Raw genomic sequence first — 72,089 nt, forward strand, 5'->3', positions numbered from 1 at the left:
AAGGGCTATATATGGGGTGGGGTGAGTGGGGGCAGCTGCCCCCACTGCCCCCATACTGGCTCCGCCAGTGTCTATAACAAAATAAAGTTGCATATTCGCTACTAGATATAACCTTTTTATTTTTTTAATTTTAAGAAACTAGCTATATTTTTTGGCGTAGTGTAAGCATTTGATTCTAACCATTGGTATCAGAATCAGGTAACGGGTTACAAGTTCAAGTCCCAGCAAGAACAAAAAACTGTGCAGTTAGAGGAATTGGCAAGACAGCAGCAGCTGAAGCATAAATAATGGACAGTAAATTGGTTGAATTTCCTTTCAATATACAGAGTTGGACGGTAAAACTCACCACTGTGACTGGTAGGTAAGAAATTAAAATGGTTAGTTTGACCATATACCAATTTTGTTTCAATTTCTTTTGCGCTTTATATGGCTCTTTTTGTTTGGTTGATATCATATTTTGTTTGCAAAAAACTCGTGATTTGTGAACTAGGTCGGGTTGTAGACAAACTAGCAAGTGAGATGCTCAATAAAAATACATTTTGTAAGCATCACAATTTTAATTATAAGTATTTTCTATAATAAGATTTATGATTTCTATCATATGTAACAAACAATTATCATATATTTGATCCGTCTCATACTAAGTGTGACTCTATTTTGTTTGTTATTTTGCCTATATGAGATGAAATTGGTTGGTTAAACACTTAAACCCACAAGTTTGAGTTAAAGAGGCTTTTCTCCTCATTTCATAAAAGGTGCTTCTCATCTAGTCATCTATTTAGAATATATCTGTCGCATCTGTGTTTAGTTGAGTTACCATGATTTACATCCTTTCAAATGCTTTGTTGGGGCGGGGCGTGGAGCCGTTGGAGTTGGGGATTCAATCCTTTGGGAGAAGAATATATCTATAGCTTGTCTTGCAATCGTAATTGCAATGTGGTAGGATTCAGTTGGAGTTAATTCCATTATTTATCTTAGATTTATAGGTTTCAGTTCACTTTTAAGTCTTTTTTTTTTAGAACATTAAACTTTGGTCCTAATATTGTTGTGGCATGACCATTTTTGGTCCTTTATCAACAAAACAATTTAAATATCATTAAATATAAGGACATTTCGGTCTTCAATCATGGATGTTTAAAAAAAACATAAGAAACATAGTGATTACTTTGTATAATAAAAATTGAAATGTCTTTGTATTTAATGATATTTCAACGATTTTGTTGATAGAGAACTAAAAAATGTCATGTCATAATAATACTAGGACTAATTAGGATTTTCTAATAAAAAGAACTAAAAATGAGTTGTCATATATAAATTTAGGACAAAAAATGAAATTAACTCATTCGGTTGTATACATCATTACATATATCTGTAATCAGAATGCTTCCCCATCCAAGAGAAAGTATGGAAACTATGTGTATACGAAAGAAAGTATGATTGACATATTGTACCATCTTAATGAAACATAAAAATTAAACAAAAAAATAAAAATTAAACAATCTGTTCTGACGAAAACTGACATGTAAAGTGATGCATTGCCATATTTATAATTAAAATAAAGTTAATTATTGAAATGATCCTTTGACTATAATGAAATTATGAATTTGACTTTTGACTATTTTATTACTAGTTAAGTTCTTTAACTTTAAAAATCTTAACCAATTTAATTTTCCATTTGTTTTGCCGTTAGATATCTGATAACTCGGGATCAAATTGGTAACTTTGCTATAGTCAATGGACCATTTCATTAATAAAGTTTTCAGAGAAAATAATGCATGTGATGACCAAAATGATCCCTTAACTATAACAAAATTATCTATTTGGTCTCGATTTAACGGATGTCTAACGGCGAAAAAAACATAAGACCAAATTGGTTAAGATTTTAAAGTTGTGAGACTTAATTGGTCAAAACATAGTCAAGAACCAAATCAGTAATTTCACTATAGTCAAGAGACAATTTCGGTAATTAATTCATTAAAATATCATTGATGTCGTTTTGTAATTATTTTAAAATCCAGAGATTATGTTCATCTGTCGTAGGTCCACACCAGACGTCTTCCAACAGTAATGCCTTCCTAATAGTGAAGATTTTGGTGTGGTTTTTGATGAGTTTTTGTAGGTGTGATTAAGAAAAACAATATGGGAGTGGAGGAAAAAAAAAGAAAAGGAAAAAATAAAACAAAATAAAAAAAACTGAAAAAAAATTAAAAAATAAAAGAATCGTGCCTCACGCACGTGAGACACGTAAGGCGCGATTCTTCTCGCCCCTCTTCACGGCCAAGATCTCTATTTTTGCAGGAGAAAAACTTCAAAAAAATTACTTCCCACATTTGTTTAAAAATTCAACCTCAAAAGTTTTACTATTTCAAAATCTCTTTAAAATCCACAAATGGAGATAGCATACGGGAAACAGGAAACTCATAGGTTATTTTAGGGAGACCGTTAATCACATCTATGTACTCAGTGCATATCTATAATTTATTTGTTCCAACAACATAATATTTGTGTACAAAATAATATACCTCAATCCTCATGTTACTGCAAGGTCATGCATGGTGTTAATTGTGTACTGTATCAGAAGCCTTCTTTGCCTGCAATATATATTAACATTCAGAACCAACTTCCATCCATCATATTAGACGATCAATATATATATATATATATATATAAAATTATTGGTTACCGAAGTGAAAATTAATGGAAAGGGATAGAAAGGAGGTTTGATATTTTACCTCATTTTCCCAGTTTGTTCGCAAAGTAATTATAAAGAGCAGTACTGCTTGTGCGAAGAGGGCTATTGTGATCCCCAACCAAAGTCCCTAAACCAAATTGATTAAAAGAGTAAGTACCTTTTTTTCTATCAAAACTAACAAAAACGGGTCAGTCTAAATTTATCAGAAGATTATATATTAGGGTGTGTTTGGAAACTAGAAAAATGATTTCTGAAAATTACTGTTTTCTAAAAATCAATCATTGTTCAGAAAATATTTTTATTTTCAGTGTGTTTGGTTGCATTAATAACATATATTATAAAGAAATTAAAAATAATTTGAAGCATATTAACTACTTGGGAAGGATTTGTTGACAAAGAAGACATTCGAATAACCCAATAAATTGAAGCGGGAAACTACCCTGTAATATTTTTTGGACTACACCACAGTAGTTTACTTTAAAGATAAATCGTATTTCTTTATTAACATGATTTAAAATGTATAATTTTTTATTACCAAAAGTAGTATTTACTTATACTATCATTTTATTAGACTAAGTATTTTGACTATCGTTTTAACAAAATAGCAATAATTTATTTTAGTGACAATTATAATCAATCTCTCATATATTATATTGCATTCATATACTTTTAGTTACCAATTTAAATAAACAAATTCAACATTCAATTACATATGCATGAACATCTCCTATATAATCTTGTATTGATATATTTTGAAGTACTTATTTAAAAATAAACATTGGGCATGTGCGTGAAAAAATAGTAATAATAATAATAATAATAATAATAATAATAATGGTGGTGGTTTTGTGGTGGTGGTGGTGATGATGGTAATGGTGATGATGGTGGTGTAGTGCAGAAGTGGTGGTGGTGGTAACGTGGTATGGTAGTGGTAATGGTGATGATGTTAGTGGTGGCAGTGGTATGATATTGGTGTGGAAGTTGAAAAATGACTTCTAACAAAAAAGAGTAGACAATTAGCATAATAGAAGGAAGCAACAAATCTACCAACCAGCTGAGTCAAGATTCACTGAATACATGAAGCTATAGCAGAGTTGAGACTTGAGACCAACTCTCTATCAGCCAAGTCTCAAGGAATCAGAAATTGTCTAAATCATCGTTATAACCTGTCGAGTCATCTTTTGGAAAGCCTTCTAGAAGGTGACACATGGAATTTTTCCAGAGGCTAATAAGAAGACGACAAACTTGCAGCACATTCTTCTTTTAAATTTGCACAGCACTCTTGAAGAAAGACATGGTTTGTTACACAAAGAAGACAAGGAATGTACAACTGCATTTTCGTGGAGTTTTTGGCAGTATGGACACCTATCAAAATGGAGTGCAATAGACAGATTCTAATCGATCAATGTTGTTTTACTAACCTACCCCCAGCTCTATCTTATAAATAGAAGGCACCAAAGCTCAGGAAAAAAAAAAGAAAAAAGAAAAAAAAAAGAGAGAGATTAGGGAGAAGACAATAAGTGTGTGGTAAAAGGTAGTAAGCAATAGAGAAATAGAAGATCGTCTCTAGCTCAAAAAGGGTGGAACAGTGATGCTATACTTAGCACCTCTGAAGCTTTTAATCCAACACCCAAAAAACAAAAACAACATCCATTGCAATCTCACTATCGTGGTGGCGATCTTGCTCAAGAAAATTAAACCAACTTATGCTCTTTCAAAGCAAAAGGAATATATCAACCTCAGAAGGAGTTAATGCAAGAAAGGATAAAAGAGCTCTTAGACACATGTCGAGTAGTTGTTTAACACCTACTAGTCTACATAGAATTTTTGTGGATTGTGACAGCTTTTAGATTGCTATCACTTGTGAGTGGCAAAGGGTAAATTTGAATTTTCAAGTTGGCACTCAACCTACGTTTTCTTTAAAAGGAGGACTCCATGCTTAGAAGAAGTTGCTGAGAAAGAGAGAATTGCTGGTTGATTGATCATTCAAAGCTTTATCAAGTATTCTAAGTTAAAAGAATACTCTGATTCTAAAAGTCCAACCTCAACCTCATCCTTCTTTCTTTGCTGAAAGGAGTTGAAAGATCATTTTAGCTGATACGGTCTAATGCAGAACAGAATATTCGTATTAATATATGGTAGAGTACAGGGTGGAATACTCTAGGTGTGACCGAGCTTCGTGACAGTGGGTCAGTGGTTCTCGGTCTCTTTAGCTACTGTTCTAGGAGAAATAGCCAAAAAGTCCCCCCTGTCTACATTAAACGCGCCTTTTATAGCGGATTCAGCCAGGCCTATTCCGGTCTGGCCGCATGCAGGACGCGTGGCGGACATGCACCGGTCACGCTATCGGTCCAATGCGCTTACGACAAGTGGATGTGAGACCCCTACTCTGAATCTCGCCAGGGTTGCTGCGGCGGTCCGGAGTGTGGAGTACCAGGCTCGGCAGACCGGGAATAGAATCTAAGGGTCCGGCTGAGTCCTTACTTAGAGCGAGAGATCGGGATACGGAGACCGGATTTTATCCCTATCATCTAGCCCCCCAGCCCGGTCTCTTACGATTGCTGAAGGAAAAGTCCGGGCTGTACGATCGGATCCGGGTTGCGCCATCCATAGTTGACCAACAGAACGGGACAAGGAAAACGTCGTCAGCGGGTGTCGTCAGCCCTAGTGTCCACGTGTCACGTTCGCACGAGCCTCGGAACTTGGGCCTAGGCTAGGTCTACGCCCTGGGGAGCCGAACCGTCGGCCCCTTCTTTCTCCCCCTATAAAAGCGCGGTGCGTACAGTGTTTCCGGCTTTCACGAACGAGACAAACTCAGAGCCTCCCGAGCTACCTAAACTTCCCGATCTTAGCGTTGTCGGCCTCAGCACGTTTTCGAATTTTCTTCGACAGGTAACTCCCTTTGCTTATACTCGTAGATACATTCGTTTTACGATTTTGGGTGATCTCGAGTCCCGGGCTGACCTTAGTAAGACACCTCCTTGTCCTTGCTAGGTACAGCCATGAGCGGATCGGATAGTCAAAACCTATCCAACCACAGCTACGGCGACTCGGTCGAAGTCGGATCGTTCACGGTCNGACCAACTCTCTATCAGCCAAGTCTCAAGGAATCAGAAATTGTCTAAATCATCGTTATAACCTGTCGAGTCATCTTTTGGAAAGCCTTCTAGAAGGTGACACATGGAATTTTTCCAGAGGCTAATAAGAAGACGACAAACTTGCAGCACATTCTTCTTTTAAATTTGCACAGCACTCTTGAAGAAAGACATGGTTTGTTACACAAAGAAGACAAGGAATGTACAACTGCATTTTCGTGGAGTTTTTGGCAGTATGGACACCTATCAAAATGGAGTGCAATAGACAGATTCTAATCGATCAATGTTGTTTTACTAACCTACCCCCAGCTCTATCTTATAAATAGAAGGCACCAAAGCTCAGGAAAAAAAAAAGAAAAAAGAAAAAAAAAAGAGAGAGATTAGGGAGAAGACAATAAGTGTGTGGTAAAAGGTAGTAAGCAATAGAGAAATAGAAGATCGTCTCTAGCTCAAAAAGGGTGGAACAGTGATGCTATACTTAGCACCTCTGAAGCTTTTAATCCAACACCCAAAAAACAAAAACAACATCCATTGCAATCTCACTATCGTGGTGGCGATCTTGCTCAAGAAAATTAAACCAACTTATGCTCTTTCAAAGCAAAAGGAATATATCAACCTCAGAAGGAGTTAATGCAAGAAAGGATAAAAGAGCTCTTAGACACATGTCGAGTAGTTGTTTAACACCTACTAGTCTACATAGAATTTTTGTGGATTGTGACAGCTTTTAGATTGCTATCACTTGTGAGTGGCAAAGGGTAAATTTGAATTTTCAAGTTGGCACTCAACCTACGTTTTCTTTAAAAGGAGGACTCCATGCTTAGAAGAAGTTGCTGAGAAAGAGAGAATTGCTGGTTGATTGATCATTCAAAGCTTTATCAAGTATTCTAAGTTAAAAGAATACTCTGATTCTAAAAGTCCAACCTCAACCTCATCCTTCTTTCTTTGCTGAAAGGAGTTGAAAGATCATTTTAGCTGATACGGTCTAATGCAGAACAGAATATTCGTATTAATATATGGTAGAGTACAGGGTGGAATACTCTAGGTGTGACCGAGCTTCGTGACAGTGGGTCAGTGGTTCTCGGTCTCTTTAGCTACTGTTCTAGGAGAAATAGCCAAAAAGTCCCCCCTGTCTACATTAAACGCGCCTTTTATAGCGGATTCAGCCAGGCCTATTCCGGTCTGGCCGCATGCAGGACGCGTGGCGGACATGCACCGGTCACGCTATCGGTCCAATGCGCTTACGACAAGTGGATGTGAGACCCCTACTCTGAATCTCGCCAGGGTTGCTGCGGCGGTCCGGAGTGTGGAGTACCAGGCTCGGCAGACCGGGAATAGAATCTAAGGGTCCGGCTGAGTCCTTACTTAGAGCGAGAGATCGGGATACGGAGACCGGATTTTATCCCTATCATCTAGCCCCCCAGCCCGGTCTCTTACGATTGCTGAAGGAAAAGTCCGGGCTGTACGATCGGATCCGGGTTGCGCCATCCATAGTTGACCAACAGAACGGGACAAGGAAAACGTCGTCAGCGGGTGTCGTCAGCCCTAGTGTCCACGTGTCACGTTCGCACGAGCCTCGGAACTTGGGCCTAGGCTAGGTCTACGCCCTGGGGAGCCGAACCGTCGGCCCCTTCTTTCTCCCCCTATAAAAGCGCGGTGCGTACAGTGTTTCCGGCTTTCACGAACGAGACAAACTCAGAGCCTCCCGAGCTACCTAAACTTCCCGATCTTAGCGTTGTCGGCCTCAGCACGTTTTCGAATTTTCTTCGACAGGTAACTCCCTTTGCTTATACTCGTAGATACATTCGTTTTACGATTTTGGGTGATCTCGAGTCCCGGGCTGACCTTAGTAAGACACCTCCTTGTCCTTGCTAGGTACAGCCATGAGCGGATCGGATAGTCAAAACCTATCCAACCACAGCTACGGCGACTCGGTCGAAGTCGGATCGTTCACGGACCACAGCTACGGCGACTCGGTCGAAGTCGGATCGTTCACGGTCTCGACTTATGGCGACTCGGTCGAAGTCGGATCGTTCACGGTCTCGACTTATGACTCTGACCTCAACGCCATAGACACTTACTCAGAACCCGAGGGCTCAGTCCGGGTTAACAACCAACCGAGGGCTGAGAATAACGAAGCAGACTCTCGGCCCGTTATGGAGCCTCTTTCCACGGAAGCGGGGCCCTCAGGTCGAGGGAAGCCTGCCCCTACGGCCTATGGTAGGGACTGGTTCGCCGGTCTACCGGTCGATTCTACCCCTCCAGTGGCCGCCAGCAGGATCCGACTAGACAGCAGCGGCCTGCGGCGACACACTAGTCTTCTCACCCGCGGGGAGATCGAGGAAGTCTCGGCCCTGTTAACCGGAACTGTTAACTATGAGACCAAACGGTCATTAGGGAGCGTCGTTGACCGAACGAACGGGGACTGGCTCGGGATGCACTTGGATTCCATCAAGGCCCCGTTGACCTTCCCGTTCCATCCCTTTTTGCTGGGTTTCATGAAATACTATGGCGTTTTGCCCGGGCAGATTGCCCCTAATGCCCACCGTACTCTNCCGTGATCGACGTGCTCATGAAGCACGGGGACGAATCCCCGGCCGCTCTGCTAACGAGGATCTGCGCCGCGGCTCCTCCTCCGGAAAAGACAAGCGGATGGTCGACAGCGCTAGTGGGAGAGCGCATCGCTCGCGACCTCATCCAGGTATCGCGAAGTGATTAATCGTGTTCTTGTTAGCGTCTGCCGGTCTTCTCACCACCTTTCTCTTTTAGATGGCGCACTCGGTCACCGATCTGTATGCCCGGGCCAAGGACGGGGACGAGATCCATCGTCGGGACGTGGCCCCGCTCAAGAGGTCCCTCGCTAAGAGGGAACAGCGGATTAAAGAGCTCGAGGGGAAACTGAAGACGGCCGAAGAGACCGGGCGGATGATCCTGGAGCGGGCGGATTTTGGCGAGAAGGTTTTAACGGATCCCGTCCTCCTGGCTAAGCATATCTGCCGAGGGCGGGAGACTGGGGAGGCCGTTCTTGCGGCCATCTCGCGCACACCGGTCGGGGAGGACTTAATGTACGAGTTCGGGACATGGGCGCCGGTCGGGGAGGACTTAATGTACGAGTTCGGGACATGGGCGTCGGTCGGGGAGGACTTAATGTACGAGTTCGGGACATGGGCGTTCAACAGGGAGGACTTAATGTACGAGTTCGGGACATGGGCGTTCAACAGTGAGGACTTAATGTACGAGTTCGGGACATGGGCGTTCAACAGTGGTCGTCGAGCCATGCAGATCGGGACATGGGCGTTCAACAGTGGTCGTCGAGCCATGCAGAACGACGTTCGAGCTGCCTTAGAAGTCTCGATCGACGACGACGACCTCCACAGGGTCTTGGCCGTGCTTCCCGAAGAGGTGCCCGACCCTGGTCCGACGCCGTTCTCAACCGCCCCTGAGGGGCAAGTACTACCGGTCCCTTTCACCGACGCTTCCGCTGGACCAACGGCGGAGGATGCGGAAGCCCCCGATGCTGGACCAACGGCAGAGGGTGCGACGGAACCTGGGGTCGAGCGGTCGGCCGAACGCCCTTAGTAAACGCGGGAGCTCGGCCTCGTTGTGCCGGGTATTATTTCATTTTGACGACCTTTGAGTCGTTTTGTTTCGAGAGCCCGGCCTCGTTGTGTCGGGCAATACTCTTATTTTAACGGCCTTGGAGCCGCTTTCACTCGTGACAGCTTTTGCTTTACTTATCTCTTTTGAACGCTTTTGCATTAAGGTTCGAAGACCGGTAACCGGGCACCTTACTCCCGGGGTGAGCACCTTGCTCTCACCATTAAGGTCCGAAGACCGGTAACCGGGCACCTTACTCCCGGGGTGAGCACCTTGCTCTCACCATTAAGGTTCGAAGACCGGTAACCGGGCACCCTACTCCCGGGGTGAGCACCTTGCTCTCACCATTAAGGTCCGAAGACCGGTAACCGGGCACCTTACTCCCGGGGTGAGCACCTTGCTCTCACCATTAAGGTCATAAGACCGATAACCGGGAACCTTACTCCCGGGGTGAGCACCTTGCTCTCACCATTAAGGTCCGAAGACCGGTAACCGGGCACCTTACTCCCGGGGTGAGCACCTTGCTCTCACCATTAAGGTCATAAGACCGGTAACCGGGCACCTTACTCCCGGGGTGAGCACCTTGCTCTCACCATTAAGGTCCGAAGACCGGTAACCGGGCACCTTACTCCCGGGGTGAGCACCTTGCTCTCACCATTAAACACATTTAACAGAAAAGCCGACTTGACCGGTCGGTACTACATTTCAAACGGAACAGCCTCGCAGGGCGAAAGTAAATTGGGGCACGCAGGCTCCCGAACCTATTACAAACTACTGATAAAAATGGACCAAATGCTGGGAATTCTAAATGCGGTCGACCGGTTTGCCAGTGGTGGTTTCGAGCCGGTAGGTCCCCGGTCTCACCACGGCCGAAACGACGTATGGTCCTTCCCAGCTCTGGGCCAATTTCCCGCTCTCTAATGGTTTGCTGGCCTGTCTCTCTCTCAGCACGTAATCTCCGACCTGAAAGTACCGGGGGCGCACTTTAGGGTCGCGGTATGCTTTCAATTTCTTCTGATATTCCTCGACCCTCCGGGCTGCGGCCTCTCTCCTCTCTTCCACAGAATCCAACCCGGTGATTATCAAGGAGTCATTGCCGTTCTCATCATAGCTCTGTTCTCTAGAGGTCGGTATCCATGCTTCCACCGGCAGGCGGGCTTCGGCGCCATAGACTAGCGCGAAAGGCGTTTCCTTTGTGGCCTCCCGGGGCGTAGTCCGGTACGACCACAAGATGTACGGGAGCTCGTCTGCCCAGCTTCGTCCGGCCGAGTGCAACTTCTTTTTCAGCCCTTCCAGGATCGTTCGGTTCGCGTTCTCCACTTGACCGTTCCCTTGAGGATATGCTACGGAAGAACGGAGCGACCTTGTGCCAACCGTTGCTAAGAAATTTTGGAAATACTCGCTCTCGAACTGCTTTCCGTTGTCGGTCACCAGCTGAACTGGAACTCCAAAGCGGGAGATCACATTTCGCCATATAAACCGAGCGCACTGCTGAGATGTAATCGTCGCTAGTGGTTCGGCCTCGACCCATTTCGAAAAGTAGTCCACAGCGACGATTATGAAGTGACGTCGACCAGTCAACTACGGGAAAGGTCCCAAGATGTCTACCCCCCATTTGGCGAACGGTATTGCAGAACTGACCGGATGATAAAAGGTGGCCGGCCTGCCTGGGACTCGGGCGTAAAGTTGACAGGACTCACACGACTTTGCTAGTGCCTCGCAGTCTAATTGGATCGACGGCCAATAGTAGCCGATCAGCATTATTCTTCTTGCCAAGGCCCGGCCCCCCTGATGGGCAGAGCAAAGTCCGGAATGCATCTCGGCCATCACGAGTTTGGCCTCAAAGCGGGTTAGACATCTCATCAGCGGCCCTCCGTAAGACCGCCGGTAAAGGCGATCGTCAACTATCTGGAAACGGGGAGCTCGCAGCTTTGCTTTCCTGGCCTTCTGCTCATTCTCTGGTAAGGTCCCGGTTTCTAAATATGAACGGAGGTCGGTGATCCAATCATCCGTTTCTGCATCAACCGGTATCACGGGAAGCGCATCCACGCAAGCAGTCTGCAACTCCTCCACCCGGGCGACCTTCGATATATATTCCGGAGCTTCGTGTGATAGTCGGGATAACATGTCTGCCTCCGCATTATCGGCCCGTGGAATGTGCTCGGCTATGCAAGCGTCGAACGATCCCATAATGGATAAAGCGTGGTCGCGGTACCGGGCTAACCGTTCTCCTTTTGCTTCGAAAGCGCCGGTGACCTGTCCGACGACTAGGGCTGAGTCAGTCCGGATCCTCACATGCCGAGCCCCCAGATAGCGGGCACGTCGCAAGCCGGCTATGAAGGCCTCGTACTCCGCTTCATTGTTGGTCGGCGAGAAAGCAAGCGACAGGGCGTAGTAAACTTTGAAGCCCTCCGGGCTGGTGAGAACTATACCAGCGCCGGCACCCTGCTTGCAGCTTGACCCATCTGTTGCAATTTCCCATTCCACCGGGGCAGTGTCGGAGGTCACCGGGGTGGTGCTGTCACGTGCTGAGCATTCTACGACGAAATCTGCTACGGCTTGTCCTTTAATGGCCGGTCTCGGCGTGTATTCGATTGCGAACTGGGTCAACATCATTGCCCACTTAATTAACCGACCGGAGGAGGTGTTCGTCCGGAGTATGGCCCCTATCGGTTGATCGGTGAGCACCCGGATCACCCGGCCTTGAAAGTATGGCGTTAACTTCTTCGCGGTCGTATACAACGCGAATACGACCTTCTCCAGCTGGGTATACCGCAGTTCAGGGCCCTGGAGAGCGTGGTTGATGTAATAAACCGGGCGTTGCACCCCTTCAGGGTCGGTTCGACAGAGCACTGCGCTGATAGCGCGGTCTGATGCGGAGAGGTAAATCTGCAACTCTTCACCAGGTTCCGGCCTGGACAACACTATCAGCGAGGCCAAGTACTCTTTCAAACTTTCGAAAGCCTGTTGACACTCATCAGTCCACATGAAGGCGGATGTCTTCTTCAGTGTCTGGAAAAACGGGTGTGCTCGTTCAGCAAGTTTCGAGAGGAAGCGGCTCAGGGCGGCCAGTCGACCAGTTAGCTGTTGAACTTCTCTAACCGTGGCCGGCGGCCTCATGTCGATGATCGCCTTCACTTTCGCGGGGTTCGGCTCGATTCCTCTCCTTGTCATCATAAACCCGAGAAACTTCCCGGTCTGGACTGCGAAAGTACATTTGGCCGGATTGAGTCTCAGCCGGTTATATCTCATGATCTCAAAGCTCCGTCTCAGGTCGGACGCATGGTCATACTTATCTTTAATCTTTACCAGCATGTCATCGATGTAGGCCTCCATCGTTTTACCGATCAGCTCTCCGAACAAGGTGTTCACCATTCTCTGGTAAGTTGCACCGGCATTGCGGAGACCGAACGGCATAACTCGGTAGTAGTATAGACCGTCTGGAGTAATGAATGCTGTCTTGGCTTCGTCCTCTTCGGCCATCATCACCTGGTGATAGCCCTTGAAAGCGTCCATAAAACTTAAGAGCTCGGCGCCTGCAGTCTCGTCGACCATCTGGTGGATACTCGGGAAAGGGAACGGGTCTAACGGGCACGCCTTGTTGAGGTCCGTATAATCCACGCACATCCTCCAGGCTGGGGGCTTAGGGACGAGAACTACGTTTGCTAACCACTCGGGGTAGTGAACCTCCCGTATGTGTCCGGCCGCTACCAAGGATTTCGTTTCGGAGCGGACGAACTCTCGTCGGTCGGACGCCAGGTGCCTCTGCTTCTGCTTGACCGGTCGGGAGCCCGGGCGGACGGCTAACCTATGGCATATTGTCTGGCGGTCGATCCCAGGCATATCTTCCGGTCCCCAGGCCAGGATGTCGGCGTATTCCCGAAGGACGGCGATGATTGCGGTCCGTAAATCTGGCGATAAGGCCGAGCCAATCTTCACAGTACGTTCCGGTTGAGAGTCCGATAGCGGTACCAACTCGACCTCTTCCGACGGTTCGGGACGTTCGACTCGGGCGTCTCCCTTCTTATTGATAGTGTTCACCCGGGACGTACTGGTATCTTGTTTCTGTACAGCCCGGACATAGCATCGCCTCGCCGATTGGGGGTCTCCTCTGACCGTGCCTACACCTTCCGGAGTCTGGAATTTCATACATAGGTGCGGCATTGATATTATTGCGCCGAGCTGCGATATCCCCGGCCTGCCTAAGATGGCGTTATGAACGCACGCCAAGTCAACGACGACGAACTCCATGGTCACCCGGAGTACTCTCGGAACGGTCCCGACCTCAACGGGCAAACGGAGGACTCCTTCCGGATGGACCATTGCTCCTGTAAAACCCGAGAGCGGTGTCCTGACAGGCGTTAACTGGGACCGATCTAACTGAAGCTTTCGGAAGACGTCTAGGTACATAACATTCACACTCGACCCCGTATCCACCATTACTCTCTGTACGTCGACGCCGTTGATGTCTATAGTTACCACCAACGCTTCGGTCGCGCAGTTGGGGCTGCTCGGCAAGTCCCGATCAGTGAACACGATAGGCTCCACCTTCATCCTTTTCTCCGGATTTGACTCCTCGACTAGGGCCACGTGTAGATCTCGAGCCCAGTTACGCCGGTCTCCAGCAGTGTCGCCACCTTCCGGTCCTCCGAATATCACGTGAATAACCTGCTTTCGAGCGGCTGCCTGGGGTTCCCTATCGAGGTCGGGGTCTTTGTCTTTCTTGTCCTTATCTTTTTTGAAATCTTTCCTCCATCCACGCCGGTTCTTCCTCTTCTTTTCGGCGAACTGGGCCAATTCCCCGGTTTGTAGCAGGTCTTCGATCAGACCTTTGAGCACGTGACACTCTTCGGTGTCATGTCCCCGATTGCGGTGATACGCACAGTACTTCTCCTTATCCGGTCCATCTCTCGCCGGGGCGGGCAACTGGATCAGATGACAACTTTGAGCGAATTGCAAGACCTCTACAACCGGCCTGGTCAGCGGGGTGTAAATCGGGTTTCCATCGCGATCTTTCTGTCGCGGATTGTTCGGGCGTCGGTCTCTCTGGCCCTAATCCCTCCTTGACCCCCCGGTCTCCATCAACCTCTTGGCTGAGTTCGCCTCCGTGGCAGTAGCGTAAGCTACTACTCTGCGCACAGCGTCTTCGTAGCAGGTCGGCGGCCGGAGTATAAGGTCCTGGTACAGGTTTCCCGCTCTCAGCGAGTTCAACAACAGGTTGGTGGCAGTTACGTCATCCACGGGTTCTATTTCTGACATTTCCTTGTTCCATCGCTCGATAAAGACAGAGAGCGGCTCCCCGTCTAACTGTTTGGCGTTCTCCAAATGAGAGAAATGTTTCTTCACGGTCTTGGCCATGGCGAAGCGATCGACGAACCTCTGGGCCAGGTCTCGGAAATTCGAAATGGACCCTGGTTCCAGGGTGCGGAACCACTCTGCAGCTCTCCCGGTGAGCGTGGAGTAGAACGCCCGACACATGACGGCCTCGGATACCCCCATCATGAGCATGTTACCATAGTAGAGGTTGACATGCTGTTCGGGGTCCGACCTGCCAGCGTACTCTTTGTCCCAGGAACGCGCAGGTTTATTGGATAAGGCTCGCTCATGAGTTCGTGTGTAAAGGGCATTCGGAGCAGGTTGTTAGATCGGCCAGTGGGTCGGTCAGTTCCTTCCTCGCGCTTCCATCTGTTGAACTCCGCTCGGACTTGATCGAGCATTCCACGCGAAAGACCAGACGGACGGGTTGGTTTACGGCGTCTATGGTTACGAGAATCCGAAGAACTTGCTTCGCTCGAATCAGCTTCGGTCGCGGTCGGGACGTGTAATGGTCGATGCCCTCTCTCCATTGGCGGGTCGATTCGGTCCAGAACACTGACTCTCGGCGCCTCTTCCCGGGCTGGAGGTGGCCTGGAACTTGAGGCGCTCAAACGCGACAGAGCAGGTCGACGCGCCGATGTCGGTTCTTGCAATCTAGAGGAGATCGGTCGCCTCTCAGACTGCGCCCTCCTAGCGGGCGAGTGTGTGGCTGCAGCCTCGATCGTCGTAGTATCCGGATGAGGGACCGGTGGCTGAGCGTGCGGCTGAGTGGGCGGCGCCGGCTGGAACGGGAAAGGAGGGGCATAAGGTGTCGGATAGAAACGAGGGGAAGTGGTCCACCAATGAGCGGTCGGATCAAGCGGGTATGGTGGGTACTGGTACGGTATCGGTCCGACCGGTATAGGGAATGTCTGGGGAGGGTGAATCATGTTGACAGGATCAGCCGCCGGCGGATATACGGTATTGCTCGGGTCGCCTCTAGAGCTAAGGCGGGAACGTAGATCGGAAGGTGCCTCCTGCTCTGGATCCGCAACGGCAAAATAATCCATATATGGGTACATGATTGGAGATCGAAGTTGGGTAGAACGGAACTCGGCTCGTTACTTCGGTCCCCACGGACGGCGCCAAAATGATACGGTCTAATGCAGAACAGAATATTCGTATTAATATATGGTAGAGTACAGGGTGGAATACTCTAGGTGTGACCGAGCTTCGTGACAGTGGGTCAGTGGTTCTCGGTCTCTTTAGCTACTGTTCTAGGAGAAATAGCTAAAAAGTCCCCCCTGTCTACATTAAACGCGCCTTTTATAGCGGATTCAATCAGGCCTATTCCGGTCTGGCCGCATGCAGGACGCGTGGCGGACATGCACCGGTCACGCTATCGGTCCAATGCGCTTACGACAAGTGGATGTGAGACCCCTACTCTGAATCTCGCCAGGGTTGCTGCGGCGGTCCGGAGTGTGGAGTACCAGGCTCGGCAGACCGGGAATAGAATCTAAGGGTCCGGCTGAGTCCTTACTTAGAGCGAGAGATCGGGATACGGAGACCGGATTTTATCCCTATCATTAGCAATGTGACTTTGTTAACCCTTAGCTAGAGATTGATTAAATAGTGAAGACTAAGTCGGCAAGGAGTTCATGACTTAGTCCAAGGATTGTCATCTGAGAAGCAAGTACTAGTGCATATATACAAAAAGCTTCATTTCACCGGTACTTTTATAACAATATATAGTGAAATCTTCCTTGGGATTATAAGTAGAAGCTAGTGAAGTAGAAAATTTTTCGAAAATCACTATAAACATTTTTCTCCCTCTTTCGTGCTTTACTTTACTCTGCTCTTTGTTTTATCCTATGACTAACCCTTCATATACGAGTTCACACGTGCACTTACAAACAAAACTAAGCTACAAACTTTTACTTGGAAAGTTCAAGATGGACTTTCGCTGCAAGAAAATTTTATTTTCTTTAACTCTTTCTAAAACACGTTTAAAAGTCTATTCAAACCCCTTTTCCTACCTCCCTCTTAGATTTTTACTTGCTCGAGGTTAACACCTAAATTTCTCACTCTCTCATAATGTAACTACTCATGGCCCTCTTTTTTCTTTCTTTCTCTTCATCTTCTACGCAAGTAAATGGACCTCTACCTATTAATGGCTTCTAGTGCATGCTAGCTAACATGAGTAAATGTAAAACTGAAAAGTAAAAAAATAAAATATGGAATATATATTTTGATACGTACCATGCCTCCAACATGATAGACGAAAGCTAAGAGTATTCCAGCAGGTATCCCTAGCAAATAATAGGCTCCCAAGTTGACTATTGCCCCAATATTTTGCCACCCACATCCTCTCGCTGTGCCTGAAATTACATTCATATCCAAATAAATTTTATACATATATATTCATTTGCTTGGTTTCATACAAACTGCAATTTAATTTCTTTTTCAACAACTTTTAATATTTGGTTAAACATTTTGGTTCCGTTAGTTTTGGTCTCTCACTATCATGGAAATGTACGCAAATATCATTTCTAGTTATTCTATATATATATATATATATATATATATATATATATATGCAAATTATATTGTTGGCCAGGGTCCTTCATGCCTACTGTGAATTTTAATCCAAATTATGTACTTATATTACCATATTATGTACATTTGGTTATAATTGAATGTATATAACTATTAATTAAATATGCATAATTTATTAAATGTACATAATCTAGACTAGAGCCTATAATGTTTATGATTGATCCATGCCCATAATATAACGATTGTTATTCTATATTGTTGGGCTTTTGACTTTTATAGTATGGGCTAGAATTTTTTTTACAAATTATATCATGGACCACGGTCTACCTTACATTGTAGACCTTGGTCCAAAAATAACCTTCAGATTATGTATCTGTAGTTGACACATTCTGCACTTGCAGTTGACATACAACTATCATATTATGCATTTATGTGTCAGCAATTATCAAGTTATTTTTTACATGAACAGAAATTGTTAACTATAGTGTACGAAATGTGTTAACTGAAGGTGCAAAATTTTTGTATCAGGGTTTACAATGCAATATGAACCCTGGTCTAGCGTATAACAATTGAATTTTATTGGCCTAGCTTTTTTAGAAATGATTTGGAGAAGGGATAATCAAGGAAAACTCTAAGGCCCATTTGGTTCACGAAAAATATTTTAAGGGAAATGGAATTGAAATTTTATAGAAAAGTAGTAATTACTAGAAAAATGAATTTCACTGTTTGGTTGATAGAAAAAAAATTACTAAAAATATCAATTTCATTCTTTATTGAATTTGGAATTATAAGGAATTATGAGTATAAAGACTTATATACCCCTACAAAATAATAAAAGTAATAATAATTAAGAAAGAACAAGAAAGGTAAAATAATCAAGTCATCTTATTTTGCTTCCCAACTTACATGTAAAACAAAATCTCATGTCCTATCAAGAATTTTGGCTTCCTCAAATGTGAGAATTACATGAACCAAATACCAAAAAATGATATTTTCCTCTATTTTAAAGAAAATAGTTTCCATTGAAAAGCTTTTTCATCCAACCAAACTATCCCTAATGAAAAGTGAGAAAGGGTGAAATTTTATTGACTTTTTTTAGGAATGTTTTGGAGAATGTATATTCTAACCAAGGTAAAATTCAAATGGAAATTGTGTTTTTTACTACTCCGTATATCTTTATAAAGAGTTAATTTCATTTTTGGTCCTAAATTTATAAGTGGTAATCTATTTTTAGTCCTTTTTATTAGAATATCCATATTTGATCCTAGTATTATTGTGGCATGACCATTATTGGTCTTTTATTAACAAAACAGTTCTAATGTCGTTAAATACAAATGCATTTCAGTATTTAATTATGAATTTTTTTAAAAAATAAACATACAAATATAGTAGAGTCAACTCACTTTGTATACAAATGATTGAAATGCATTTGTATTTAACGATTATTCAACGATTTTGTTGACGAAGGACCAAAAATGGTCATACCACAATAATACTATAACCAAATGTGGATGTTCTAATAAAAATGATTAAAAGTAGACTGTCGCCTATAAATCTAAGACCAAAAATGGAATTAACTCTTTTTACAAATATTAGGTATTTTAAATTTTAAATTTTAAATTTTAAATCTTCAAACATGATTATTCTCTTTCACCTCGCATGACAGCTTCGACCACTTTTGTGGCTGCCATGAACGCAAAGATTTGGATAAAGACAATGACACGTTTTGGTAATATAGTGAATTTATTGGTTAATTTTAACTTATTTGATCATTATTAGTTATTTGACATAGTTAAACAATTAATATGAATGCTTGATTAATTATTTTTTTGTAACAGTTAATTGCTTTAAAATGCTAAAATTTAAAAAGCAACTCAAAACAGTTTTTTATCGGTTTTTTTAAAAAGTCATTTTACATGTAATTAGCTATCAGCTAACATCTAATTACCAAACAATTTTTTAGAATCAGCTAATATTATCAACTAGTCAAACCACTAACCAATCAACTAACAACTATTTATCAAAGTACTCCAATTTCGTCCTCGTCCATATAAATAGACGAAGATGTCATCTTTATCCACAGATCTTGGCGAAGATGGCAAGGCACCGTCCACCAGTATTTCCTCAAAATAAGAATAACAAAGAATATATATATATATATATATATATATATATATATATATATATATATATATATATATATATATATATGCGTGTGTGTGTTGACAAACATGTATTTCCTCCGTCTCATTGTATTTGTCTGATAAAATTAATGAGACTTGATTGAAATTATTTTTAATTCAATTTATTATAATATTAAGTTCATTATTAGTGTATAAAATTGATATATTTAAAAATTATATTAAAAGTACTAGTTAATGTCATTTAGGGTTCTCTAAGTATACGGGTCCTATCACGTTTAGTCTTAAACTTTCAAGTTTCAAAAATTAAATTAATGGAGAATCTTCAACTTTCAAGTTAACCACCCGTGATCTATATTTCAACTTTCATATTTTAACTAACTGTGGTCCTTTTAGAAAGACCACGATTCGTAAAAATTTGAAAGTTGAAAGACCACGACCAGTTAAAATTTGAAAGTTGAATGACATGATTGCCCTTTCATTCTTTATTTCTCTCCCCCTCTACCGTGGGATACTTGCCCTTAACGGATACCTTATCAGTCGTTCGAGAGGCATTGTCTCGGTGCCACTGATTGGTCAGTCGCCCACACTGGATTAGTTTCTCAAGTTCAACTTTCAAGACTTCACAGTCCTCTATCGAGTGCGAATTGTTACAATGATACCAACAATACGGGATCGTATGCTCATCCAATCCTTGTGAGTTATCCATCGGTTGGACAGGTGGTGGAGGTGGTAACTGCTTCCGTACTTCTTGAATGGGCTACGCAGGTGATCGTTAGCCACTCGGTCCGAGTCTATCGTGCACTCATCTTGAACTTACTTGACCAGTAGCAGCACCCTTCGACCGGCTGCTCTTAGGGTTCTCCGGTCGGGGTCGCTTCAAGGCCACCCCAACCTGTTTTCTCTTCTACGTGACCGCCTCCTCGGTGTCGGCAAGCTAATTAGCTATCTGAATAGCTTAAGCGTATTTTCGTGGGTTTTCATCGTGCAACTTGCCATATTGTCCATCCTGGTGCTGGGATTCTATATAGAAGGCCAAGGCCTTTTGATCGTCCCATCCTCCATCGACTGCTTGAACCTCTTTCTGCCACCTGGCCAGGTAGCTGCTGAAGCTTTCTCCTTCATCCTGGTGCACCCATGCTAGGTCAGAAAAATTATTTTTAGGCTTCATACTACCCGCGTAATGTGTAAAAAATTCCTCCGCCAATTGCTCGAAGTAGTTGATCGACTGCGACGGCAAGCTAGCAAACCACCTCTGTGCTAAATTAAAAGAACCGACTGCGACCACAATGTTTTAGCTCATTTTTGAGCTACTGCGACCTATTCTCAAGTTAGCAAGTTGTATTGGGACTCTGTCCCCTGACTCTGTTTCGGTTCTTTTACCGCAATTTTATCTTTATTTTTTGCATTAAAAAAATGTTATCTTCAAACATGATTATTCTCTTTCACTTTTGTGGCTGCCATGGAGGCAAAGATTTGGACAGAGACAATGACCCTGTTTGGTAAATGGTTGTTAGCTGATTTGGTTAGAGGGTATAATTAATTGATAATATTAGCTAAGTGTAGAAAAGTGCTTGCTAAATTAGCTATTAGTTGATAGCTGTTTTGTATAATTTCTTTTCTCAAAAGACTAATTGAAAAGGTTGCTTTGAGTTACAAAAAGGTTATTAACCAAGCACTTATTGATTTTTTAACCAAATCAAACAACTAATAATGGTCAAATAGGTCAAAATTAACTGATAGGCTAATTATTTACCAAACAGAGCTAATGTCATCTTCGTCGAGATCAATGGACGAAGGTATCATCTTCATCCACAGATCTAGGCAAAGATGGCGCTTTGTCCGCAAAGTATCGTCCACCGGCATTTCCTCAAAATAAGAACAACAAAGAGGACACACACACACACACACATATATATATATAATATATATATATATATATATATATATATATATATATATATATATTTTTTTTTTTTTTTGATAAACATTTATACCCTCTGTTTTATTTTATTTGTTGATTCAGTTAATGAGACTTGATTGAAATTATGTTTAATTTCTAATATAGATACATACCGCAAAGAATACATTGAAGGCCGTCAAGGAAGTGAGAGGCAGAGAGCAAGAGTAGCATCTGGCCAGCATAGTTTACAACTTCTTCCTCAGTGCTGAAAACATAACCCCATATTTTGTGCACTGAAACCATTGCTATGCCTACTAATATCCCTTCTGTTGCCACGCACCCTAACGCAGTCCGTACCGCCACCCACGCAGCATTTGGTCTCCCACCACCCACTTCATTTGACACCCTTACACTGCACTAACCAAAATCATATCAAGTAACAATACAAATTTTGTAAGGGGTCAGACCGGAGTTAATTTCAGGATTAGTATATTGAATATTAACATTTATCAACTTTTATCTTTGATTTTCAATCAAGGTCTAGGTGGCCTAGGCGCTGATTAGGCCGCCTAGTCGATCAATTAACTATTTTATTATTCTCCTTTCAATTGGACCATAAATGGTTTATTGTGTATTGATATTTACCAATTTTTATCATCGACTTTCAATTTGACTATAAATGATCCATTGACTATTTATTTTGTTTCAGATTTGGTCATTTAAGTTAAATATCTATTTAGTAATAATGTAAAAATAATCTTATTGTTGAATCGAGCAAAGATCATCATTAGTGGGATGGGAATGCAAAGACCCAAAATTTTACATATTGTCATTAAATTTAATGTTTACTAAATTGATATTTAACTGAATGACTAAATTTGGAAAAAAAAATCAATAGTTAAGGGACCATTTATGGTCAAATTTAAAGTTGATGATGAAAATTGAGAAATGTCAATAGTTAAGGGATCATTTGTAGTATAATTAAAAGTTGAAGATAAAAATTAGTAAATGTGGATAGGTAATGGATCATTCTTAGAATTAACTTATTTTAAGGTGTTAATCAACTATCGGGTATAACCATCATCAAGTGTTGATTGATTATCAGATATAACCACCTATTATATATCTTGTAGATGGTTGTACCCAAATGGCAAGATCTTAATCAATATACTACATATTAAGTGGCAGATAAAAACTGAAAGTTACCTTATAGCGCCACCAAGTCCCATAGGCAGCATATAAACCATGATGAATGTATTTAGTCTGAGAAAAATTAACACCACCAGTTAGCTAGCCACTAATTTAATTGCAACAAGAGAGCTGGGGGAACTAAATGTGGTTCGAACTTGCATCTATTGTTCGATAACGAATGTAACTTATGGGCGTATTTGATTTTGATGGTTTTCAATGTAATAATAAATGTAAGACAAAAGCTTATGTGAGAACGTCTTACGAATTTTTGGTGTCCATGAGATGGATCATGTCAAGATGAAGTGTAATATTTATACTAGCAGATATAATACTAAATAATTAATGAATAAAATATTTATTACTTATATGAGAAAACGTAATCTTTGAAGCTAAAAAAATGTAATACTTTTGAAGCAACGTATCCTAAGTCTAAGGATCTTCCTATAGATGTCTTAACATCTAGCTTGCAAAAAACTCCAGTGAAGATCAATACAATTTCAGCAATGCACTGGCAAAGAAGTACAGAGTGTACAAGGAAAGCTTTGATAACAGTTGTTGGGCACACACATCAAGAATGTCCCTCAAGACACTTTCTAAAAATAGGCAATCATAATTTTTGACCTCTAAAAAGTAATGGGCAATAACGTAAAAAAAAAAGAGCATGACCTAACAACCAAAGTCATATATATAGACATAAAAGGAGGAAATGGCATGCTTTTGGACACCTACAATTTCAGAAGGCACAAACAAAAATATTTCAAAGGATCCACTCTCAAACCTCTAGCTTTATAATTTATAAATAGATCATCTTCTGAAGTAAGACATACGACGAAACACGAAGAGAGATTGAAAATCTATGACTTACAAGCATTCAAGAGAAAAATGCTTCAAGAATCTTTTATATAGTCCTTGACGACTAATCAGTCATCTTGACACTTTATCCTTTTCATGGTGACTTTGTGGTAAATCTTTGAAGAATGAGGTGTTGTAGTGAAACACGTGCAACTTGGTAAAAAAATCGTTCCTATTTTCTTTATTGTGTAATCACTTTTATTTGAAGAAATACTAGTGAAATACCACATGTTAAGGAATAAGGAGATCGAAGAGTGAAATAAGAGATTTTTCAAACCACTATAAAATATTCCTGACTTTATCTCTCTAACCCTTATTCTTACTTTATCAGGATTATCTTTTTAAACTTAACTCTCACATACACTCACGATTATTTTCAATAAAACGCTACAAACTTTAATTTAAAGGTAATCTTCAAGACTTCCCTAGCACACTTTGAATCGAATCTTTGTAATAAAATTGTTTACTCATATCTTTCAAAATATAAGATCACTATATATTTTTTAAAACTAAAGAAAGTCTATTCAACCCCTCATCTCCCTCTTCCTCTAGAATTATACCCCAACCAAGACTATTAAAAAAAAAAAACTTAATTGTGTTTTTAGTAGCTAACTCGAAGAGAATTGAAGGACTTTCCCTATTAGTGTCCTTTGTTGGGAAAATTCAAAGGATAATGATGGAAAAAATAATCAGTAAAATTATGGGGAAGAAAAAATTTGAAGAGTTTAATAGAAAACTTTAGAAGTTTGATGTTTCAAAAGATGGATTTTAACCATTTATATTTGAAAGAAAGAGTCTATCAATGTTCTCAAAAGAGTTCATAAAAATTCCTATCGTATTGAATACCAATAAGCTTTTAAGGAATTTTAACAATCTGAATAAAATACTATTGATTTTTAAAGACTTTAAAATGTTTGAGGGGATTATCACCTTAACTTAATAAAAAAATTGAAGCAAATACTATCAACTTTTAAAGACTACAAGTTTTAATATTTCTAAAAATTTAAAGTTTATAGAAGTCGGCATTGAATACACCCCATACAATCAAATTGTGCTCTTATATATTCGGGAGAGAGTATTTAAAAAAATTGAAATTGTATATGAAACTAATTGACTTACGCTATAGAAAGAACTGAAGTTTCCAGCTTAGGATTTGGAAGAAGCCCACATAACAAAACCATCAGCTCAAATGACCAATTCTCTAAGCTGCACTTACCACACATACACACAAACATCTTTAGAAAATAAAATTGGCCGGTTAGGTCATGGGACAATTTTTATATCATGGACTAGAATCCAGCTCTTGTATTATGGTTTCTTATCTAAAAATGATAGGTATACAGTTGACATATTTTTTACGTGTAATTAATCGTTCATGTGTTTGTAAATAAATTGAAGGCATATAACATTTAATTAAAGACACATAATATATGTTAATTGCAAAACAAATAAATGTTGTTAAAATATTGAATGTCGACCGTCAACATATATTCTGAGTCAACAGTTACTAACTTACTATACGATTTGCCTTTAATTTATTTATGGACACACAAAGGATATAGAATATGTTGACTGCAATTATTTAGGACTAAGATCTATAATATAAGGTAGATTCTGGTTAATAGTATATATAATTTGTCCTATAAAAAATTGATAAAGTTGGAGCGGAGAGAAGTACGTACCAAACCATGGCAGTCGAAGGAATCCCTAATCTAAGAAACTTGATGATATCATGAAACATATCCTTGGAAAACCCTGTCCATGTTTCCTTACAAGAAGGAGAAACCCTCACATAAACACCCAACAACACTACATTAACCCAGTAAGATATGGCATTAGCCATGGCAGCACCCTTGAATCCCATCCCAGATTTGAACACCAAAATCCAACAGCTGAGTACATGCACCAAAGCGCCGATTCCGGCCGTGAACATCATGGGGACAACGTTGTTTTGGGCCTGTAGAAATGAAACCAGACACCGCAGGATTGCGAACGGGAAAATGCTGGGTATCAGAAACCGAGCGTACTCGCCGGCGGCGTCAGATATCTCCGGATCTTGGCCGCACAACCTGAGGATCCGGTCGGTATAGGCCCAAACGCCGGCCACCGGAGTGCAGACTAGAAGCATCACTACCATTCCTCTCTGCGTAAAGATTCCCAGCATTCGGTACTGTTTGGCGCCGTATGATTGACCGCATAATGTATCCAAAGCGCCTGCGAATCCTCTCTGGTTTTGGTTAAACAAACACGAAATCCATAGCTAATTCATTATTGCAGTTGAAAATTAGTACAATTTCAACATTTTATTTGCAGTTGAGTGTGGTAAGGCCAAGTCTAGTACTGCTGAGATTATTGGGCAGAGGGCCAGTAAAGGCAAAATTCAACAGGGTAAGGGAAAATTATGTAGCGGTATAAAGTAATTTTAGATTGGTTGGTGTTGGCCGTTGGGAAAGAACTCAACTATAACATTTAAGACTGATTGAAGTTGGGAGGAGAATTTTGGGGCGGCAGATACCAATAAAAGGATTATAATTTTTTGCGCAAGTAACAAACACTTTATTCTAACACTTACCATAAGACTGAAACCCGTGACTGAAGCCAAGGAGGTGGCCATGGAAGCGCCGGAGAGAGACAGCTCGCCGCCGCGATTGCCAACGAACATGAGTGAGATGAACTGCAGGGAAGTTAACAGAAGATTTACCGAAATCAAAGGGCCAGCTAAAACCATCAGCTTCTTCACTTCGCCGGAAACCTCATCCCAACATTTTCTTCTCTCATCATTTTCAGATTCAGGAATCAATGGGATCTCCATCTCTGCTTTTCTTTCCATCCTCTTCTGCGCCAGCCAAATTCGAACGTGACAAGCTAAGGCAGATATAACTAGCTACTTAAAGACTGGTAAGAGAAATATAATGTAGAAATGAAGCACCAAATATTGCAAAATTTAAATTAAAGTATGTTCCTAACTAATACGAACGATATAATGGTCTCCCGGCCCTCATGTCGGGACGCAAATTATTATTATTATTGTTATTATTATTATTATTATTATTTGCAAAATAAGTCTAAGCTAATAATTGAGCATTCATATTTATTTTACATATTATACTAGTTATAGAACGCACAATTAAATTAATATCTAATATTAAAATAAAAAAGTAAGTAATTAACATTAAATTCAAGTATACAAATAAATTAATATAAATAAAAGTTGATTATTTTCAATGCAACAAAAAATGATTATTTTCATCTTGTAATAAAAGTAATGCTAAAGACAAGTATTGTAGTAGATAGGTATAAGTGAAAATAAAAATCATGGCCCTAACAATTCTCATATTAAAATAAATTAATCCTTCTTAATATAATATTGATGACTAATATATGGATGAGTCGGTAAATTTAATTTATTTTTTGTTAAAAGTAACATGATTATTGAGTTATTTTGTTTTGTAAAAGTAACATGATTATTGATCGATAGTAAATGATCATGCCCAAACTACATCTAGAGCGGCCCAAGAAAATAACTAGACCAAGGAAGATCCAGAAAGGAAACCCTGCACAACGCCACCAAAGAATTTAGTTAGGATTTGGCTTAATACTTGTAATATAATACGGGCTAGGGCTCATCATTCATAATGTAACTAGGACTCCCAATATGAGGCAGTCCAGAATTCCTATTGGTCGTAGGGATCGAAGCTCAAAATATGTATAAATAGACCACCAAATAGAGGAGGAAGGACAAACAATTCTAAGCAATATAATACCTACATTTTCGCCAAATTTTCTTATTTTTTATAGTTTTTTTCTATATTCTTGTGTCTTAACGATACCCCAAAAGTCAAAAAACCAACAACTATAATAAATTATATATATGCTTAGGTTCTAATGCAGTAAAGGCCACAGATGAAACATGTGGTGGAATCTCAGCCACATAGATCAATTCCTCCTTTATAAAAAAAAAATTCGCCATATACAATTTATAAAAATGTGCACTGAAGGCACAACAATGCGCTCTAGAAGCATAACAATATGCATTGGAAGGAAAAAAATATACACTGTAAGCCACAAAAATATGCAACAACTATTGAATAATTAAATTTAATACATGATATTCAACACAATTTATAAAAGATTACAATCTTCAACTAAAATTTGTAATTAGTTATTCATTCAAGATCATATATATATATATATATATATATATATATATATATATATATATATATATATATATATATAAACACCTACTGATATCTTTAATTTTGAACAATTATTTTGGTACTAAAGGTCTATACTTTAGTGGGAATTGAAACTCGTTTGTGTGTTACGGGTTTAAAGGTGTAGTTGTCCACAACGAGTAGCAAAGGAAGTGTTTTGGAGCTATTTTGGAAGCAAGGAAGATAGGAGTAGCAGAGCACGAACCGGAAGAAGAAGCAAAGGAAGAAGCAGTCACACGACCACCCACACGGCCGTGAGGCCCCAACTTTACACCGCCCAGATCGTGACCCCACACGACCAAATATGTACACGGCTGTGTGGTAGGCCGTGAGCTCTGTTTTGTCTTTTATTTAAGTTGCATTTTTTTTTTGTAATTTTTGGAGATTCCGAACCCTAGAGAGCTTTAGTTTATTTTTCTTCTTCTCTTTAGATTTCCATAGCATAGATTAGTATAGTATTACATAGATTACTTTAATTTCAAGCTTTAATCGCAGATTGGAGTGGATTTATACTAAGATTTCTTCTTCTTCTATAGTGAAGTTTCCTGTACTCTTTATTTTACTAGTACGAAAAACACATACACTACGCCTATAAATGTCTTTCCGCTAGGCCATGTAAGTGGCCGTGACCTTTTTGGGGAATTACAGTGAAAGTTGAGAGCTGAGCCCTGGTACACGACTACACACACGGCCGTGTACCAGGCCGTGTATAGCTGCGTATAAAAGCGCGATTTCCCCTTCCCCAATTTCAACCCTAGCCTCCTACTCTCCCAAACCTCTCTCTCCACTTCTTCCCTACCCTTTTGCGTGCACCATTGCTTTCTTTTCAAGATTTCAAGCATTTTATTCAATTTTACTCCATTCAATCATGAATTCAAGGTTTGAATTTCTCTCTCTATTTTTCTCAAATTTGTGCTTCATTGTTAGATATTATTCTTTGAATCTTGAACCAATGTGTGAAATAGGATTGTTTAAGCATATTCTCGATCTAATCTTTCTTTATTCATGTATATATGCTTCTAATTGCTTCAATGGTGTTCATACATGGTTTTTGGGTGAATCTTGAATACCCACTTTGTTGTTCATGTTCTTGTGCATATAATCTTGTTTTTAGAGTGGGTTGTGCTTTATTGTTTGTCCATCAAGGACGATGTCCATATTTTAGTGTAGGGGGGCAGGGGGTTAAGTTTTGTTAAACTTTGCTTGGAAGGTTCAGTGTGCATAATTTTGGGTAATTTGTTTTTCCTTGTTTTGAGATTGTGACATCTTTCTTCTTGTTGGTTTGTGGTTTGATTTGGTAGTACTTGTGTAGCCTAGTTTGTTATTGATGATTCAAGGTTGAGCTTTTGATAGATCTAGTCTCTTGCCAATAGCTGGGTTAGCCTCGAACTAAATTAGTTCTCTGATCCTATGTGTTATGCATTGTTAGTGAAAGTTTATATGAAATTCCGGTGATATTTGATTTGCCAGAACTTGCCTCAGTACTCTCAAAGTGAAGTCTAGGATTTGCATGTTTTGAAGTGATTAAAACCATTTTTGTTAGCCCAAGCCTTTAAGCCTACGTACCCTTGTATACAATTGTTTTCCCTAGTTGTCCCCATTGAGCCTTGAATTTTTTTAATAAGTGTTAAGCACTTGAACCCCGTTCATTGTTTTTGTTTTTCTTGTGTTAACCCTTTTCATTTAACTTTTAGCCTTTAGCCATATATTTCCATCTACCATTAACGAGAATGTAGCATTATATTTATTCTTTAGTTTAGGAGAGAGTCCTTTTGCAGCCTATCTTTATTAGTTCAAATAACAATTGTGTTAACCAGTCAATTGTAATAGTAAGGGTGGTCGCGATTTAATTAATTAATTAATTTTTACTTTTCCGACAAAAAATTCAAAGTGGGTTTAATTGCTGGGATCCTTCTATGTAGTGTTTCACACTCTACTTCGACAACCCCACCAAGGCACCTACCCACATCTTTCTCTATTATTTTAACATACAGTGCATGGTAACATGCATCTTCCAAGAAAATTTGTTCAACTTAGTACACTTATTAAGTTATTTTGAATAATTATGGTGGGAGATATATATTTATATTATTTTATGTTAAAGTTGTTAGCTTTCTTTATTATAGATTAGTATTTACTTCCTTTTTCAATATTTGTACTGAGAAACATATAAATAAAAATTCCTGTTCTTCACTTGCAACGAATACCTCTTTCTTTATCATACTTTTGTCAATTTGATTGAAGAAAATGTTATGAAGTTAAGAAAGCTGATTGAAAATTTTCATGTGATCAAGTGCTCAAAGCTTTGTTGCTACATCAAGTCTCCTAAGCTAAAAAAGAATCAATTTGATTCTCTCAATTCCAGTACTCAACCAAAACCATCCCTCAAATTAAAGGAAGTTGGTTGCTTTCAAAAAAAATAAAAAAAGTTAAAGGAAGTTGGGAGATCAACCTAGTCAGGCGACTTCATAATTGACCATTCGCTAGCTAGCTTTGATAAGACAGTGAAAGACTAATTGACGAATTGAAGGCTCGTGATTGTCTCAAGGATTGTTGACCCGTAGAAGTTGAAGATGAATGCTTCATTCGTTCCACTTTGTATTTCTTTAAATTAAACAAATACTTAGTGGAATCCTCTTTTGGAGCTAGTTTTAAAGAGAATAGTAGAGTAAAAAAGTCTATTTACTAAAAAAAAGTCATCAATGTATGATAAAAAGTAAAAAACTATACATGTTCACATTCACTATTATTTATTCAATCATAATATAACATTCATAATAAACTAATTATAAATTCATTACCTTTTTACTCAATATTATAAAATATAGTTAACACTTTTATACGATTGCTAATTTTTGTTTTTCAATTATTTGCAAAGTGGATTCTTTCATCCTCTATTATTTGCAAAGTGACTTTTTAACCTAATCTTAATAGAACTCGTGGATGAAAAAAGTAACTTTGCAGACAATTAGGGAGGAGATATGGTTATATGTATATTTGAGAGACGAAAAGTACTATTTTGAATAATTTAAAGATGAAAAATACAATTTTTACAATTATTAATATAGTTATCAAATTGATATTTATTAATGTTTGAAACTGATTTTGATTCCCAAATAATAAACTACAAAGAAATAATAAAAGTTGATGGATATATTGGTAACTGGTTCGGGACAAACCAACCTAAGGAGACGATCTTAGCCCCGATGCCGATCTTAGCAGTCGTGGCCTCATACATGGGCCAACCTCAAGGCCTTGATCTTGTATGTAAAATACTTATTGTGCACCCTTTAAATATATTAGAACTAATATAAATTTACAATTTATTTTATTTTTTAGACTCAACCTGCTTGGATTAAACACAAAATCAGCATCAATATTGACAACCAACACACTTGGTATATAGGATGCAACCACTATTTAAAAAAGGTTTATGCACAAAGTGGCAAACTGTCTAACTGTATGCATTGTGGTAAAAAGGCAGCAGTGGATACTCTAAGGTTAGTATCATTTAAACAAAAAAAAAAAAATTTAAAAAAAACACACTATTGTGGGCTCCGGCTAAGAAAGAAGAATGGTTGGGCGATGGAAACAAAGGTCGGAGAAGTGATGGTGCAAAGTCTCGCCACTTCAAGGATGGAGATAAGAGTTAGACACCACTTAGGAGGAAAATCCCAAGATAAGTCAAAATACTCCTTAAGAACTCAAGAAAAAGAAATTGTCAAAGCAATATAATATTCTTGAATTTACTACTGTCAAAGTTGTCTATCTAACAAAACTAATAGCAAAGCTATTTATACACTTTAGCTAGTCCCTACATCAGGGGCATTTAAGTTCAAGATGTGCTATTTTAATGCTAAACTAGCTAAAAAGATGTAACTAACTACAAGACTAGGATAACTAATTAAGTCAAATAAGTTTATAAAAACTAAATTCTAATTGAATTTAGGATTTATAAGCTTAATTTGGACTTTACAAATTGAATAACATAAATACGGACCAAAATAGTCTCAAACTTTTATTTGCAAGGAAAAATACTCTAAGTGTTGATTTATAAGGTATGAACCTCTCGATTTATTCTTCAAATTGTGACTTGAATCAAATTGACCACCTTCAACTCAACTCCATCTTCATATTTTTGATTAGCTTCACTTGCTCCTTTAATTAATAAGGCCACTCATAGCTTCATGAAATATTTGCGCCCTTGCTCTCGTCATTGGACCCTCCAAGATCAAAGGACTATTTTCTTTGTTGTCATCCTCATAGTTGTCCTCAACACACACACACACACACAAAATCAAGTACTACACTCATTCATACTAATATAAAAAATATGAACTTCATAATGAATGTGAAAATTGTTGATTGGACACATTGCGGCATCAGTATAAAGACTACTTGTAGAATCATTATTGCTACTATCAAGTAAACAAGTTATGGAACTAGAACAAGAGATACTACTCATGAACTTTCTACAAATATAATACTTTGTAAATATTAATATTTTATTCAATACTTTCATATGAGAATTTACGACATACATCTCACAACACATGAAACATGTACGGGGAAAAACTACCACTGCCAAATAGTATCCCAATGCCCTCTATGCTACCACTAGTATCCCAATTGCACATGACACACTACCAATAAAAAATAAGAGGACAAAGTATTGAAGATAAAGACAATGACAATGCTACCCAAAAGAGAATTAAGAAGACTTTTTTGGTTTGAATTTCTCTAAGTATTTAAACTAACATTTTTATAAAGTTGCAAACATTTATTGTAGTGACAATTATAATTAATCTCTTATATATTATTTTGCATTCATATACTTTGAATTATCGATTATAAATAAATTAAACATATTCAACATTCAATTACCTATGCATGAACATTTCTTATATAATCTTGCATTGATATAGTTTGAAATACTTATTTAAAAATAAACAATGGGCACTATCTCATTCGCGCAATGCGCGTGAAAACTAGTATACATACATACATACATACATATATATATATATATATATATATATATATATATATATATATATATATATATATATATATATATATATATAGAGAGAGAGAGAGAGAGTGTGTGGGAGAGGGAGAGAGAGAGATAGAGAGAGATCAAGGATCAAATGAGGACCTATAGTTAGGTGATGAGGACCATGTGGACTTATATGATCCTTTGATTTAAATAATTCAATGGTTGTGCTTAATTCTATGCAATAGATTTAATTTTCCGCGCTCAGTTCTTGTGCATTAGTACTCAACTTGTTGTGCATTCTTTCGCAACTTGTTGTGCATTCAATCTCAGTTTTTTGTGCATTCAGTCTCAGTTTTTTGTGCATTCATAGTGTGATTGTTCATTCATAGCCGTTAGATCACTCCAAATGGATGATCTAATTAGTTCACATGGTCCTTACATAATGATAGAATCTCACCTGATCCGGAACATACATACATACATACATATATACACACACACACACATACAGGGCCGGATTTTAGGGCGTGCAAGATGTGCGACCGCACAGGGCCCCAAAATTTTGGGGGCCCCTAGTCCAGCCCTGACTTAATAGTTAGTATATGTATTTGTGATTAGATTGGCCCAAAATTAAGTTTTTTGCATTTTTCTCATTGCAATTTTTCTTCAATTCGTAGTTTATTTATACTTTGATAGGACCTCACTTAGTTACTAGCACAGGACCCCGCAAATCAAAAAACCGGCTCTGCACACGCGCGCGCGCGCGCGCGCGCACACACACACATATATATAGTTGCGCAACCCCTTAGTGATAATCCCTATATTGCAACCCCTTTGTATGCTAATTTACAAAATGCTATTGTTCATAGTTTGATGAATTATGATTTATGAAGAGAATGCTTGGGATGTTGAGATTTTAAATGGTCCTTTTTCTGATAGCGGCTCTTAGTTTATTTTTCAAGCTCTTTGTAATGACGTTATGATTATATAATAGTTTTGTGGTCTTGTTTCAAAAAAAAAAAAATTGATTATACTAAATTTCTCAAGTGTCATGTGGCATGTAAGATTGCAATATAATGGATTTGGTGTGGATAGTCTATGTGTAATAGGACTCAAGACAGATATTACGAAGTACATTTTTGTTCTCTGAAAGCTGTGCAAAGCCTTCCAACAGTAAGGAAAACTCATAGGTTATTTTAGGGACACCATTAATCACGTCTATGTATTCAGATCATCTATAATTTATTTGTTACGTTCCAACAACATAGTACGTAGTTGTCTACAAAATATTCCTCAATCCGGCCTCATGCATTGTGTTAAGTGTGTACTCTATCAGATGCCTTCTTTACCTGCAATATATTAACATTCAGAACCAACTTCCATCCATCATATCAGACGATCAATATATATATATATATATATATATATAATTATTTGTTACCAAAGTAAAAATTAATGGAAAGGGATAGAAAGGAGCTAGGTTTGATATTTTACCTCATTTTCCCAGTTTGTTCGCAAAGTAATTATAAAGAGCAGTACTGCTTCTGCGAAGATGGCTATTGTGATCCCCAACCAAAGTCCCTAAACCAAATTGATTAAAAGATCAGAGTAAGCAGCTTTTTTTCTATCAAAACTAACAAAAATGGGTCAGTCTAAATTGATAAGAAGATTATATATTAGAGTGTCTTTGAAAATTAGGAAAATGACTTCTAAAAATGTTGATTTTTAAAAAAATATTTTTATTTCTAATGTTTGGTTGTATTATAGAAAACTGTCTTGGTCTGTTTGGTTTCTTTTCTCGAAAATGAATAGAATTGTATAATTAAACTACTAACAATTTGAACATAATTAAATTTAAGTTTTATAAACATTTAATATAGTGCTATATATGTGCATATATACATACATATATATAAAGAGGTGAGGTGGGGGTGGGGGTGAGGGGTGAGGGGCAGCTGCCCCCATACTAGCTTCGTCTCTGGTGGTTGTGGTGGTGGTGATGATGGTGGTGGTGGTGGTTGAGTGTTGGTGTTGGTGGTGGGGTAGTGGTGGTGGTCGTGTTATTTGTTATATAATAATAATAATAATAATAAGTGGTTTGGTGGTGGTGGTGGTAGTGTGGTTGGTAATGGTGGTGGTGGTAGTGTGATAGTGGTAATGGTGGTGATGGTAGTGGTGGCGGTGGCGGCGATGTTGGTGTGGAAGTTGAAAAATGACTTCTGACAAAAGAGTAGACAATAAGCATAACAGAAGCAAGCAATAGATCTACCAACCAGCCGAGCCAAGATTCATAGAAGACATGAAGCTATAGCAGACTTAAGACTAACTGTCTATCAATCAAGTCTCAAGAAATCAGAAATTGTCTAAGTCATCCTTACAGCCTGTTGAGTCATCTTTTGGAAAGCCTTCTAAAAGGTGACACATGGGATTTTTCTAGAGGCTGATAAGAAGAAGACAAACACGTTCTTCTTTCAAATTTGCACAGCAAAGAAGAAGGACAATGTTGTTACACAAGAAGATAAATCAAAGCGCGTATAGTTGCATTATCGTGGAGTTTATGGCAACATGGATACCTATCAAAATGGGGTGCAATGGAGAGATTCTAATCAATGTTGTTTTACCAACCTATCCCACCTCTATCACATAAATAGAGGACTCCAAAGCTCAGGAAAAAAAAAAAAGAGGAGGGAGACAACGATAAGTGTTTAGTGAAAGGAAGTAGTAAGCAATAGAGAAATACAAGATTGTCTCTTGCTCGATCAAAAGGAGTGGAATGAAGCTATATGTAGCACCTCTGAAGCTTTCAATCCAGTACTAAAAAAAAAAAAAAACATTCATTGACGTCTCACTGTTGTGGTGGCGATCTTGCTCAAGGAATTGAAGCCAACTTATGCTCTTTCAAAGCAAAAGGAATATACCAACATCAAAAGGAGTTCATGCAAGGATAAAAGAGTTGATAGACACATGTCAATAAGTTGTTTGACACCTACTAGTCTACATAAAAGACAAATTGGTGATAAGTAGAAGGAGCCTTTTTGAACCAAAGTGTGCTTATACACTGATATGGAAACTATCTTTACTTTATGGTTCATGGCAGTGCAAATCAATGATTTGGCAGCGGATTTTTGGGGATTGTGGGCTATCACTTGAGTGACAAATGGTAAATTTGAATTTCAAGTTGACACTCAGCCTGCTTTGTCAATAAAAGGATCGGAGGACTCCTAGCTTAGAAGAAATTGCGCGCTGAAAAAGAGAGAATTGTTGGTTGATTGATCATTCAAAGCTTTATCAAGTATTCTAATTAAGTTAAAGAATCATCCTAATTCTAAAAGTCCCAACCTCAACCCATCCTCCTTTCTTTAATTTGCTGAAAAGAGTTGAACGATCATTTTAGCAAGGGGACTTTAATTAATTTGTGGTTGACCCTTAGCTATAGATTGGTAAGATAATGAAGACTAAGTCGACAAGGAGTTCATGACATAATCTAAGGATTGTCATCTGAGACGCAAGTAACTAGCCGTGCATACAAAAAGCTACATTTCACTAGCTTGTACTTTTGTAACAATATATAGTGAAATCCTACCCTAAGTTGAAGCTAGTGATGAAGTAGAAAAGTTTTCCGATTCACTATAAAAATTTCTCTCACTCTTTCGTGTTTTAATTTACTTTACTCTTTGTTTTATTCTATGACTAACCCTTCATACATGAGTTCACACTTGCACTCACAAACAAAACTAAGCTACAAACATTTACTTGGCAAGTTCAAGACTTCCGCTTAAAGAAAATTTTATTCCTTAACTTTTTAATTTTTAAAACACGTTTAAAAGTATATTCAACTCCCTCCCTCATACCTCCCTCCCTCTTAAACTTTTACTTGCTCGGGACCAACACCTAAATCTATCTCTTATATTTGTGCATATTGTCCACACCCTTTACTCAAACATATTTGTGTGTGGCAATTACTTAATTCATTCAAGGGTTGATCAACTACCACCCAATGTTAACCTAAACTGTACTCATCATTTCGAATTTTAGATTTTTTTTTTTTGAAAATCAATTTTAGATTTCTTATTTGTTCATAATGTTTGATTATTTCTATTACGTAGTATCATTTAATCACTTTTTCTTATTGAACGTTTATGATATTACTAGTTAGCTATATAAGGATCAAATTTAAAACATAATGGAGGAAGGACTTCGTTCTCTGTGTCACTCTAACAACCTACATGTACCCAAAATGATCTCTCACTCTCTCATAATGTATCTACTCATGGCCCTCTTTTTTCTTTATATCTCTTCATCTTCTACGCACGTAAATGGACCTCTAATAATGCCTTCCATTGCATGTTAGCAGCTAACATGAGTAAATGTGAAGTAAAATAAATAAATTTGGGATATATATGTTGATACCTTGCCTCCAACATGATAGACGAAAGCTAAGAGTACTCCAGCAGGCATCCCTAGCAAATTATGGGCTCCCAAGTTGACTATTGCCCCAATATTTTGCCACCCACATCCTCTCGCTGTGCCTGAGATTACATTCATATCCACATAAATTTTGGAGTTGTGGAGTTAAAGGAGCGGAGGCAGTTTGCATTCGGGAAGCCCTTAGCTGGTTAAAGGATATAGACATTGGAGAGGTTGATGTGGAGACCGATACTCATTTAGTTTATTTAGCTTTATGTCTAAACTCTTTTAATTCTGCTTTTTGTTTTATTATTTCTCATGTTAAAAGAAGTTGCATCCATGATTAATGATGTTGTCTTTTCTGATGATTTAATGCATTAAATCTTATATCTCAAGAAGAAAAAAATTGGTGACAGAAATAACTGTATTTTGATTTATATATTTTGAAAAAAAAAAATCACAATTTCTCTTCTTTTCATTTTCTTATTCTAATAAAATCTAAACCAGTAGTGATGATAAAAGTTTTATTTCTTCTATCACTCTATGAGAACGCTTATGATTCCCTGAATATAATATTAAGATGGTCTAATATACATACCTGAAAGAACACATAGAATGCTGTCAAGGAAGTGAGAGGCAGAGAGCAAGAGTAGCATTTTGCCAGCATAGTTTACAACTTCTTCCTCAGTGCTGAAGACATAACCCCATACTTTGTGAACTGAAACCATTGCTATGCCTACTAATATCCCTTCTGTTGCCGCGCACCCTAACGCAGTACGCACCGCCATCCACGCTGCTTTTGGCCTCCCACCACCCACTTCATTTGATACCCTTACACTGTACTTGTCGGCAGAATTAGGCAATGTTGCAGCAGCCATAATTAGGCAAATATCAACAATTGACAAAGAATTAGGCAAGTCAAAAGAGTTAGGCATGGAGTTAGGCACCTACNGTCATCCCAAATCATTCTATTCTTCCCTCATATACTAGAGATATTAGAGAGTTTGTTGAGTGTATTTCTCCTTCCTAGCAAGAGAGAATTATCCTTGTTTTCTCCTTGTTAGTTAGAGAGTGGTTGTAACTCCTATTTTCTCATAGTGAAATTCTTCTACCCTTGCCCGTGGTTTTTACCCTAATTTGTTTAGGGGTTTTCCACGTAAAATCTGTGCCTCATTTATTTTTCTTTCTCAAATTATTGTTGCAATCTGATCTATCCCACTTCCGCGGGCGCAACAATTGGTATCAGAGCCTTCAGATATATTGTTCAGAATTTGTTTCAAGAACAATATGGCAGCGAAATTTGAGATTGAAAAATTCAATGGGAAAAAATTTCTCATTGTGGAAATTGAAGGTGAAGGCTATCCTGAGGAAAGACAACTGTCTAGCAGCTATCAGTGAAAGGCCGGTGGATTTTACTGATGACAAAAAATGGAGCGAGATGAACGAGGATGCTATGGCGGATCTATACCTATCAATAGCAGATGGAGTATTGTCAAGCATCGGGGAGAAGAAGACGGCCAAGGAGATTTGGGATCACCTCAACCGGTTGTACGAGGCCAAGTCACTGCACAACAAAATTTTCCTTAAGAGGAAATTATATACTCTTCGTATGTCAGAATCTACTTCAGTGACGGAACACTTAAATACGCTGAATACTCTATTTTCCCAGCTTACATCTCTAAGCTGTAAAATAGAGCCACAGGAGCGTGCGGAACTTCTGCTTCAGAGTCTACCTGATTCGTATGATCAACTCATCATCAACTTAACAAACAACATCCTTACGGATTATCTAGTCTTCGATGATGTTGCAGCTGCGGTTCTTGAAGAAGAAAGCCGGCGCAAGAACAAGGAGGACAGACAAGTTAATCTGCAACAGGCAGAGGCGTTAACGGTGATGAGAGGAAGGTCAACAGAACGTGGCCAAAGCAGTGGTCGTGGTAGATCAAAATCAAGTAAGAAGAATTTAAAGTGTTACAACTGTGGAAAGAAGGGTCACTTGAAGAAAGATTGTTGGAATTTACCTCAGAATTCCAATCCTCAAGGAAATGTTGCAAGTACCTCAGATGATGGAAGTGCTCTCTGTTGCGAAGCATCAATAGCCAGGGAAGGCAGAAAAAGGTTCGCGGTTATATGGCTTATAGACTCGGGAGCCACATATCACATGACCTCAAGGAGAGAATGGTTCCATCATTATGAACCAATCTCAGGAGGATCTGTGTACAGCTGCGACGATCATACCTTGGAGATTATCGGCATTGGAACCATCAAGCTGAAGATGTACGATGGAACAGTCCAAACTGTTCAGGATGTGCGGCACGTGAAGGGCCTGAAGAAAAATCTATTATCCTATGGAATATTGGATAATAGTGCAACCAAGATTGAAACACAGAAAGGAGTCATGAAGATTTTCCAAGGAGCGCTTGTGGTGATGAAAGGGGAGAAGATAGCTGCAAATCTATACATGCTGAAGGGAGAGACTTTGCAAGAAGCAGAGGCATCGGTTGCCGCATGTAGTCCAGACTCTACGCTGCTATGGCATCAGAAACTTGGGCACATGTCAGAACAAGGAATGAAGATTCTTGTGGAGCAAAAGCTACTTCCGGGGTTAACAAAGGTATCACTTCCTTTGTGTGAGCATTGTATAACTTCAAGTAAGCAACATCGTCTTAAATTCAGCACATCAAATTCTAGAGGCAAGGTTGTTCTAGAATTGGTTCACTCTGATGTGTGGCAAGCACCGGTTCCATCCCTAGGAGGGGCAAAGTATTTTGTCTCATTCATCGACGATTACTCTAGGAGATGCTGGGTGTACCCTATCAAGAGAAAGTCAGATGTGTTTGCGACTTTCAAAGCCTTCAAAGCACGGGTGGAACTTGATTCCGGGAAGAAGATCAAGTGTTTCAGGACAGATAATGGAGGGGAATATACAAGTGAGGAATTTGATGACTTCTGCAAGAAGGAAGGCATCAAAAGGCAGTTCACGGTGGCATACACTCCTCAACAAAATGGAGTGGCAGAGCGGATGAACAGAACCTTGCTGGAAAGGACAAGAGCAATGTTGAGGGCTGCGGGCTTAGAAAAATCATTCTGGGCAGAAGCAGTCAATACCGCCTGTTATTTGGTGAATCGAGCTCCATCAACTGCAATCGAGCTGAAGACACCAATGGAGATGTGGACTGGTAAGCCTGTTGATTATTCAAACCTCCATATATTTGAAAGCATTGTGTATGCAATGTACAATGCCCAGGAAATTACAAAGTTGGATCCGAAGTCCAGGAAATGTAGATTCTTGGGGTATGCTGATAGAGTAAAGGGGTATCGCTTGTGGGATCCCACTGCCCACAAAGTTGTCATCAGCAGGGATGTTATCTTTGTAGAGGACAGGCTACAAAGAGGAGAAGTTGATGATAGCACGGAAAAAGAAAAGCCAGAAACTACTCAGATACAGGTAGAGGAGGAATTTGAACAAGATTCTTCTGAAGCAGAACCGGCGCACGAGGAACCAGAACCAGAACACTCTGGAGCTCCAACAACTCGTCAATCAGACCGTGAAAGAAGACGTCCCACTTGGCACTCAGATTATGTTATGGAAGGGAATGTTGCATACTGCCTTCTAACAGAGGATGGTGAGCCATCAACCTTTCAGGAGGCGATAAACAGCTCAGATGTTTTTCAATGGACGGCAGCAATGCAGGAAGAAATAGAAGCTCTCCATAAAAATAATACATGGGAACTTGTGCCACTACCACAAGGAAGGAAGCCAATTGGTAACAAATGGGTCTTCAAAATCAAAAGGAATGGTGACGATCAAGTGGAGCGGTATCGTGCAAGACTGGTGGTGAAGGGATATGCTCAGAAAGAAGGTATTGATTTCAATGAAATATTTTCACCTGTGGTTCGACTAACAACAGTTCGTGTAGTTTTGGCGATGTGTGCTACATTCAACTTACATCTAGAGCAGCTAGATGTAAAAACGGCTTTTCTTCATGGAGATCTTGAAGAAGAGATATATATGCTCCAGCCTGAAGGATTTGAAGACAAAGAGAATCAGAACTTGGTTTGCAGGTTGAACAAATCTCTGTACGGTTTAAAGCAGGCGCCAAGGTGTTGGTATAAGAGATTTGATTCCTTCATCATGTGCCTTGGATACAACAGACTGAATGCAGACCCTTGTGCATATTTCAAGAGGTTTGGAAAAGATAACTTTGTTATATTGCTGTTGTATGTAGATGACATGTTGGTCGCAGGCCCCAACAAAGATCATATTGATGAATTGAAGGCACAACTGGCTAGGGAATTCGAAATGAAGGACTTGGGACCAGCAAACAAGATTCTAGGGATGCAAATTCACCGAGACAGAGGTAATAGGAAGATTTGGCTTTCTCAAAAGAATTATTTAAAGAAAATCTTGTCACGTTTCAGCATGCAAGATTGTAAGCCAATTTCTACCCCTCTTCCTATTAATCTCAAAGTATCCTCAAGTATGAGTCCTAGCAATGAAGAAGGGAGGATGGAGATGTCTCGAGTACCGTATGCATCAGCGGTGGGGAGTTTAATGTTCGCTATGATATGTACAAGACCAGACATTGCGCAAGCAGTGGGAGTAGTTAGTCGGTACATGGCGAATCCAGGCAGAGAGCATTGGAACTGTGTGAAGAGGGTCCTAAGATACATCAAGGGGACCTCAGATGTTGCATTATGTTATGGAGGATCAGACTTTCTTATCAACGGGTATGTGGATTCTGACTATGCAGGGGATTTAGATAAAAGTAAATCTACGACAGGATATGTGTTCAAAGTTGCTGGTGGAGCTGTAAGCTGGGTTTCAAAACTGCAAGCAGTTGTGGCTACGTCAACAACAGAAGCAGAATATGTAGCAGCTACACAAGCCAGTAAAGAAGCAATTTGGTTGAAAATGCTATTGGAGGAGCTCGGGCACAAACAAGAGTTTGTCTCTTTGTTTTGTGACAGTCAGAGTGCCTTGCATCTAGCAAGGAATCCTACATTTCATTCAAGGACGAAACACATACGAGTGCAGTACCATTTCATCCGAGAGAAGGTGGAAGAAGGGACAGTAGATTTGCAGAAAATCCATACCACGGACAACGTAGCAGATTTCCTAACAAAGGTAATCAATGTTGATAAGTTTACTTGGTGTCGATCTTCTTGTGGCCTGATAGAGACGTAAGCGGCATGGAAAGTGCAAGGTAGAAAGAATGGTGTGAAGATATGATTGTTACAATCTAATCTTCAAGTGGGAGATTGTCGGCAGAATTAGGCAATGTTGCAGCAGCCATAACTAGGCAAATATCAACAATTGACAAAGAATTAGGCAAGTCAAAAGAGTTAGGCATGGAGTTAGGCACCTACCAAAATATTTATTATTTGGTCCCTAAACTTTGGACTTACTACAAAATGACCCCTATTCCTCAACTATAAATAGGGAGGTCATTTGTCATTCTTGTCATCTCAAATCATTCTATTCTTCCCTCATATACTAGAGATATTAGAGAGTTTGTTGAGTGTATTTCTCCTTCCTAGCAAGAGAGAATTATCCTTGTTTTCTCCTTGTTAGTTAGAGAGTGGTTGTAACTCCTATTTTCTCATAGTGAAATTCTTCTACCCTTGCCCGTGGTTTTTACCCTAATTTGTTTAGGGGTTTTCCACGTAAAATCTGTGCCTCATTTATTTTTCTTTCTCAAATTATTGTTGCAATCTGATCTATCCCACTTCCGCGGGCGCAACAGTACTAACCAAAATCATATCAACTAACAATACAAATTTTGTATGGGATCCGAGTTAATTCCGATCCAGAAATAGTCTATTGACTATTAACATTTATCAATTTTTATCTTAGACTTTCAATCAAGGTCTAGGCGGCCGAAGCGCCGACTAGGCCGCCTAGTTGACCGATTATTTGTCCCTTTCAATTGGACCATAAATAATAGTTTGTTGTATATTAACATTTACCAATTATTTTGTTTCAGATTTGGCCCTTCACTTAAGTATCTATTTAGCAACATTAAACTTGAAAGTGATAATGTAAACATTAGTTTATTGTTGAGTTGGGAAAAGTTCGTCATTAGTGGGAATGCAAAGACCCAAATTTTTACATTATTACCATTAAATTTAATGTTTACTAAATTGATATTTAATTGAATGACCAAATTTGGAATAAAACCAATAGTTAAGGATCATTTACGGTCAAACTGAAAGTCGATGATGAAAATTGGTAAAATGTCAATAGGTAAGGGATCATTTGTGGTATAATTGAAAGTCGAAGATAAAAATTGATAAATGTCGATAGTCAATAAAAAATTCTTGGAATTAACTCCTTTGTGTTAATCAACTATCGGGTATAATCATCATCAAGTGTTGATTGATTATCATATATAACCACCTATGTTGGTTTTACGGCTGCGAGGTAACCGTTCGGCTAGTCAACACTGTCACAAAACTTAGGAAAAATAGTAATGCAAAAATACAAGAATAATTGGAGAGAGTAACTACACTTGCCTTCAAATCAAAACCCTCAACAATGTGACCCCAGGAGTATTTATACAAGATTAATAGGTCTTAGAAAGGAAATAAGAAAAAAACTTAGAAAATATAACTTTGGGAAGCTACTTAAACCGCTAAAACCGCCATAAATGCTACCAACACTACTACAGAAATCATCTACAATGTCGGACTTTTAACGTCAAATTTTTATATACTACATATTAAGTGGCAGATAAGGACTGAACGTTACCTTATAGCGCCACCAAGTCCCATAGGCAGCATATAAACCAAGAGGCATGTATTTAGTCTGAGAAAAATTAACACCACCAGTTAGCCACTAATTTAATTGCAACAAGAGAGCTGGGGGAACCAAATGTGGTTCGAACTTTCATCTATTGTTCGAAAAGCAATGTAACTTATGGGCGTATTTGATTTTGATGGTTTTCAATGTATTAATAAATTTAAGGCAAAAACATGTGTACTGTTAGGTTGTTTCACGCATCTTTGGTGTCTCAACATGTGTACTGTTAATAAAATTGTGTGTTCATATGATTTTTCAAAATTCAAAGCCCATTTAAACGCTATTTTTCAAAACTAAAGAAAGTCTATTCAACCACCTTCCTTCCCTTCCCCTCCCTCTTCGTCTAGGATTATACCCCAACCAAGACCATAAAAAAAGAATACTTAATTGTGTTTTTAGTATCTAACTCGAAGAGAAGGGCTTTCCCTATTAGTGTCCTTTGTTTTGAAAATTCAAAGGATAATGATGGACAAGATAATCATTAGAATTTTGGGGAAGAAAAAATTTGAAGGGTTTAGTACAAAAGTTTAGAAGTTTGATGTTTCATAGATGGATTTTAACCTTTTATATTTGAAAGAAAAAGTCTATCAATTCTCTAAAAGAGTTCATAAAAGTCTATATCTTACGGAGTATTAAATACCAATAAGCTTTTAAAGATTTTTAAAAATCTGAACAAAGACATAGACTCTGTTTGGCAGAGCTTATTTAGGAGTTTATAGCTTATTTTAAACTATTAATAAGCTATAAACTCTGTTTGGTAATATTTTCAAAATAAGTTAGTAGCTTAAAATAAGAGCTTATTTTGAAACGCTACTACTTGGGGTAGCTTTTCAAAAATAAGCTAGTAGCTTTTTAACTTTTTTCCATCTTTATCCTTATTATTTTAAATAAATAACATCATTTACCCCTCTCAATTAAAACCCTTTTGACATTTTTTTTTCATTATGTTTGGTAGTAATTTCAGTTTGACATTTGTGTTTGAACATTAATTTTTGTATGAACTAATATTATGAATTATAAACATTTTTTTTTACTTTATATATTTTCAAATATATGTTCTTACTTTATATTTTATTTAAATATATCGATTTCATTATTTTATATTTTAATATATAAACAAACCTATTTAAATTTAAAATTATTTAAATTGTATAAAGATGTCCTTTTTAGTCTTTTTACATTTATCAGCTTATCAAAAAGCTAATTTTCCCAAACACTTTTAAGCATAACAGCTAGCTTAACAGCTCTTCGGATTTCAGCTTCAAGCTTTTAGCTTTTCAGTTTTCAGCTTTCACCTACTTTTTCAGCTAGGTTTGTCAAACATAGCCATACTACATATTTTTAAAGACTATTAAAGTGTTTAAATAAATTATCACCTTAACTTAAAAAAATAAAACTCACTAAAAATTGAAACGAATATGATAACTTTTAAAAAATCCCTACAAGTTTAAATATCTTTAAAATTTTATAGAAACCGGCAGCGAATACACCCCATACAATCAAGTTGTGCTCTTGCTGGGAAGATAGTATTTTTAAAAAAAAATTGAAATTGTATATAAAACTAATTGACTTACGTTATAGAAAGAACTGAAGTTTCCAGCTTGGGATTTGGAAGAAGCCCACCTAACAAAACCACCAGCTCGAATGACCAATGCTCTAAGCTACACTTACCACACATACACACAAACATCTTTAGAAAAAATGGCCAAGTTAGGTCATGGAACAATTGTTATATCATGAGCTAGAGCTCATTTTGTATTGCGGATTCTTATTCAAAAATGATGCGTCTAACACCGTTGATATATCTGCGCAATTAACAGTTTATGTGTTTGTAAATAAATTGAAGGCATATAACATGTTACTTATAGATACATAATATATATTAATTGAAGACAAGATAATATGTTGTTAAAATATTATGTGTCTGCAATTGACATATATTATATATGTATCAGCAGTTACTATGTTATGTGTGGTTAATTTATTTATAGACACATAAACCATAGTGGAAAGTAGATCCTGGTCCTGTATGATATAAAGTTGGAGCAGAGAGAAGTACATACCAAAGCATGGCAGTGGAAGGAATCCCTAATCTAAGAAACTTGATGATCCCATGAAACATATCCTTGGAAAACCCTGTCCATGTTTCTTTACAAGAAGGAGAAACCCTCACATAAACACCCAACAACACTACATTAACCCAGTAAGATATGGCATTAGCCATGGCAGCACCATTGAATCCCATCCCAGATTTGAACACCAAAATCCAACAGCTGAGTACATGCACCAGAGCGCCGATTCCGGCCGTGAACATCATGGGGACAACGTTGTTTTGGGCCTGTAGAAATGAAACCAGGCACCGGAGGATTGCAAACGGGAAAATGCTAGGTATCAGAAACCGAGCGTACTCGCCGGCGGCGTTAGATATCTCCGGATCTGTGCCGCAGAGCCTGAGGATTCGGTCGGTGTAGGCCCAAACGCCGGCCACCGGAATGCAGATTAGAAGCATCACTAGCATTCCTCTCTGCATAAAGATTCCCAGCATTTTGTACTGCTTGGCGCCGTATGATTGACCGCATAATGTATCCAAAGCGCCTGCGAATCCCCTCTGGTTTTGGTTAAACAAACACGAGATCCATAGTTAGTTCATTATTGCGGTTGAAAATTAGTACAAATTGAACATTTTATTTGCAGTTGACCCGCTGGCTGGGGTCTAGCACCGGGTGGTTGGGATTGTTGTGCAGAGATCAGTAAAGAGTCAAATGAAAAAATATGTGGCGGTATAAAATAATATTAGACTGGTTGGTGTTGGAAGGGAACCCCTAGCAGTAACATTTAAGACTGGTTGATGTTTGGAGGGGGAATTGTTGGGTGGATACTGATAGCCAATTATAGCTTTTGATGGAAGTGATAAAAGCTTGATTCTAACACTGACCGTAAGAGTGTAACCTGTGACTGAAGCAAAGGAGGTGGCCATGGAAGCGCCGGAGAGAGACAGCTCGCCGCCGCGTTTGCCAACGAACATGAGTGAGATGAACTGCAGGGAAGTTAACAGAAGATTTACAAAACTCAAAGGGGCAGCTAAAACAATCAGCTTCTTCACTTCGCCGGAAACCTCATCCCAACATTTTCTTCTCTCATCATTTTCAGATTCAGGAATCAATGGGATCTCCATCTCTGCTTTTCTTTCCATCCTCTTCTGCGCCTGCCAAATTCGAACGTGACAAGGAAGATATAAGTATCTACATAAAGACTAGAAAGAGAAATGTAGATACAAGTATATACATATTTTTTTAAAAACTCCAAGGAGGATTCTACTTAAGTATTTATTTAATTTAGAGAAATATAAAGCGGAACAAAGCCTTGAGCTTCTACCCGTCGACGGTCCTTGAGACAATCACCAGCCTTTGCCAATAAATCTTTGACTGTCTGATCAAAGCTAATTAAGGGTCAATCACGATGTTGTCTTACTAGGTTGATCTTCCAACTTCCTTCACCAACTTGAAAGATGGTTTTGGTTGAGTACTAGAGAGAATCAAACTGATTCTTTTTTAGCTTAGAAGAGTTGATGTGGCAACAAAACTTTGGGGACTTGATCACAAGAAAATTTTCAATCAGCTTTTTTAACTTTATAACCTTTTGTCAAGGACCTTGTAATCTACTGGTACCAAGTTACTCCCTCATATTGGAGGTTGTGAGTTCAAGCTTAATACTGCATTGTAATACAGTTATAACTTAATTGTAATTAAGTTAATAAAAAAATTCGAAAAAGTTATCAATATAAGTGTCATTTGAAATATCTCATATAGAGTTTTTAATCATATATTTATTTTATATGTTAATTTTATTTGTAAAAAAGAAAAATAGAAAAAAGAGTTTATGTTTAAAAAAAAAAAAGAATTTAGGTATAGGTATTAATTATTCATTAAATTTTAAATTAAAATTTCAAATAATTCTACTTTTTTCTGGCTGGGAGACCGGACATTAAGGTGCACAAATATTTGTACTACAAAATGGTCACTTAGAATGTCGAATTTGCTAACATTTCCAACACACACATATATATATATATTAGTATGTTTAGTGCTTTGGAGTTTGGATTTTAACATGTTTGTCCCAATTCGCTATTGTTTAGTTGAAGGAAATTAGAATTCCACTCTCACTTAATTCAAAAGATAATTAAATTCATTCATTTGCTAAATTTGCTAACCATTACAGACTCAGTTGCATTCTTCTCTAACCAGTTGATAAACTCGTGTTTTTGTTTACCTGCTAAAAATTAAATAAAAAAATAATGTCATTCAGATTTAAGAAAGAGGTGGGAAGAAGCAACTTCCTCCTCGTCTAGATCTATCAGATCTAGAGATAAGGTCCCCTTCTTCTCTAACCAGTTGATAAACTTGTTTTTTTGTTTACCTGATAAAAATTAAATTAAAAATAATGTCATTCAGATTTAAGAAAGAGATGGGAAGAAGCAACTTCCTCATCGTCTAGATCAGATCTAGAGATAAGGTCCCCCTCTCTGCTAAGATCAATGGAGGAGCCAAATATCACCCTTTCAATTTTAGTCTTGTGACTATTGATTTGAGGTCTTGTTAATTGAGTCCATAACTTTTAAAATTATTAATTTAGTACCTTAACTATTTAACTTTTTATCAATTTTGGTCATTCCGATCAAATTATCTACCAAAAGTCACAAAAATATTTTAATTAACCAATTAATCTTTAATCTCAGGACAATTTCACCTTTGTATATGTGGTCAAAAAGACATTCGACCATAGTCAATTTCCTCCTCTAATTTGCCATATCGATTACAATTTGAAAACTAAGTAACGACCTCTACTCGGCTTTGTTTGCTGATGATCCCGCCAAATCCTTGCTCATGCTTATCGTCATGCCTTTTGTCGCAAATTTTACTGTGGACCGCAGTCCACAAATCTTGATAGTCCAGGCATCAAAGTAACGTTGTTTCTTTTAATGAAAAGGAACGGCATTCGTTTCACGCCGCTCCGCAAAAAGTAACTCCATGTGTATAACATATTCAGTTTCATTTTATATACACTTCAATTTAGTTTCATTTTATATACACTGCAGTTCCCTTTCAACACAACTACAGTTTCATTTCGATATAACTACAGCTCACTCATTGGCTAGAGCTTCTTGCTTGTATACTAGTCGGGAGGTGTGAGACGCAAATATCGCTTATTGTATTCATGATTTGATTTCGCAGTAATAGTTCACTTTGATGGTTGTTTTCAAAAGAATATATATAATATAAAATTTAACATGAACTTTGTTCAATTATGGTGTGTTTGGTAACCCAGAAAATGATTTCCGGAAATCATTTTCCTGGCTTTTGGTGTTTGGCAACATCCGGAAAATGTGGTCAACGGAAAACATTTTCCGTTGACCGCGGAAAATGAGCTCATTTTTCCGAAAAATGACTTCCGAACAAAAAATCCGGAAGTCATTTTTCGGAAACGGAAAATGGCTTCGTGCGATGTTTTTTTGTAAAAAAAAAATTATTTCTAATAAATATTATTAGTTTATATATTTTTATATTCTAAATAAAATAATAAAAATATATAAGTATGCAGTTCTACTCATTTTCCGAAAAATGAACCAAACACACACAGACAATTTTCCAAAGTACATCCAAACACCGAAAATGAACTCATTTTCAAAAAAACATTTTCCAAAATTCATTTTCCTGCTTTCCAAACAAACTCTTAATTAGAATAACGCATTGGGATTGATGCAACGGTACACCTAATTTACAATATATATTCAACATAGATGAGAAACTATGCCTATTATCATTGTCTTTTTGGAAAGGGGGATGTGGTTATGTTTTTTAAGGTGCACAACGCCAAGCTAAGGCACTAAAATTGCAGTAAAGCACACCATGAGACTAGATCAAATCAAGAATTTATTTCTGGCGGATTTGGCAACAAGAGGAAGCATGGATCACGCCAATTAATAAGATTTTGTGTTGCAAAAATTATGCTTAGGGTACGATCCAGTGAATGTGCTTTCCTCTAAAACTGTTATTGCACTAGTTAATCGATCATTTTTACCATAGGTCATAGTTATGCATTATTGAAATATTTACTTTTATGAAAAAATTGATAATCTTGTATTTATATACATCAAAATATCGAATAATATTTTAATAAATTTTAGAACAGTAATTTAAAAATATACATTTGAAAATTAGACTGTTCACGAAATGCGCCTATAGTAACTAGTTTTGACAAAAGTATGATAAAGAAAAAGGTTTTCGTTGCAAGGGAAGAACATGAATTGATCGAATTTTATTTATATGTTTCTCAGTACAAATATTGAAAAAGGAAATACGTACTATTTATAATAAAGAAAGCGAACAACTTAACATAAAATAATATAAATAAATATCCCCCACAATAATTATTCAATTATTCAAAATAACTTAATATGTGTACCAAGTTTAACAAATTTTCTTGGAAGATATTACTATGCACTATTAAAATAATAGAGAAAGATGTAGGTTGGTGCCTTGGTGGGGTTCTCCCACCGTTAACATGCACTACACGCGTCTGTTGAGTTTTTCTTTTTCTTTACTTACTTTCTCAAAGTGTAATAAAAAACTCACCACAACACTGTCTCAAAATTTTCTCTCTTATCTCTCATCAATATCACCTCCAAAGCACCCAAAAAATCCAAAAAAAAAAAAAAAAAAAAAAAACTAACTGAGGAAACATTGGAATCTAAAATAGTAATTTAAATTAAATATTTAATAATGATAATGAGTTTAAGCGGAAGAAGTCTCGTTGTTTTGATAGTGTGTATGTGTGTGTGTATATATATATATGGACATTCATGTGAGAACTGTTGCTCAGGAAAAATAGGAACTAATTGGAGGCGATATTAACTCTTTGTACTTCAGTAAGTTGAAAAATTAGTTATCAACAGATTAACAGAATCAATAGTACTAAAAAAAGGAACTAATTAGAGTCACGTCATTCATCTAGAAAGATTAACAAATTGTAAACAATTTTTAAAAGAAAATGCCGTGACATTTTTGTTAATAACTCGAACTTTAAAGTTAAAGTAACATGTGTTTAAAGTGCAAGTAACATGTGTGCAAATGTACAAGTAAAAGGTGAAATTAACATCACTTAAAAGTACAACCTTTTACACTATATAGTGCAAGTAATTTGCCTTTCACATCCGGTGCGATTAATGATAACATTAGGTGCTCATAATATTGTTATTCGGGTCATTGGGTGTACTTTATATTGTTGGCCTAGTACTGTAATAGTGGGGCAAAGCCCGCCCTGCCGTGGGGCTGGTTTGGGCTAAAAAAATAGTGACTTGCAAAAGAGCGGGCCTGATATGTGTGTGTGTGTGTGTATGTATTTATTTATTCATATCTATTTATATTCAAAAAGATAAAAAAAAAATACGGAGTAATTTTAAAAAAAAAAAAAAAAAAGCCCGTGGATTGGCCCGCGAGAACCGTCAACCCGCGTGGGGCAGGCTAGGGTTGCATGAATCCTAGCCCGCGGACCTAGCGGCCCAACCCATAAAAGTCCACCAGAAATTAGGTCCTCAGTAGGGCGAGCCGGCCTGCTTTGATAATATTTGTTGCAGTGTATGATGTTGTTAAGTGTACTCTATAGTGTTACTATTTGCACTTCAAAGTTCGAATAATGTATTTTATTTTGTTGCACTGTATGATGTTGTTAGTTGCACTTTAAATTTGAGTTATTTACAAAAACAGTCGGTGTATTTTTTTCTAAATTTGCTTATGATCCTGGCCTATTACCGTGTCTAGGATTAGTCCAATTTCGAACTCTACAAGTAATCCCTGCCTATTATTACAATCGAACTCTAAATTCCTTATTAAACATCATAAGAATTTATACAATACAATTCCTAGCATAAACAAGTATTAATTTTCAGTGAAAATGTGATATCTGTTGACCCTTAACTTAGACAGATTTGTTTCAAGTAAAACAGTGTCATGCAAGTTTTTATAAACATAAAACATACTGTAGCAGTAGGTTTTGCAATCGCCATAGTACGTGATAGTAAGTATAAGTAGTGATAGAAAGAGAAGTGATAGCTGTAGCAGTAGGTCTTGCAATCGCCATCAGTACGTACAGTGGTCAAAGAAAACAAGCACAGTTGCTAACGTGATAATCTAGTACGTACAACACATGCAAACCGAGAACGCAGCGTTATATGGGTTGTAAATTTCCTGTTTTTTCTTTCGATTTCTTTGGCTCTTTTTGTTCGGTTGATACCATATTTTGTTGGCAAAAACTTGTTCTTGCCCGTGAGAGTGAGAGATAGTCATGTTGTAGAAAACTAAGTGAGATGCTCAGTAAATTAAGGTACACTTTATAAGTATCACAATTTCAATTATAACCTAGTATTACAATATTTATTAGAGGGCGTTTCGATTTTCGATTCGGTTTTTTTCTGTTTCGATTTGTTCAGTTTTTAGAAAAATGAAACCATTCGGTTTAACATTGTAGTTCGAGGTTCGATTTTGGTTCGGTTTTAAAAAGTTTGATTTTGGCTGGGATTTGATTCGGTTTGGTTTGAGCCTCAGGCACACAATCAACAAACCTACTATACACAATAAATATGAGCCTTAACTGGAATGTAGATTGCAAAGAAGCCAAAAATATAATGTTGGCCGCCCTTTAAAGGATTTTGTTACTCTCTCCCTTTCAAAATTCAACATACACATTTCTATGATATAGGTGTGCTATTAAAGAATGAAGGGAAAGTTAGAAGAGCTAACCTAAGTCCATGCATATTGTCTGACATTTTCTAGTTTGTGATTAGAATGCACTGCGCACAAAGTTGAAAAAATCGCTAGATGTTCCCCAGGTGCCAGGGGCGCCTGATTATTTTATATTTTTTTAAATTTTTTATTTTATTTTTAAAGAATATTTTAAGAGTTAATAATGTTAAAGTAGTGTTTAATAATATTTTAAGTCTTTACTCTTTAATAGTTAGATATTAATACCTAAATACTTAATAAGTTAATAGTTATTATTTATTCACGTATTACTTATTAGTTTAATTTAGTTATTACTTATTAAGTTATTAGACTATTAGAGTATTAGTTAATACATTATGACATTAATAATTTAAATGTTTAGTTGATTGATTTTATTTACATGCGGTCCATTGTTATTTGTGCTTCCGCATTCAAGTTATAGCACATAAAGGTTATGATTAACACAATGTCTCTAGAACTTGTTGACCGTTCAATTAGACGTCCAAAGGGCATTGTAGAAAATGTTTTAGTTTAGGTTGATAAGTTGATTATTCTTGTTGATTTTGTGGTTTTAGACATGAATAGAAAATGTAATCATGAGCAGGATATGCCAATTTTGCTTTGTTAGGCCTTCCACTATCACTCCAAAAATAATGATTGATGTTCAAAATGACAAATTGACCTCTAACCACTTGGCTTACCTAGTTCAGATGTTTCGTGCTACAACAATCTTGTTAAAGGATTCTTCTGCACTAAATTTAATTTCTCAATTAGATATTGAGCACAAAAATTAGTATATTTTTTCATTGTTGTATCCAATCTTCTTTGCTTGGCTCGGCGTCTAACTTAACCCATAATTGGTAAATGTTAAAGTTGGCTTGTATTTCAGATTTCTGTAGGTGTTGGTTTTGCTATTTTGTGGATGAAGACAAGTTTAAAATGATTTTTCTGCTATTGGTTTTTGTTACTACTTTAATATGATTTTAGTAGTGATTTATTAAGCTCAAGCTATGATTTCTAGAACTATATATAGCAGGTTCCAAATGGCTTTGCAGACAAAAGCAGATCTTCTGTACATTATATTGTTGATAATGATATGATCCTTGGGAAGAAAATGTTGCAGATTCTAGCGCACGTTGCTTCACTATATTTAGATTTTTGTTTATATTTTGTTTGTTGCTCATATTGGTCCTTTGGATCTTTTCTGTATTTTGAATGTCGTATTAGGATAAATTGTCTGAGTTTGAGCAAGATAAATTTAAATTAAAATATTATAAAAATAAGACATTATTATTATTGTTATTATTATATTAAATATATTGTATAAATCACTTTCAAAAATATATTGTATAAATCAGATATGGTGTAGATGTGGCATGTGACTGGATGATAACACGTAAAAAATGGTAAAACAGATTTGGATGAACGATTTTAATGAGTTCGAGCGTGAAATTGGAACTTAATTATAACCGGAAAAAATGGATTGTGACCTACTATCAGGTGAAATTGCATACATTTAGAGTGGTTAGTGGTCTAATTGCACTTTTTCTTCGTTTAATCGTCTAATTGTATATTTAAGTTACGTTCAGTGGCTAATTTAAATCTTATTTCCATAAATTTAAATAGTTTACGTCTGTTGTGATTAAAATAAAATTTAAAAAAAAAAGTGACTTCTATTTCTTTATTCAAATATTTACAGTGGCCCAAAAGTGACCACAAAACCCAATATAGGCCAAGGCCTTACAATCATATAACAAGCTATACTTCCTAAAAAAGTGTCCTCATCTATCATGTATATAAGTATAATCCACTAAGCCCATCTTATCCACACTATCAAGCATACATCAAGTCTATGTCAAGCCCATCATACTCTCATGCTCTTCACCCTACACTAGAGGGCGAGACCGATGCCCTTTAAGTCCATGGATACCCCACCACCCTTAGGGCCAAGGCCAATCTCCGCTGTACGGATTTCTACATTTTGACCAGTGGAGACCACATAGCTCAGACCACTAAGCAATGGCACCTCTTGCCCTCTTACTCACCAGGGCCGGATTTTAGGACGTGCAAGACTGCTACCGCACAGGGCTCCAAAATTTTGGGGTCCCCTAGTCCAGCTCTAACTTAATAGTTAGTATATGTATTTGTGATTATATTGGCTCAAAATTAGATTTTTTTGCATTTTTCTATTTGTAATTTTTCTTCAATTCGCAGTTTATTTATACTTTGATGGGGTCTCACTTAGTTATTAGCACAGGGCCCCGCAAATCAAAAACCGGCCCTGTTACTCACCAACTACACCATTGAAGCCCAAGCCAGCCCCAAGCGCGCACAAATATGTGTCCCACGGCCTGTTCCCAAGCAATAGCTCCCTTATCTTTCCACCCTTAAGACATAGGCTAGCCCACAAGTACAAATCTCTGCATTTTAAACGAGCCATAATACCCTACATCCTAAGCAATGGCTCCCTCCACTCTTTTTATCTCCTATCTCATTTTCCCTTTTTTCCACCCTTAATTCCATACTCTTCTTTTTCCTTTCCTTTCACTTTTCCCTCATTTCTCTCTTCATTTCTCATCTCTTTTTTAATTTTATTTCCCTCTTCTCATTCTCTCTTTTCCCAAGACCACGAACACTCCCACCTTAATGTGTACGCCTCTCAAGATCATGAGAGTCAGATCATTATTGCATGGGTCATGGTTGTGTGGACCATAAATACATTTTTAATATACAAAAGGTACATTATTTTTGTACATAAAATATATTATTTTAGGGTACATTATTTAAGTACTGAAAATATATTATTTTATATATATTATGAAATAATGTACCTTCAGTACAAAAATAATGTACTTTATATTCATGGTTCACCCAATAATTTGCCCATGAGACTATGAGAGTACTCTCGGCCAAGCACATAAAAATCCACACAACACATGCAACAAATTCAATGGACAAGGGAATTATCCAAATGCACATGCTAAATGAGCCCACGCTCATGCAAGCTAGCCCATCTGCCCAATACCCTTCATCATGCAACTTCAAAAATAAAAGCCCAACGATCAAACATATCTTTAAACTAACAAGGGTATCAAAGCCCATAACATAGCCCATCACTTCCCCACTCACTGCCCACTTTATTACTGCCGAGACCAAATTCCTGTCCCCAGTTCTTTAATCCAGCCAGCCTCCAACAGCAGCCCAAAAATCTTATTTACATAAGCCCACCAAGTGTAACTCACCAGTCACCAGTCTGCCATGCAAGCCCAGCTTTTTTTCTCTTTTCTACCTGCAAAATCAAAGAAATTATTAACAAATTCTCCCTAGACTCACTCTTCTCCCTCTTATTTATAATTAAAAATAAAGTTAATTATCGAAATGGTCCATTGACTATAATAAAATTATCAATTTAGTCCTTGACTATTTTTTTGACCAATTAAGTTCCTCAACTTTAAAAATCTTAATCAATTTAATCTTCCGTTTGTTTTGCCGTTAGGTTAGACATATGTTAACGCAGGACCAAATGGATAACTTCGCTATAGTCAAGGGACTATTTCAATAATTAAATTTTCAGAGAAAATGATGCATGTGATGACTGAAATGGTCCCTTGACTATAGCAAAATTATCTATTTGGTCTCAATTTAACGGAGTCTAACGGCGAAAAAATAGAAGACCAAATTGGTTAAGATTTTAAAGTTAAGGGACATAATTGGTCAAAAACATAGTGAAGAATCAAATCGATAATTTTGCTATAATTAAGGGACCATTTCGGTAATTAACTCATTAAAATATCACAGTTGATGTCGTTTTGTAATTATTTTAAAATCCGAAGATTATGTTCATCCATTGCATTGGCGTGGATAGTGTATATGTAATACGACTCAAGATAGATATTACGAAGTACATTTTTGTTCTCTGAAAGCTCTGAAAAGCCTTCCAACACTAAGGAAAACTATAATATTTGTGTACAAAATAATATTCCTCAATCCTCATGCTACTGCAAGGTCATGCATGGCGTTAATTGTGTACTCTATCAGAAGCCTTCTTTGCCTGCAATATATATATCAACATTCAGAACCAACTCCCATCCATCAGATGATCAATATATATAGAAAATTATTGGTTACCAAAGTGAAAATTAATGGGAATTAAATGGATAGAAAGGAGGTTTGATATTTTACCTCATTTTCCCAGTTTGTTCGCAAAGTAATTATAAAGAGCAGTACTGCTTGTGCGATGAGGGCTATTGTGATCCCTAACCAAAGTCCCTAAACCAAATTGATGAAAATAGTAATTAAGTAGCTTTTTTTTTTCTGTCAAAACAAAAATGGGTCAGTCTAAACTTATCAGAAGATTATATATTAGGGTGTGTTTGGAAACTAGGAAATTAAAATGATTTCTAAAAATGTTTTTTGAAAAAATGAGTCATTTTTCAAAATACATTTTTATTTCTAGTATTTGGTTGTATTCTAGAAAACTGTTTTGGAATGTTTGGTTCATTTTTTGAAAAATAAATAGAATTGTATAATTAAACATTTTAATTGTTTTGTTTAGAATATAACAATATTTATAATAATAATAATTAAAAAAAAATTTGCTAAAGGCTTTGTGATCGACCGACATAGTTGTCTCAGGTTCAAACCCCAGTATGGGTCTATTGACTCTTTGTGCTCGCGAGCGTCTTTTTTTTTTTTTTTTTTTTTTTTTTTTGACGACTTGTTGGCTGACCCGGATTATCATCTGAGAAGCAAGTAGCAGTGCATACAAAAAGCTCCATTTCACTTGTACTTTTGTAACAATATATAGTGAAATCGTCCTTGGGTTATAAGTATGTTGGAGTTAGTGAAGCATAAAAGTTTGTGCGTGGCACTTAATTAATTGATCAAGTGTTGATCAACTAGCACCCAATGTTAAACTAAAGTGTAATCATTTCCAATTTTAGATTTCTTATTTGTTCATCATAGTGTTTGATTATTTCTATTATAATTTTTTCTTTATAATTTAATCACTTTTTCTTATTGAACGTTTATTATATTACTAGTTAGCTATATAAGGATCAAATTTAAAACATAATGGAGGAAGGACTTCTCTGTGTCACTCTAACAACCTACATGTACCCAAAATGATCTCTCACTCTCTCATAATGTCATCTACTCATGACCCTCTTTTTTCTTTTTATCCCTTCATTTTCTAGCCAAAGGCCTTGTGGTCAAGTGGTATGAAGTGATTCTCCCAAGCGGGAGGTCATGGGTTCGAGCCTTAGTGTGGGCAATGTTAACTTTGTTGAGTTTCACTAGTATTTTAAAAAAAAAAATCCCTTCATCTTCTACGCAAGTAAATGGACCTCTATTAATGGCTTCCATTGCATGCTAGCAGCTAAGTGAGTAAATGTGTGCAAAATAAAATTTGGGATATATATTTTGATACCTTGCCTCCAACATGATAGACGAAAGCTAAGAGTACTCCAGCAGGCATCCCTAGCAAATAATAGGCTCCCAAGTTGACTATTGCCCCAATATTTTGCCACCCACATCCTCTCGCTGTGCCTGAAATTACATTCATATCCCCATAAATTTTATACATATTTATATTGATCACTTGATTGGTTTCATACAAACTGCAATTTAATTTCCTTTTCAGTAACTTTTAATATTGGAATAAGGGTCAAATAAATCATCCAACTATACAGCAAATTTCAATTACGCTATCAAACTCAAAAAACTACAATTAAGTTCCCGAACAATGCAATTCAGATCAACCTAAAATAACCTGTTAACTTGGTAACATGTTAACGTGACAGTTACTGATTTTTAAAATACTTTTAAAGAATTCTATTTTAATAAATTTCAATTAAATAATTATTTAAAAAGAAAAAACACTCGCCTTCTCACACCAGAGAAGGTGAGTGTTTTCTTTTCTTTTTTTTTTTTTTTTTTGAAAGTTGAAAAATCACGACTGGTTAAATTTTGAAAGTTGAATGATCCTGCTAGGTGATTAATTAACTTAAAAGTTTAGGATTAAACGTGACAAAACCACTATATTCGGAGCACATACCTAACAGAATACATAGAAGGCTGTCAAGGAAATGAGAGGCAGAGAGCAGAAGTAGCATCTGGCCAGCATAGTTTACAACTTCTTCCTCAGTGCTGAAGACATAACCCCATACTTTGTGAACTGAAACCATTGCTATGCCTACTAATATCCCTTCTGTTGCCGCGCACCCTAACGCTGTACGCACCGCCATCCACGCAGCATTTGGCCTCCCACCACCCACTTCATTTGATACCCTTACACTGTACTAACCAAAATCACATCAACTAACAATAATTCAAATTTTGTAGTGTATCCAGGAATAGTACATTGACTATTAATCATGGTTGCAGTAGGCGCTAGACGCTAGTCGGACGGTAGACTAGCGCCTAGCGTCTAAGTGATACCTAAGCGGCGACCGATAAAAACAAAAAAATAATTCATGTGTGTGGATGTATGTCATATATTATATTATATATATATATATCTCTTACTTCTCTTACTTATATAAATAAATAAATTTAAATATATATAAATATAATAATAAAATTAACAAGGCCGACTCGCTCAAGTTAACTCAGCTAACTCTGTCGAGTTGGGTGAGTTAACTCGGTCAAATTCGGCCGCCAACTCGGACTAGTCGGCCGAGTTAGGCGCTAGGTGGCCTCTTAGGCGGCTGGCCAATTAGGCGGACGCCTAGGGAGTAATTCGCCTCGGTTTAGGAGCGCCTAGCCCCTAGGCGGGGATTTTTGCAACAGTGCTATTAATATTTATCAGTTTTTACCTTTGACTTTCAATCAAGGTCTAAAGGTCGAGGCTTCGATTAGACTGATTAGTCGACCGATTAGCTATTCTTCCCTTTCAATTAGACCATAAATGGTTTATTGTGTATTTACATTTACCAATTTTCATCAACTTTCAATTTGACCATAAATGGTCCATTGACTATTTATTTTGTTTCAGATTTGGTCCTTCAGTTAAATATCTATTTAGTGAACATTAAACTTAAGGGTAATAATGTAAAAATTAGCTTATTGTTGAGTTGGGCAAAGTTCATCATTAGTGGGAATGCAAAGACCCAAATTTTTACATTACTACCATCAAATTTAATGTTTACTAAATTCTTATTTAACTAAAAGACCAAATTTGGAATAAAACAAATAGTTAAGGTATCATTTACGGTCAAACTGAAAGTCAGTGATGAAAGGTGGTAAATGTCAATAGGTAAGGGATTATTTGTGGTCTAATTATATTGAAAGTCGAAGATAAAAATTCATAAATGTCAATAGTCAATAGATCATTCTTAGAATTAACTTCTTTTAAGGTGTTAATCAACTATCGGGTATAACTATCATTAAGTGTTAGATTCATTATCAGACATAACCACCTATAATATATCTTGTAGATGGTTGTACTCAAATGGCAAGATCTTAATCAATATACTACATATTAAGTGGCAGAAAGTTACCTTATAGCGCCACCAAGTCCCATAGGCAGCATATAAACGATGATGCATGTATTTAGTCTGAGAAAAATTAACACCATCAGTTAGCCACTAATTTAATTGCAACAACAGAGCTGGGAGAGAAGAATGGGCAATTTAGTTTTGCAGCAGCTAAGAAGTTTGAGAAGAGAGGTGAGGGAGAAAGGGCATGCCACAGACATTGGAGCAGGAAAATATGGGCAAAACATGTCTCTTGGAAGATGGCCTTTATGGCTTGGAGGGTGTTTAAAAGGAAAGTGGCAATTGATGATGTCCTGGCAAGATTTGGATATAACATTGTCTCAAAATGTAACTGTTGTGAGAAGCCTGATGTTAGTACCTTGCAGCATGTCTTTTGCTCAGGGGAGACTGCAAGCATGATATGGAAACATTTTGCTAGATCAATGGGAATGAACATTCATATAAGAAGCCTAGAACAAGTATGCCAGCAGTGGTGGGGCAGGAGGATTGGAAACAAATTAGAGAGGTTCTTAATGTAGATGGTGGAGTGGTGAGGGTTTCTAAGTGCAGGACTAAGGTTAATTGCTTTGCTGGCTGCTTGGCTAATAGGAAGGAGGGTGAGAATGTGATTTGGAGGCCGGGAGGGTTACCTACTTGATGGCCTTGGAGGGCTTCCCTCACTTTGTGTTCTTGCCAGGGTGTGACATTGCTCCCTAAGCTAGCTGATGAGGGTGGTGTTGCTGAACACCATTCTGAGGCTGTGACAGCAGAGCAACTTCAGGGGTTCTAATTCACTTGACATGAGTCTAGCAGGTGGATGAAAACAAACTGGTGCATTTCTTTTTTGCAGGCTGTACTTGCATCATCTTCTTATCCCAATACTTGTCATTACTGTGGGTTTGTGAAGGTTTGCAGGTTTGGTCCTTCCAGTGACACAGGAGGATGGGAATGCTGTGCTATTGGTCATGAGATTGATTGGGTTAAAAAAAAAAAGAAGAAAAAAGAAAAGAAAAATAAAAATAAAAAGAAAAAGGAAAAGAGGAAAAGGAATGTAGAGCAAAAAGGAAAAGGAAAAATGAGGAAAGGAAATGCAGAAAATTGATTTGGAAAGTGCTGGAAATCTTGGTGTATTGCTTTTGTTTTGGACACAAAAAGATCCTTCCTGCAAAAATGCAGGGCTCTGCATAGGATAGGTCTGTCCAGGACTTAAGGGTATACCCATGCCTCCATCTATTGCTTAGGTCCTGGGATGAAAGGGGCCTACTGGTTTAAAACACAGAGATCTGTGCAGTAGGCCTTCTCAGGGCCTAAGGGTAGTTTTGCTGCTTGAGTTGGGATAGTTACAGCTCCTTCTTGTACAAATGTGGAGATCCACATAAGATTGAGGTGATCTTTAGCTCAAGGGTGAAAAGGCATGATGATTTATAGCTATGCAGCATTCCCACCAGTCTGTGTCTGGGGAGGACCATGCTGTGCAAGGATGAAAGGTGGTTGCAGGGATGTTAAGGAAAAAGGTAAGAGTGATGCAATTACTTGGGCATGCAAGATAGAAATGTGGCAGGGTGGACTAGAAGGGTGGTTACCCTTGAGGCCTTGGTTGACTTGCGCCATTTTGATAGAATTAGGGGTGAATGGAGCTCATGGTAGTATTCCTAAACTCAAGAGGTGAAGCAGTACATTGGTGGAAAGTTGTAATGGGGATTAATGTTGAATAATAGAGTAAGGAACAGTGTTTGCATCTTGTAGAGCATTTTGTAAGGCTTTAGCCTCTGGAATGGTCACTTTAGGGCCAATGTTTGTAGGCTTAGGCATTTTTTGAGAAGATGAATAAAAGAACAAAGTTTGTTAAAAAAAAAAAAAAACAGAGCTGGGGGAACCAAATGTGGTTCGAACTTGCATCTATTGTTCGAAAACGAATGTAACTTATGGGCGTATTTGATTTTGATGGTTTTCACTGTAATACGGAGTAATAAATATGAGGTAAAAACTTGTATGAGACCATCTCACGGATTCTTTGTATCTATGAGATGAGTCAGGTCAAGATGAAATGCAATACTTATACTAGCAAATATAATACTAAATCATAAATAAAATATTTATTACTTATATGATAAAATATAATACTTTTGGAGGGAAATATAGTACTTTTACATTTTCATGTAAAAATATTACTTTTTTCATCAAAAGTATTACATTTGTACTTAAATGTATTACGTTTTTTTTTTATTATAAGTAACAAATACTTTATTGCTAATTAATATTACATGCATTTGCATATTGATCCAACGCAACTCGTCTCACATATCACAAGTGTGACCCTAAATATGTAGTATATTGATTAAGATCAAAATTTTAGCATGTAATTATTTTAGCATTTCAAAATTTTCATTGTAAAAGTAATCTTAATTAGGTCCAAATTTTTTTTTTTTTGAATACTACTAACTCTATTACAATGCAGTATCTATTCATAATTACTTTCTCAACCTATTGAAATATAAGAGTCATATACTGACTCCACTAGGGAAGGGTTTGATACCACTGGATCACAAGGTCCTTGGCAGTTAGTCCAAATTAAACAACAACAAAATCAAATTACAACAACGGAGAAGCAAAGAAGGATTTTCACAAGTAGCAAGCAATACTTATAGTACGTAAGACTATCTCATAATAAGCTGTAAGGCAAAGGTAAACAATAAGGGAAGTATTCTTTATCTATCCTTACAAACAATAAGGCAGAAGGAAGCAGTACTCAAGGTATCGCCCTATTGATGAACACTTTCAGCAAAAACTCCAAAGCTAAATCTAGCTAGAGAGTATTTTAAAACTCTTGAAGCATCGACCATCATCTAGTAGTAATACTCAGGGTCTTGTCAAGTTGGATGACTGATCAACCTTGATTGGACATTTGTTGTAATCTCTACTGAAGGTAGAAAGAGGAGGAGTACCAGACCGGCAGACCTGATGAAATATGGTGAAAAGCCCTACAAACTTGTGACACGGGGTAGGCTTGTGAACAAAGCACAAGTTTGGTAGAGACAAAGTTACTAGTGATGAATTCACCAATTAGTTCTTATAGATGTCTTAACATCTAGCTTGTAAAAAACTCCAGTGAAGATCAACCTAGCACAATTTCAGTAGTGCATTGGCAAAGAAGTACAGAGCTTACAATGAAAGCTTTGATAACAGCTGTTGGGCACACACACCAAGAAAGTCCATTAAGACAGTTTCCAAATGAAATTAGTCATCTTGACTAATCATTCATCTTGATACTTCATCCTTTTCAAGGTGATTTTGTGGTAGACCCTTGACGAATGAGGTGTTGCAGAAAAACACGTGCAGCTTAGTGACGAAAGTTGTTCTTACTTTCTTTGTTGTGTAATCACTTATATTTGGAGAAATAATAGTGAAATATCACATGTGTTAAGGAATGAAAAGAAGTGTGGAGTAAGAGATTTTCCAAACCACTATAAAAATTCTTGGGCTCTATCTCTCCAACCCTTATTCTTACTTTAGTAGTATTATCTTTTAAAGCTTAACTCTCAAATACACCCACCCAATAAAACGGTACAAACTTTAAAGGCAATCTTCAAGTCTTCTCATCACACTTTGAATCGAAACCTTTTTTTTTTTTTTTTAAATATAATTGTTTGTTCATACCTTTCAAAATTTAAACTCACTTAAATCCTAAGTTTCAATACTAAAGAGAGTCTATTCAACCCCCTCAGCTCCCTCTAGAATAAATACAAGTGTTTGGTTAATTAACTTTTTGTAAGTCCAAAATGCTAAAATTCAAAAAACTGTACAAATCAACTTTTTCAATTAGCTTTTTGAAGTTAAAGTAACATGTGCTTAAAGTGCAAGTAACATGTGCAATTGTACAAGAAAAAGGTGTAATTAACATCACTTAAAAGTACAACCTTTTAACACTGTATAATGCACTTAATTTGCCTTTCACATTTGGTGCAGTTAATGATAATGTTAGGTGCACTTAATATTGTTCTTCAGGTCAATGGGTGTACTTTATATTGTTGCACTCTATGATGTTGTTAAGTGAACTCTATAATAGTGTTATTACTTGGACTTCAAAGTTCGAGTGTATCTTATATTATTGCACTATATGATGTTGTTACTTGCACTATAAAATAAAGAGTGGTACTACATACTGTAGCAGTAGGTTTTGCCATGGCCATAGTACGTACTTAACGGTCTAACACATATTTTTGAGAACGTGATAGTACGTATAATATAAAATAGAAAGAGAAGTGATAGATGTAGCAGTAGGTCTTGCAATTGCCATTAGTACAGCGGTCAAAGCAAACAAGCAGAGTTGAGAACATGATAATCTAGTACAACACATGCAATATAATGCATGCAAACCGACATCTGCAGATAACAACAACCGTCCGGCGTAGCAGAAATAAGATCACAAGGCCCGTAAAGGCAGCCCAAGTGATAAGAGAGTTACACCTGCAGCCGAGAGGTCGTGGGTTCGAATCTCAAGCCTTTGGGTTTGAGTCGGTCAGTTATGGGTAACCTAGGCTGGTTTATCTCCTTGTGGTCCTTTGCCGGCTAGGGTCACATGGCGAGGGTTTTACTCACATACTCACACAGGGTTTTACTCACATACTCGTTAATCCAAAAAAGAAATAAGATCACAAGGAATGAGTCACCATGCATGATTTACATTCTTCTAAATGTTCTGTTAGGTCGAGATGTGAGGTTTTTAAAATTGGGGATTCAACCTTTTGGGAGAAGAAATAAGATCACAAAGAGAGCGCAGCGTTATATGGATTGTAAATTTCCTATTTTTTCTTTCAATTTCTTTGGCTCTTTTTGTTCGGTTGATACCATATTTTGTTGGCAAAAACTTGTGTTACCCAAAAGGGTTTAAAATGGTACTTAAATAGATTCACCACAATCGGCACTCCCTGCAATACAGCCATATCAAAATCTACATGGGTGACTTGTGGCACACTGGCACCCGGTTGCACCTCACATGAGATGGGTGGTCTATGTTTCATTTGGTTGACAGAGTAGCTATGAACAGCTACTACATTGTAACAGAGTTAATAGTACTCCAAAAAAATCTACATGGGTATTTCTCCATATTTTAGGTCTTAAACTTTAAACATATATGAAAGTTTTAGAGAATCGTCTTAGCATATATGATATTAATGTCTTTCCCTAAGAGTGGTATGTACTCAAGGTTCAACCTCGCTCACCACTGAATGGAAGAACTCATTATTGGTTAAGCCCGAGACCTCACTCACCACCAAATAAAAGAGTTTGTTCTTGGCCAAGCCTAACCCTTGGCCCATTAAAAAAAAAAAAAAAGTATAAGAGGAAGAAGTTGTATTTCTCTAGTATGAGAATGTAAATCATGCATGGTGACTAAATGAAACTGTAGTATAATTAAAATGATACTTTAGTATTGCTATAATGAAACTAGTCCGCGTGGAAAATGAAACTAAAATCTAGAGCCATACAATACCATATATTGTCAAATGACCTGGAGTTCAATTAAAATAATACTTCAACATTACTATAATTAAACTAGTGTGTAGAAAATGAAACAAAAACATAGAGCTCAAGCAATAATATATATTATCGGCTAAAGTGTCATCCCGCACCATGAACCATTCCCGATTATTCATCCCGCACCATAGACTTCAATAAGTGACTATTCGAGCCATAAACTAATTTTTTTTTTCCACCTAGAACTTTTTATAGGTTTTCCACAAGTTACTGGTAATCTGACATGGAATTTTTTATTATTTTATTTTATTTTTTGGTATTTTTCTTTTAGCAGCCGACTGCACTTGCCGGAGGGATTATTTTCCGATGAGCTGCACTTGGTGGGTTTGATGGAAAAAAAAAAACACTAAACAGAACAATAGAGAGACAGAGCAAAGCACAAAATTCAAAACTTTTGAAACTTCCATCCACCAATAAACTAATGGATGATTATTCTTTGATTTTAACCACTTTGGTTCTGGAACATCTGTGTTTCTAGATCTTTAAAGTGGTTCCAAATTTCAAGATGTTTTACTTTTATACACAAAAACATATTTCTTCTCCTCCCAAAAATTTCCAGAAACCCTTTTTATAAGAAAAAGAGAAAAAGATCATACTTGTTCCCAGAAGACTATGCAGCTTGATAATAAGATCATCTTCTTCTGTAAAATTCCCTCTTTTTAGGTTTGGCCTCTGGTAGTTTATCCACCTCAATCTGCAACTCTTCCCACATCTAAGCAATCCTAAACATCCCAAGAAACAAAAAGTTCAATCATGGTTGGATATCAACACTGTTGACACACCCCATTTACCGTTACCTTTCCCCCAGCTTGTTTTTGAGAAACTTTAAGCCATCGCCGAAAGATTATGTGTTAATGATCAACGAGAGTGTGAGAGAAACTCTGCAGGCACTGGATTTGGATTATTTGTAGCCCATGTGCGAGCAAACAACTTTAGACATCATATGATCTGTACCCAATCGAAAAGGAGAAAGAACAAGGGGCTTTGCTTTGCAGTCAAGTATAAGCTCACCCAACACCCAACTCCAACAGAGGGCTTTGCTTTGCAGTCGTCGATTCGGAAGATTAAAGACTGCATTCGCCAATTTCGCCGAAGGTTTGTTGTTCGTCGATTTAGACGGGAAGTCGGGAACTTTTCGCAGGAGGATTTTTATTTTTATTTTTATTTTATCTTACATGGACTCCATCTCATTTAATTAAAGCCACCTCATTAACAAATAAGCCACATCAGCTTAAAACCGACGACATGTCATCAATTATACCGGAAAACCTACGAAAAAGACTAGGTGGAAAAACAAATTTGGTTTATGGCGCGAATAGTCACTTATTGAAGACTATGGTGCGGGATGAATAATCGGGAATGGTTCATGGTGCGGAATGACACTTTAGCCTATATTATCAAATGAGGGCCAGTTTTTGGATTTTTGTGGCCGCGTTCTAGTAAATAATGAGGCCCTGTTTTTTTATCGCTATCGTTTGTAATGCAGTAGAATGATCTGTTAGGGGAAGAATCAATTTCTCAGGCGGTATTGGGGTGAATGGTATAGGTTTCAAGTTATCTCAGATTCATGGCTTGAGACATCATCTATGTCACAATTGGTGAAACAGATCATAACGGTTTTGCCATGCAAAACTGATGAGTTTCAAGATTAATTGCTTTTTTTTTTAATTAGTTAGGTCAAAAAAAATATTGGGCCCTCTAAAAATTGAGCATTTTGCACAACCCAAAATTCAGTCATGTATCACATGAAATTATAGTAGAATTAAAATGATACTATACGTTAGTATTTGTCATAATGAAACTAGTGTGGAGGGAAAATGAAACTAAAAAACTTAGCAATATTTGCTTACTCAACATAAGCGAATGCAATTGTAGAGATAGACGTGTAGTGTGTTTGTTTTGCACTTTTGTGTGCGTGTATGTGGTGAGTGTGAACTGGTTCTTTCACCAGATGTTGAATAGACGATATGAGTGTTTCTATTTCTGTTGTGACTCACATTGAGATCATACAGCGGTAGACACAAATTTGTTTGCTATCTAGCTTGGTTGAGTGCATTTGTAAGTAGGAACTTGTTATGCCGACATACTGATTATATATAGATACGTTAAGAAGTATGCATACAATCATGCAATTTAAGTATACATGGGATAAAGATAAACACACGCAAAAAGTGTTTTAAATCTGGTTGGGCATAAAGTCAAAGAATTTTCTGATGTTATAGCCACTTCCAGACCAAATAAGAGATCGAGGATCATATAGAAACTGGATTTTCTTGAATGAACTTGTAACAATAAAAATAATATTTCAAGCCTATTCTGATAAACAAAATCACCATGTTTTTTGAGTTCCTATAGAAAATTTTGATAAAAGATAATTTTGGAGCCATAAAACATATTTATAAATAACACATTTGAATAGATTTTAAGAAATTTTTAAAGCTTCTGTTCAACAATTGGAAAGAATAGGAATATATATACATAGAAATCACGAAACATGCATTGCTAAAATTATCATGCAAATTTAATTTCAAGAAATATAAAATATTTCAAGAACCTATTTTAGAAGTAATCTTTTAAGAAATTTAAACAAGGAAATATTTTATAGGGAAGTTTAAGAAGCTAACCTTATAAAATATTTATGCAAACTAATTTATATTTCACAGAGTAATTTCATGCACAATGAATAAAAATAATGTACATAGATGATTAAATTTGAAGATATGCAATCATATATAAGTCATGTATGAGCATATAAGTCACAAAAAAATATATGCAGGTTATATAATATTTAAAGAAATAATGGGAAGGTTATCGTCGGTGAGACATAGTATTAGGAACACTTTGTACTTAGATTGATATCAATTGATTAGGAATTTTAGACCACCCAATCTGTTTAAGTTTCTAGACTTAGAGTTATTATGCTCAAACTTCAAATAGTCTGATTAGTAACACGAGAAGTCAAAATTCGAATGATCAAACAATTCGAGTGGCAGCTCGAAATGACTCGAAAGGTTACGTTTCGGTCAGTCTCAATTAGTATTCAAATAGTTACCCGAGTGGTTATCTTTCGAATGGTTCGAGAAGAAGACTTAGAAGAGTTTGAAGACTGAAGAGTTGACGATTCGAAGAGTAGAAGACCTCAAAACCGAAAGGTTGCAAATGCTGAATGGTGGAAGGGCCTACCTTTCAAAGTGTTAGCAAATTAAAATGAATGCTAAGGTCAACCATTCGTAACCGAAAGGTTGCAAAGGTCAAAAGACAGAAGGACCTACCTTTTGAGGAGTAACAAGGGACGAATGGTAAGGTTAACCATTCGTATCCGAGAGGTTTAAGGTTCGAAAAGTTAACCTAGTTAACCATTCGAAAGAATTGCTCGAGACATTCTCTGGGCTTATAGTTCGAAACTTTAAAGTCTGAGCGAATGTATCCAAGGCAAAGTAAGTCCTAGGGAAAAATCCCAAGGAAGATTTTTCCTTAAGCCTACACAATTTGTGCAGAACAAAAAGTAATGTTCAGTGCAAATTAAGTCCTCAACAGCTGAAAACTCTTACACGCTCACCTACCCTCAGCTCCAGATAACCCGTCAGTCTCTGCCCACTAGTTAATAGCTATTTGAATTTGGCTATAAATATCTTTTTCTATGACTAAAGAAATAATGGCTTATCAATTAAAAATTTCTAAGTGCTCAAAACTTTCAAGTATTCAAGTATTTCACATCTAGTGATTATTGAGAGAAAGAGACAAGCTACAAAGCTTATATCCAAATTTCAAGAGACTTGAACTAATTTCATAGAGAAGATCAAGATCATCAAGCCAAGCTATCTTTGTTGGAGAAAGAATAATTATTTTCTTCCAACTTGTATTCTCTACTCGATAGTTGTAGAAAGGGGCAGCGTAAACTCAGTGAACAGTTGAAAACCCTGGTCAAGTTCACGGCTGACTTTGTGATCAGAGCGTGAACGTTCGGTTGTGTACTGGAGATAGTGCAAACCTCCTAAGAGTTCCAAGGAAAAGAGTGGAGCAGGTTGAGTTGGCCGAACCACTATAAAATCTCTCTCTCTCTCTCTCTCTTAAGTACTGTCTTTTGATAAGCGCCAAGAATAGTCGAGTTTAGGGTCAGCTATAGGACGTTAATGCGTGATTTTGTCACCCATTTGTAATCATTTCATGCATAAAAGACTCTAATGTGATCAAATCTGCAAACTCGACTTTATATTATGTTCCGAAGTCATTCCCGCAGGACAGAACAGGACCCGAGACCGAAAAGAATGAACAAACGGAAAAGCAACCAAGCAGGGGTCAATCCACGTCGCCTCCACGCATGGAGGAGGCGTGGAACATTTCCAGTAGGGTTCCACGCCATACTCCACGCGTGGAGCTAACGTGGACCGGGCCATTAAGGGCAAATTTGGGATTTCGATTTTTGGAAGGCTTGAGACATCATTTATGTCACCGTTGGTGAAACCGATCAGAATGGTTTTGCCATGCAAAACTGATGAGTTTCAGGATTCATTGCTGATTTTTTTAGTTAGGTCAAAAAAAATATTGTCCCTCTAAAAATTGAGCATTTTGCACAACCCAAAATCCAGTCATGTATCAAATGAAATTATAGTAGAATCAAAATGATATCATAATGAAACTAGTGTGGAGGGAAAATGAAACTAAAAAACATAGCAATATTGAAATGCAATTAAAATAATACATACTTTAGGGTCCACGTTGCTACATAGATCGTGGTCCATAGTAAATTTAGCCTAAATAATTCTTCTCTTGGACCAACAGTTTTAAGGTTTGAAATTTTAAGTGAGCTTATTAGCCGGATTCAATTTTGGTCCAATACATATAACCTGACAAATTGCATTATAGATCATGGACCATTATTATAAAATTTTGTTCATTAAAATTTTAATTTATCGTATACAAGTGTTGTTTCATTATAATAACACCGTACGTTTATTAAAATTGCAAGAATTTACCCCATTATCACTTAAATATATTATTCTCCATTTTTGTATAAATAAAATCAGTGCTATACAACATATTATTAAAAATATATATCTCATTGAAATATTTTAAATAATACTCATATTAATATATTTTATCCATATATCGCTTTAATAATTGTGTAATTAAGTTATAGTAGTAACTTTTAAATTTGTAGCCTTAGTTTACGATAAAATTTAATGGGTGATTACATAGAAATTAGCTTGGCGATTTCAGTTTGGACCTTAGTTGTTTACTTATAGACTTTTGATAACATGAGTACTCTATATTTTGAAGAAAAAAAAAATCCTCTATATTCCCTTAATGAACATATTTTAAGTGCATCGGCATTATATTGTAGTTGCATTATTTAATAAAGATGAACTTTTCGTATTATGTCAATAAACTTATTTTAGTATTGTAAAAATGAACAAAAAATATTTTAGTATTGTAAAAATGAACAAAAAATGTTTTAGTATTGTGAAAATGAACCTATTGTGCTTTCTTAATTAACATACTTGATGTCCATCAATAGAATGATGTATTTCCCTATTTGCATTAGTATTATAAAAAAGAATCTACCGTATTTTTAAAATGAACATTATTTAGTATATTGAATTTGAATAAGTAATAAAATATCAATATTACTTCAAAACCTCTTTTTTTACGCGAATGTATATCACCGCACACTGCACGGATCATTTTTGAGTAGCTATTGAATATAAAAAAGACTTCCTTTATTATTATTAAAGTATCATAAATCACAAATATATCCCAAATACAAGAAGGGGAAGAAGAGGCACTTGATCCAAACCCCTTAAACAACCAGTAATAATGATAATAAAGACCTAGTACATGATTTGCTGATCGCGTAACAACAATAATAAAAGTAGGAATGAGTCCATACAATACTTAATAATAAGAAGAAGAAAATACGTATATAATTAATTATACTTTTTTGTGACCAAAACAATGGTACATGCATGCATGATTGGGTGTTGTAGATCAGAACATATCAGAGCAATTATTCACTCTTAACGTGGGTCAAGAACCTGGTGACAATCCTGGTGGCGGTGAAAGCGTCATGGACTTCTTTCCAGACATTGGCCAGGCTTTTCTGGGGTTCCAGCATGTCCTCACATTTCCCCTGGTTGGACTTCCCGTCGTCCATCAGGATCTGGACGTCTTTCAAGCCGTGCACGTCCACTTTGTCCATCTTGTTGAAAGCCGCCGCCGCCTCCGCGATCTGCTCCGCGCCTCTCTTCAGGGACTGCACGCACAGGTTGAGCGTGGCGCGCTCGTACATCGACAGCGACTGGTTGTTGGCCAGCTGTTCCACAAACTTCTCTATGGACGCGGCGTTGGACGCGCCGTGCGTGATCACCACGCGGCTGTTCTTCTCCCAGTCGTTCACGTCGCCTAGCTGGCCTGCTTTGTCCTTCAGGAACACCTGCGAGCAGAAGGGGATCAGCTCGTCGTCTTTCACGGCTTGCGTGCAGATCGCCACCAGATTCGCTGGCGCCGCCGCCGCGGCTGCCGCCTCGGCGGCGGCTCCGGCCACCGCCGCCGCACAGAGGA

At 37.7% G+C, this 72,089-nt stretch overlaps 2 protein-coding genes across 4 annotated transcripts; both read right to left on the reverse strand.

The window, feature by feature from the left end:
- Window positions 1-2,482: 2,482 nt before the first annotated feature.
- LOC116007030 (protein DETOXIFICATION 16-like) lies at window positions 2,483-26,149 on the reverse strand. 2 transcript variants are annotated; one of them, XM_031247595.1, is made up of 8 exons: window positions 25,892-26,149; window positions 25,002-25,546; window positions 24,439-24,525; window positions 22,483-22,539; window positions 21,450-21,688; window positions 16,936-17,054; window positions 2,733-2,819; window positions 2,483-2,591 (listed from the first exon to the last, which is right to left on the reverse strand). In XM_031247595.1, the coding sequence occupies exons 1-8, from the start codon at window positions 26,147-26,149 to the stop codon at window positions 2,559-2,561; spliced, it is 1,425 nt and encodes a 474-aa protein (XP_031103455.1). In that variant the 3' UTR covers window positions 2,483-2,558. The 2 variants fall into 2 exon arrangements, with proteins under 2 accessions (XP_031103455.1, XP_031103456.1); XM_031247596.1 differs by having other exon boundaries at window positions 25,002-25,533; window positions 25,892-26,064.
- A 7,437-nt stretch (window positions 26,150-33,586) lies between these two features.
- Window positions 33,587-47,237, reverse strand: LOC116007029 (protein DETOXIFICATION 16-like). 2 transcript variants are annotated; one of them, XM_031247592.1, is made up of 9 exons: window positions 47,117-47,237; window positions 46,677-46,946; window positions 45,805-46,349; window positions 45,316-45,402; window positions 43,691-43,747; window positions 37,538-37,776; window positions 36,943-37,061; window positions 34,027-34,113; window positions 33,587-33,881 (listed from the first exon to the last, which is right to left on the reverse strand). In XM_031247592.1, exons 2-9 carry the CDS (start codon window positions 46,932-46,934, stop codon window positions 33,849-33,851), a joined length of 1,425 nt encoding a protein of 474 aa, XP_031103452.1. In that variant the 5' UTR covers window positions 46,935-46,946; window positions 47,117-47,237; the 3' UTR covers window positions 33,587-33,848. The 2 variants fall into 2 exon arrangements, with proteins under 2 accessions (XP_031103452.1, XP_031103453.1); XM_031247593.1 differs by lacking the exons at window positions 33,587-33,881; window positions 34,027-34,113 and adding an exon at window positions 35,470-35,775.
- Between the last annotated feature and the right edge of the window lie 24,852 nt (window positions 47,238-72,089).

The sequence above is a fragment of the Ipomoea triloba genome, chromosome 15 (genome assembly GCF_003576645.1).
Source record: "Ipomoea triloba cultivar NCNSP0323 chromosome 15, ASM357664v1".
Classification (NCBI taxonomy): Eukaryota; Viridiplantae; Streptophyta; class Magnoliopsida; order Solanales; family Convolvulaceae; genus Ipomoea; species Ipomoea triloba.

Bases quoted from the DNA above. Each gene is read 5' to 3' on its own strand.
- LOC116007030 (XM_031247595.1), bottom strand. From the start codon at position 26,149: ATGGAAAGAAAAGCAGAGATGGAGATCCCATTGATTCCTGAATCTGAA. The intron at 21,689-22,482 runs GTAACTTTCAGT...TGGTTAGTGCAG, and splicing joins GGACTTGGTGGCGCTATAAG to TGTAAGGGTGTCAAATGAAG. The intron at 17,055-21,449 runs GTATGTATCTAT...ATGTAATTTCAG, and splicing joins CCTTCAATGTATTCTTTGCG to GCACAGCGAGAGGATGTGGG.
- LOC116007029 (XM_031247592.1), bottom strand. From the start codon at position 46,934: ATGGAAAGAAAAGCAGAGATGGAGATCCCATTGATTCCTGAATCTGAA. The intron at 45,403-45,804 runs GTATGTACTTCT...TGGTAAGTGTAG, and splicing joins CCTTCCACTGCCATGCTTTG to CTTAGAGCATTGGTCATTCG. The intron at 33,882-34,026 runs GTAAAATATCAA...AATATATTGCAG, and splicing joins GAACAAACTGGGAAAATGAG to GTAAAGAAGGCATCTGATAG.